This window comes from Hoplias malabaricus, chromosome 8 (genome assembly GCF_029633855.1).
Source record: "Hoplias malabaricus isolate fHopMal1 chromosome 8, fHopMal1.hap1, whole genome shotgun sequence".
NCBI classification, from domain to species: domain Eukaryota; kingdom Metazoa; phylum Chordata; class Actinopteri; order Characiformes; family Erythrinidae; genus Hoplias; species Hoplias malabaricus.
The window spans coordinates 7,520,315-7,592,403 of record NC_089807.1 but is presented as its reverse complement, the minus strand read 5'-3'; the positions used below and the strand labels follow the sequence as shown (position 1 = coordinate 7,592,403).

The 72,089-nt window shown below is 42.9% G+C and overlaps 3 protein-coding genes across 4 annotated transcripts; all 3 read right to left on the bottom strand.

Moving 5' to 3' along the window:
* Positions 1-18,562: 18,562 nt before the first annotated feature.
* khdrbs1a (KH domain containing, RNA binding, signal transduction associated 1a) lies at positions 18,563-29,379 on the bottom strand. Of its 2 annotated transcripts, XM_066679479.1 has the most exons (11): positions 29,074-29,379; positions 24,997-25,118; positions 24,690-24,806; positions 24,407-24,553; positions 23,725-23,867; positions 23,231-23,486; positions 23,041-23,114; positions 22,005-22,063; positions 21,412-21,582; positions 19,261-19,325; positions 18,563-18,697 (listed from the first exon to the last, which is right to left on the bottom strand). In XM_066679479.1, exons 1-9 carry the CDS (start codon positions 29,213-29,215, stop codon positions 21,473-21,475), a joined length of 1,170 nt encoding a protein of 389 aa, XP_066535576.1. In that variant the 5' UTR covers positions 29,216-29,379; the 3' UTR covers positions 18,563-18,697; positions 19,261-19,325; positions 21,412-21,472. The 2 variants fall into 2 exon arrangements, with proteins under 2 accessions (XP_066535576.1, XP_066535575.1); XM_066679478.1 differs by having other exon boundaries at positions 19,261-21,582.
* Positions 29,380-32,778: 3,399 nt separating this feature from the next.
* LOC136705796 (uncharacterized) lies at positions 32,779-36,501 on the bottom strand. Its single transcript, XM_066679565.1, has 5 exons — positions 36,423-36,501; positions 35,130-35,199; positions 33,808-34,801; positions 33,199-33,263; positions 32,779-32,843 (listed from the first exon to the last, which is right to left on the bottom strand). The coding sequence occupies exons 2-4, from the start codon at positions 35,177-35,179 to the stop codon at positions 33,240-33,242; spliced, it is 1,068 nt and encodes a 355-aa protein (XP_066535662.1). The 5' UTR covers positions 35,180-35,199; positions 36,423-36,501; the 3' UTR covers positions 32,779-32,843; positions 33,199-33,239.
* Positions 36,502-38,562: 2,061 nt separating this feature from the next.
* chp1 (calcineurin-like EF-hand protein 1) lies at positions 38,563-59,992 on the bottom strand. Its single transcript, XM_066680035.1, has 7 exons — positions 59,634-59,992; positions 54,877-54,949; positions 48,672-48,752; positions 46,822-46,949; positions 43,279-43,340; positions 42,111-42,233; positions 38,563-40,520 (listed from the first exon to the last, which is right to left on the bottom strand). The coding sequence occupies exons 1-7, from the start codon at positions 59,698-59,700 to the stop codon at positions 40,467-40,469; spliced, it is 588 nt and encodes a 195-aa protein (XP_066536132.1). The 5' UTR covers positions 59,701-59,992; the 3' UTR covers positions 38,563-40,466.
* Between the last annotated feature and the right edge of the window lie 12,097 nt (positions 59,993-72,089).

The following is a 72,089-nucleotide window of genomic DNA, read 5'->3' as shown; positions in this document are numbered from 1 at the left end:
CAAATATCATCATGTTACATGAGTTATTTATGATTCCATTCATGTCTTCATTGTAGTTATCAGATAAATGGTGGTAAACACTCACTGGCACTTACTCATGAAATAATTTATTAATTAATCATGTATCATTATTGTATTAACTTGCCACAAGGTTTTATTCACTGTTTGAATTCCTGCAGAAACTCAGGTGTAACTGGATTTGTTTAGTTTTGTAGCGCTGTTGCTAATGCAGTTAGCCGTCTCCAGAGTTTGGAGACCTTTCCACCCTAAGTGATCTGAAAAAACAAAGTTAAGTCAGTGTTACCCAACTATGGAGCAGGAAAAGAGCAATATCCCCATCTCAGTTCCTGCTTTTCAACATTCCTGTTGTCTAAAACAACTCCAGATGCCATGAAAAGAGCGCAAGAGAGAGAGAGCAAGAGAGAGAGAGAGAGAGAGAGAGAGAGAGAGAGAGAGAGAGAGAGCCAAGACAGTTTTTTCATTCGTTTACTGACACTGGTTCTTTGTAAACTGACTGTATAGCAGCAAATGGTGCAAATGATAAATAGGGGCTGTGCCACAATCCTAACATGTCTCAAGACAACCACCATCATACCCATGCCAAAGAAGCCCTCAGTATCCTGCCTTAATGACTACCAACCCATTGCACTCACACCCATCATCATGAAGTGTTTCGAGAGGCTTGTCATAAGGCACATCAAGATCCAGCTGCCTCCTTCGTTAGATCCCCTGCACTTTGCGTACCGTCCCAACCGCTCAATAGACGACGCCATATCAATCACCCTTCACCTGGTGCTCACCCACCTGGACAATAAGGACACATATGTTGGAATGCTGTTCATAACCTTTGGTTCAGCATTCAACACAATCATTCCTCACCACTTGATTGTAAAGCTGAACCTACTCTCTGCAAATGGATCCTGGACTTCCTGACTGGGGGACCTCAGTCAGTCCATATCGGACGCAACATATCCAGCATCACTACGCTGAGCACTGGGCCCACCAGGGCTGTGTGCTCAGTCCATTGATTTACAGCTGTACAACAATTTGCTGATGACACGACTATGATGGGTCTCATCAGCAAGAACGATGAGTCAGCATACAGAGAGCACGTTCAATGGTTAACGGACTGGTGTAGAACCAACAACCTGTCTCGGAACGTAGACAAGGTTGTCGACTTCAGACAATCACTCTCCACTACACATTGATGGCTCCACTGTGAAGATCATCAGGAGCACCTGGTCCCTCAACACCAACATCTTATCCAAGAAAGCCCAGCAGTACCTCTGCTTTCTGCATAGGCTGAGGAAGGCACATCTCCCACCTCCCATCCTCACCATATTCTACAGAGGAACCTTCCTCTGAGCAGATGCATCACTGCCTGGTTTGGAAATTGCACCATGTCAGATTGCAAGCCCCTGCAGTGGGTAGTGAGGACAGCGGAGAAAATCAACTGTGTATCTCTCCCCACCATCATGAACATTTACAATACACGCTGCATCCGCAAAGCGTCCGCAGAGGTCATTCTGTCCAGACAAGGAAACAAAAACGATCTTTGAGTTGTTCTGTCTCTGAATGTAACAGGTTTCAGCATATGACTATTGCTCAAGCAATTACTACGATATCTCTGATTATATCATTAAAACCCAAATCACCACCTCCAGCTGCAAACACTGTCCACTATCCAACTGTACAAATGAGAGGTTCATAAACTTGTCTGATATTACAACATGCTCCTCAGCAGTTAAGTTTTCTACCTGCACCACTAATTGCCCTCTTGCCTGCTCTTTATACACTACAATATATTTCACACTAACCACTTTCTTTACCTCCTATACATTCCCCAAACTCAGCCAAGGTTTAACCAAACATCCCTCACTTCTATGTTGATAACTGGGACCAATAGCGTACCATCTGTAAGAATAGTCAGGTTAGGTGTCACTACAATATCTAGACGGGATATAACTTCAGTTTGATGCAGATGGTTTCAACATCCACAGATAGTCTCTTCCTTTCACTTAATTTACAAAAAGAGGCTTAGTGTCTAAAAGCTCCATATGGTTTTTGCCTGTCATATGTTTTTTCTTGGAATGTGTAGTTATAAGACTTTCCTGGAGCTGAGAGATCAGGAGGTGGGAGGTCCAGGTCAGAGGTCCCTCACTCTTTATCTTCACTTAGTTTCAAAGAGATGAGATGATTTTCAGATGTTTTACCTTAGGGTCACAAAGACAACCCTTATATAAAGAGGATGGTTAGGATGGACATGAAGAAGACAACTGACTTAGAAACCTCTCTCAAGCAGTTCATGGTGCTTGAATTTGGTGCTGTTGTTTCTTTGTAATAAACCTTTTTATACCCAAGTAAGACAGTGTGAGCAGAGGCTTTCTTCAACATCTTCACATCATCGCTATTTAGTAAACACCAGAGGTAGCATCACCTAACTGGACCAAACCTGCAAACCCCACTGCTCCCACATACTCTGCACGTATTTGGTTAGTCTGCCTCCACCTCGCCTCACACTGCACCTGTTCTAACTGAGCAGGCGAAATCTGCAGCTGACTTAGCAGCTGGTAACAATGTTGAGTAATATTCATCCCTTTTGACCTTGGTACTGTGTTTCCTCCCCCTAAAGAGTGAATCTGACAAACTCTTCTTCTCACCTTCGAAGCTCTACATGGTCGGGCACCTTCATATCTGTCTGGGCTAATTTCTTTTTTTTTTTTTGTCCTTCCCACTGTCTCCGCTTCTCAACCTCTGATCTCCTTACTGTCCTCTCAATTAAACGTTCTACCCTGGGTGGCAGATCTTTCAGGGCTGCTGCCCATAAATAAACGCTCTTCCTCCTCTTTTCATGAGTGTTCAACTTTATTTTCCTTCAAATCACTACTAAAAAACATTTTTTTCCCCACATTTTACTCCTAGTAACCCATTTCTTTGGGATTCTTTGGGAACCTTTCTTTTCTTTCTTTATTTCTTTATGTAAAGTGTCCTTGGGTTTGGGAAAGGCGCTATATAAATTGAAATTCTTATTATTATCATTTGTCACCAACACATCCATCCTCTTTAATAAAAGGCCCATAATAGTAACATCAATCTCCAAATAACCTGTGTAGGGATGGTCTAGGTGTGTTTTCAAACCTGCACTATTTAATCTGGTTAAACTGAACTCTGGTTCGTTTTCACCCTAGGTGCGCTTTGCTTGGGCAGGTGTGAACGCAGTAATTGAACTCGGATGCGGAACAAAACACCCGCACCAAGACCCTTGAGAGTTCCAAACTTGTCCGGTTCCAAACAAACTCTGGTGTGGTTGGTTTCTGGTGAGAATATGATCCAACCCAATAATAAGGTCTATGCCGCAAGTCGGTGCTAAATGGCATTCGTAGCCAGGTTGTGCTTTGCATATTGGATGCAGCAAGCAGATAAACAGAGAACTGGTTATAGTTTAGCCGCTAATCAGAGTAATGGACAAGAGTTCTCTCTACATCCACCAATGCTGGCCCCCATTTAGATTTTGCTACTACTGCAATGTCTTCTACAAACTGAGAACCTTAATTAGGGCAAAAAAAAAAATTAGCTCCTGACCAACTCTTTTCTCAAAGCACAAAAATAGTATCTGTGTGATTTAGGTCACAAACCGATACCACAAACTGACTTAGCAGGGATCTTTTTCAGATACTTCCCCAGGACTGCAGTGAATCACATTCACCAAATAAAGTCATTAAAACAAGAAAAATCCTGCAAATATTTCCCTCCCACTTAAACATTCTTCTGCTGCCACTCCAACTGATAACTCACACCACAAATCGCCCGTTTGACATCCGCTCAGCCGGTGGTGTTTGGTTCTCCATCCTCTGTAGAAAGCTTTGCCACGTTTGGTTTCCTCCTCCTCTTATACTTTAATAATGTGATTGTGTGTCGCCCTGTTAAGGACTGGAGCCCCCTCCAGGGTGTGGTCCTGCCTTGCGCCCAGTGATTAGGCTCCAGACCCACCGTGAGAAGGTAATCAAATTGTAAGGTGCACAAACACATTTAATAGATAGTTTTCATCACAGATTGCTCTCAGAGTAGTAGCTGCATTTTCTATGATCTGGTTTGTTATAAATAATTAAGGCAGGTATAATTGCTTATGTAGGTAAATTGATACAACGTATAGAGCTCTTTTTTAGTTTTTATGTAATATCTAGTACTAATCAGATACTTTTTTTAGAAAAACTAGCCGATACACATAGACAGTACTTGTGTAGCCCCTTGGTATTAACAGCAGCACACAGGCTACCGGCAGCACAACAGCAGCTTCTCCCACTCAAGTTCAAACAGTGTGCAGTAGTTAACTGACCGTCTGCAACATTAGTTTATCAGATAAACAAAGTCATATCAAACTCGTACCTCAAACCAGTAACATGAAGAGAGCTCTGTGATTCAGTGCAGCATCTGGCTACTTACGGGAACCACCACAACACATACTGCCAAACTGTAACTGGCACTGTGTGTGTGTGTGTGCATAAGTATAATATTGGTTTCAGGAAGAGTAGGCTGAAAGGAAAGAGGGAGAGAGAGAAGAAGAGATAGAGAGAACATGTTTAAATGTATAATCTCCATGGTTTTAACATTTTTCCCCATTAAAAAAAAACAAAAAACAACTATAGTAACTTATTACTAGCTTAAAGGAACACTAGGTAATTTCTGGGTTTTTTTCTCCCATGCCTCCCCTAGTGTAATTAATTTTGACAGCACTGGGTTTCCTACCCTTCTCCGCAAATTTACATAGTGCAGTTTCTGCAGTGCTGAGTCCACAGTAGTGACAACAGAGGCTCTGTTTATAATTACAGGTCAGTGAAACATCATTGTGATTTTGATAGAGTAATTTTTTGAAAAAATATTATATAGTGTTCCTTCAACAATATAAAAGCCTCTGCTCTGTAGAATTCAAGAAAGGCTTAAAAAAACAAGAGAAAACATAAGTCTGCACTCTCACAACTTCAAAGATTTAAGATATAACAAAAATATATTTGGCAGAGCAGACTCATAACAGATCAGATGAGATCTCAACGGTCCGAACACCGTAAATAATGGACTGTTTCCTTCTCTTTTCTGGCTGGCATAGTTTACTGACATTTCCTGTAATGACAACAATCTCTTATGTTTTTTTTTTAACATTAAACAGTATTGTTTATTTCCCACTTCTGATCCAACCTATCAAGATCTTATTTACTTTCCCCTTCAGACTGAATCAAATAATGAACGGATGTGTCATCAGCAGATGGAAAAATTAGATTAGAATCACGCTTGACCCTGACGTGAAAAGAAAATGAAAACAAAAGAACCCAAAAACACAACCTTGAGCAGAGCCTGTGTGTTGCACTGGATGTTTTAAATATTAAACAAATCCAAATACGGAGAGATTCTCTAACTTCAAGTTGTTTTGAGTTGGTTTAGTAACCAAAGCCCAGCCCACGACTGTGTTAAACACTGAGAGGTACTTCATTTTGAAATAAGTCCCCTCGTATTCCATCCATCCATTATCTGTAACCCTTATCCAGTTCAGGGTCACGGTGGGTCCAGAGCCTACCTGGAATCATTGGGCGCAAGGCGGGAACACACCCTGGAGGGGAGAGTCCCCTCGTATTATTAGGAAGATATCTCCCTCTCATTTCTTTATCCTGTTTTACCAGTTTTCTGCAGCTTAATCTCCGTCCAGTGTTCTGAGAAGTTGGGCTACCTTGTCGAAGTGTGCTGTCATAGTACACACAGTGAGTCCAGTAAATTAAAATGATACTTTATACTATTTAACAGCAATGTGAATCACTTTCTTACAGCACATTTAAGACTCTCAGATAGCAGGTGTTTCAAGCCAAACTAAAGTGTGGAGCTTAATTGTCTCCACTGTTTTTGAAGGTTTCCAGGTCGTGCACGGTTGTTAGATGTTTTTTTCCCGTCAACTTTCCGTTGATGAACACCTCTGGGGCAAGGATCAAGTTGGATTTAAAGGTCATTTTGCCTGGAAAGCTTAAAAGCAAAGTTTGGACTGGGTAATGTATGGGTGACTTCATATCTTGATTTGCTTGATTGTATGGTCCAACAGAGGTCTTTTGGAGCATAACTGTCTATATAAAACACACAAATCTTAGCTCATCAGTGTATCAGAAAATGTAACAGAAGTACAAGCAGGAGATATGCACAGCCCAAACCCCTGTAATTATGGTGATAAGAAATGGTTTCAGAGCTTTTTACATTTAATTTGCTGTGCACAGTTTTGGGAACCTCAAGCAAATAATAACAGCAAACTGAGATTGTGTAATGAACCAGGGAAAAAACAGATTTACAAAGTAAAACTCACAAAAACATTAAAATATCACATTTGGACAAAGTAGCACAACTCGTCAGAATGCCAGCACCCACAGGAAACTAAGGGACAGTTATAAATGTTGTTTTCTAAAAGGTTGCTGGGTAATGTCAAACACAGCCTGGCTGAATATAGGTTTTGTCATGCTGCTTGAGAGACTGCGCAGACTACTCCTCTCCATGGTTGTGGTTTTACACACAGTAGATAGAACAAAAATTCTACCAGCTCCTCCTATATTACTGCAATACTTTATAATGCTCTGTGCAGTACTCGACTCCCCCAACAAGAGTCTGTAGACCCGTCCCTAAATATCTGGAGCTTGTATCTCTTTTTTGTTGGGAATAGTGTCTTATCCAAACATCCATCCATCCATTTTCCACCGCTTATCCGGGTCCGGGTCATGGGGGAAGCAGTCCAAGAAAACAAACCCAGACCTCCCTCTTCCCAGCCACTAATTCCAGCTCCTCCTGGGTATACCGAGGCGTTCCCAGGCCAGTCGAGACATGTAGTCCCTCCAGCGTGTTCTTGGTCTGCCCCGGGGCCTCCTACCCGTTGGACATGCCCAGAACACCTCACCAGGAGTCCAGGAGGCATCTGGACCAGACGCCCGAACCCCCTCAACTGGTTCCTCTCGACGTGGAGGAGCAGCGGCTCCACTCTGAGTCTCTCCCGGATGTCCGAGCTCCTAACCCTGTCTCTAAGGGAGAGTCCAGACGCCCTGCAGAGAAAACTCATTTCAGCCGCTTGTACCCGCGATATCGTTCTTTCGGTCACTACCCAAAGCTCGTGACCATAGGTGAGGGTTGGGACGTAGATTGAACGGTAAATCGAGAGCTTTGCTTTTCTGCTCAGCTCTCTCTTCACCACAACAGACCGGTACAGAGCCCGCATTACTGCTGACACTGCACCGATCCGCCTGTCAATCTCACGCTCCATCTTTCCCTCACTCGTGAACAAGACCCCGAGATATTTAAACTCCTCCACTTGAGGCAGGATCTCACTTCCAACCTGGAGAGAGCACTCCACCCTTTTCCGACTGAGTACCATGGACACGGACTTGGAGGTGCTGATCCTCATCGTGTCTTATTGTTTGCCATTTTTATGCAAATTCAGTTTTATTTGTCATGACTCTATGCCGATGTAGGTTAACAGTGTGTGTTGGATAGAGATACAGAGTTTTGTAAATGCTGTTCCCAGAAGAGCTTTAGTATTTCCTTAGGATGCTCATCTCGGTTTTCTTTTTACTGTACCCAGTATGAAATTATCTTCCATGTACAGTGGCATATGTCAGTTTTGATGCTGAAATAGGCATAGTCATAGGCAGTGGTTCAGATCTGATCTAATTAAGAAGAAGTAGTCCTCGCTGAGAGTAGTTTGCCAGCCTCTCTGACTGGATTTTCATTTTCTCTCAAACAGCTGACGTTTCAGTCCACGTCTTTAGATATAAACAAGATTAACTAAAAATGTGTTGACGCCAGTTGAGAACCGTTCTCTAAATACACTCATAAGCTGTAGGTACAGACACTGTTTACACTGTAATTGCTTTAAATGTTTCAAACCCAGTTGGCCACCAACGTAGATAAAAATAGTGAAGATGTGTCTATTGACCCTGGTGGCCAGCTGGGAAAGGGACAGATATGGTAGAGCTGACAGATAATTATAGCCAGTGCTGTCTCTCACCATTAACAAGTCAATGATAAACACCTGACAGGCAGAAATTAGCCAAAATTATACTTGGGTTTATTTATTACTTATCTAGGTTTCCTAGTGGCCTCTGGGAACAGAGCAGCTGACATCAGGGAAAATACCTTGTGGCAGCTTGGAGAGCGATGGTGGGTATAGACAATTGTGGGGCTGCCATGGACTAGCAACTCATAGCAGCAGCAGCAGCCATGGTATGATCAACCATGTGGATGCAACCAGTAAATGCTGCAGTGAGACATATATATTCAATAATGCTTGAGTCTGCGAGAGCAGGGGTGTAAGATGACTCAGAGGAGAATTACATGGCTACAGACAATGGAATGGCTTTGACAATGAGAAGGGAGCTAAACATAGAGGCAGTGAGGTGGTAATAAGCATAGAGTCTGGGGTGCTAGGAAATGGAAAGAGATTGCAGGTTTGTGTGTGCGGATGGGAAAAGGTGACACCAGTAAGAGGACTGAGGATTCATCAAGGAAAGAGAAAGTGCTTGAATGAGGGAGTGTTTGATACTGCGTTGCTCAAATCAGTCAGTGAAATCCAGCAACAGGTTACTCACCACAGTTCACAGGATATCAACACCTCTGTTACTATTAAGGAGAACACCAGCACAAATGTACAGGAAGGTGAACCTAATGTTAACCGGAAGGATGGTGGAGAGAGGAGAGGGTGAAACAAGGAGTGAAAGAGGAAGGAATTGGACAGAAAATGAAGGTAAAATGGCCATCAGCAGTAGATAAGGTAGGGTGGAAGTGTATAAATGATGATTAGAAAGGTATATTGGCTGGTTTGAAGGGATCAGCAGAGAGGAATTTGAATAGTTTAGGTATAGTCATTCACTTGCTGCTTATTTGAAAGCAAACACATTTATTGATAGTACACAAGTACAAAAGGCAGGGGTTTCTGGTTTTGCAGGATGTTTGGAACATAGCAGCATGAGCTGGCATCAGATTCAGACAGCAAAGAAAGAGGTTTCCCCTAGATTTAGCTAATGCATTTGGCTAAGTGCCACATAAACTTATGTGGAAAGCTTTAGAATTTTTCCAGGTGCCAGATAAAGCTACTATAGCATACTATATTATAAACACCGGAAACTGAGCCACCTCCCCACTCTGGAGGCTTCTGGTGGATGGCTGGATTTGCTCTTTCCATCCACCCCCCCCCCCACTCAGACGACACCAGACACACGAGATATCCCGGACAACGAGGATGTCTTCACCCTTACACATTTTACTTTTATTCCCCTGCAGTAACCATTCTATCTTTAATGCGTCTGGATGCATTTCTCTCATGTATTTGGCACAAGTGGAAGCATTGTGAGGAAACAGTATGATAATGGGAACGTGCCGACACCCATAATACACATAACATGATGAATTTGTGGCTGTAGTAACAGCATATTTAGCCTTTTGATGCCAAAGATTTATACCTGATCGTATGGCGTCGCTGGGATAGCCTGAACCTTGAAATGACCCAGTCAATGCTGGTGCCCACAACATCAACCAAAAGATAAACATTAACAGTTGGAAAACATTTATTCTTGCTTCACGGCATCGCTGTCGTCCCTCTGTTAGGTCGGTGCCTTTTTGCATTGCATCACTTGGATCCAGCGAGTGCGTCCCTCGACCTTCACCTCAGTTTCAGTAGTCAGCAGGACTTGGAGGGGCCCCAACCACTGCTGTTCACCACCCAGTCTCCTGTTTCAATGACTGTAAGTTCCCCTCCAGCGGTTTAGGCAAGGCTCCTGCTGCCTGTCAGTGAACAGAACCCAAGATTGTTAGTAATTTCTGGTCTTCCAAGAGTCGCACATCGCCCACGTGGCCTGGTGGATCCAAACCCCATCTCGGTGACCGGCCAAACAAAATTTCATATTATAGCATACTTTGAGGACGCAGTGTTTAAGTAGCATGGCATGGTATGGGAGAGAGGTACTGGATTTACCACTCACACATTTATATTAATAATACAATTATAACAATATATCAAAAATTTCAATATTTAATTCAAGTTTTATAATCAAATTTAAATGTGGAAAGGTGAGTTGTGAGATGATTTTGTCAGGGTGGAAAGATGCAGTGGTAAAAGCAGCAGTGCTAGTCACAAAAGCAGGAAGGAAGTGGAAGCCAAAAGTGGCCTTGCAGGTAGCCAGGAGCTCATTAGCGGGGATGTGATTAGCCAAGTACAATGCAGAAGAGCAGGCCTTGGGTCAGGTGATTCGTGGAAAACTTTTACTAAGACCACTACCGTCACAATCTCCAGCATCAACATTACCCTTTTTAAATAATCTAAACCAGTGTTTCTCAAAGGGTGGGGTAGGTATTGCAGGTGGGGTGCAAATAATCAGAAGAAATTAGCATTTTATGCCTGTCTTTCTTTATGTCTTTCTCTTTTTTTCCTATAAATCTTACTCAGTAAAAAGCACCCACTCACAATGGATTCATTAATAACCAACTTTTGTGCCGCCGAGATTAACGTGTTTTGACAGTGAGTCGGACACAGGGTGGTCTTCTTTCAGCCTTCGTTAAGGCTCCTGTTCAAATATAAAGCTGCTCCAATCATCAGCTTCACCGTCAGAGTCTGGTTTATAAAGTTAGTGTTGAGCAGCTCTGGGCTGAGGTCAGTGACGACAGCACAACAGAGAACAATGACAGATAATTACAGTTATGAAAGAGGCTTGTATTTAACTGGGAAACAGAGGAGGATCTGAGAGTCAGTGAATGTTAATATCAGCTGTGTTCAGGGCGTGAGGAAGAGCTCTAAACATGCAGCAAGTTAACATTAGTCTCTGGCTGCACACTGCTGCTCTGAATAATATGAAAATAAATAAATATATAAAACCATAACCACCCTCAGCAGTGTAGTATGTAAAGGTCCATTGTTGTGTTGTTTGGGACACAGCCTCACTCTCTAACGTTAATGTTAATCAAATGCTGTTCTACCCCAACCCTGCTCATGTCTGGTGACTGGGCTGGCCAGTCCTGGAGCACCTTGATCTTCTTCGCCTTGAAGAACTTTGATGTAGAGATGGATGTATGAGATGGAGCACCATCCTGCTGCAAAATTTGACCCCTTTTATGATTGGGAATGTAAGAGGTAGCTAATACTTCTTTATTTTAGGTTATTGATATTCCCTTCCACCTTGCAAATGTTTCGCACACCCCCTACTGAATGTAACCCCAGACCATGATCTTTCCACCACCAAACTTAACTGTTTTCTGGGTGAGTCTTGGATCCATACGGGCTTCCAGTAGGTCTCCTGCAGTATTTGAGGTGGCTGTGGTGTAATTTAACTGAAGATTCATCTGAGAAATCCACTTTCTGCCACTTTTCCAGCGTCCATCCGTTTAGCAAGCTGTGGGCCTTGACAAACGCCACACGTTTTTTTAAATTGCCTTTTGTTTAGTGCTGGCTTCTGGGCACTCATTCAACCATGAAGGCCATTTCGAGACAGAATCCTACAAACTGTTCTAGTTGACACAGGGACTTGAGGTGAGCAGGCATGGTGGATCTCTGCAGGTTCTGCCAGACCTGGGCTTGTCAAAAACATCTCCAGTCTCTTCAAATCTTTTTTTAATTCTTTGTACTTGACGCTGAGACACATTAAAGGTACCAGCCATAGATCTGGCCTTCATCCATCCATCCATCCATTATCTGTAACCGCTTATCCAATTTAGGGTCGCGGGGGTCCAGAGCCTACCTGGAATCATCGAGCGCAAGGCGGGAATACACCCTGGAGGGGACGCCAGTCCTTCACAGGGCATCTGGCATCCAGCCTCTTGATAATCAAGGCTTTGGTCACCGGGTGGATTTTTGGCATGTTGTCAGAAGTCAAGTTGCAGTTCAAGTGAAGGTTTTGGGTGCTGGGGTTCTTTTTATACACACCCACTAATTAACCGATCAATTAGTGAGCACAGGTGAGGCTGTAAACTAGTATTGGGTGCATTATATGACAAGGCATTTCTAAAACCAATGGATGAATTTAAAATCAGGTTATAAGCTTTTGTTTCAACAACATGGATAAGCGACAGAACTTCTGTAAGGGACCGTAAGCCTCCATCTCTTCCCTCCTCTAATCCTCCTTCAGCAGGTGCTGGAGCCTCTTTTTCTCAGCTTCCATCTTCTCCTTCTCCTCTGTCACCTGGGCCCAGGCTTCCTCCAACTGTTCCTTTTGAAACTGCTGTTGAGCCTCCAGTTGTTACAATTATTTTATTGTACCCTGTTTTGGCCTCGTACTTATGTTTTTCTAACAGTGCAACTTTAACACATGTATGTCTCATGCCTCATGGACTATGGGCTATTGATTGAGGTTTGAGCAGCATATACGTGTATGATGTGCATTTATCTAGTTATATTAAGCTGTTAGTATACAGTAGCAATCTAAACTGTTAATTTACATAGTGCTTAATAAGACCTAAGTGTTCATCCCACAGTAGAACTTTGTGACCTCCAATTACAAGGGGTAGCCTATTTTACACACTGGCTTTCTGATATATTCGGGAGGTGTTGGGCTAATGTCATAGTTTAAGATTAAAACACGCTTTCCTTTGATGAACAGATATTTGCAGTGTAGTAACAATGATTCTTTAGACGTCCCAGAACCAGAGCTCAGCAGAAGTCAGTACCTCGTACTGTGTACTTTAATACAGGTGTAGAACTGTGGCTCATTCTGACTCTTCTTGCAGATGTTGCAGTTGACTTTGTTCAAAATCTCTCTCACAATTGAAGCTTAGACTTTTTTCGTCATTCCCGCTGGCATTGTTTTATTGTTGTTTTTACCAATGGGCCCTGCGTAGGGGGCTCCAATTTTGTGTCCAATGTCACTGTCAGTATCACTACAGCACTGACACTGGTCCACACTCTCAGGAGATGGGCACTTTCGGTTTATGTCATGGAATAGCCTGACAGACAGGCTGAGGGACAGCAGCAGGGTTTCCTTTTTCCTGTTTTCTCTGAAGAGACTGGATACTGACCCAGTCAGAGATCAGACAGTTGGTTGGCATGTTAGGCCTTGTCAGTGCAATCCTTCAGCGACAGAGAGGCTGGGGTGACCCTTGTGGTGGCATGAGGGTAGCCCAGTAGTGAAGCAGTGTCTGCAGAAGGCTGGTACGAGCCTCCAGTTGCTCTCACCATTTCTGCAGCTTTTTAAAGCATGTCCGACGAGCAGCTCCCTTCTTGTCCTTGGCTTTCTTCAGCTCAGCCCTGAGCCCCTCAATTTCAGTGCACTGCTCTTCCTCCACCTTCTTCATTGCCTCTGGCTCCTTCTCCAGTTGGTGCACCTTCTTCTCCATCTCTTCCCTCTCTGCCCTTGTGGCTTGAATGATGCTCTTAGCTTTCTTGAGTCACTGAGCCCAGGTCTCTGTTTTCTGGCCCATGCTATTTCCGCCTCAGCCCACTGTTCTCTCTCCCTCTCCAGCTCCTTTGAGCTCAGCTCATCTCTTTTCCAGACACACACACAGGAATTATTTTATTGTACCCTGTTTTGGCCTCAAAACCAAGGCCTCGTGCTTCTGTTTTTCTAAAGCAACCAGCGCAGCAGCACTGGTCTGTCACAGGGTGGTGCTGTAGTGAACTGGTCAGTTATTTTGGTCCTGTTTCCACTGCTGGAGAAAACAACATTTCTCACTCTGAGCTGCTTTAGCTCCCCTCCCAAGGGTGGGATGGCACAGCCTTTAACTTCTGTTTTATTCTTAAAGGTGCACTCACTGACGTTTTAAAGTAAAGCTATAGTGGAGTGAAGATGACATGAGCAGAGAGAGGGGGAAGAGAGAAATGCTGTTTTGCTCTTCTCAAAGCCTTGTTTTGGAGAAGGCCAGCTGCAGAACCAGATATCCATAGGGAGGAATAGGATGTGATCCAGCTCTTTCTTCATTGTGTTTTCTTTGGATTACATCAAAACTGGCTCCTCTGAGTACAACCTAACCCTTACCCTAAACTCCCAGGAAGAAAGACTTGGATGTGTCAGAGCTGGATGTGATCGAACAGTGGATCTCTGTAGCTGCAGTGAGGAGTATTTGGGCCTTCATTTGGAGGTGGCGGTGGTTCACCCTTGGGACAACAGTGTCCTCAGGAAATGTGGGGAGTGCTTTCTCTGAGCAAGATGACAGATTAACCTATCAAATATTCAGGACAATTCACATGTTCCTCCACTGAGAAATAAAATACGTTCTTCCATAAAAAAACAAACAAACAACAAAAAAAAAACCTAACACATAATGAGACAAAACAAGAAGCTGGACTGATTTTCTCGATAAGGAGAACATTAAGTTTTGACTCTGGACTCTTGATAATTCTTGATAAAGAGGGGGAGCCCGAGTTCACTGCTGTTCGGGTCGCCACAACAGACGCTCGCATTTTTTTCCCAGGAGCCTGGTTTGCATTGCCTTTGCACTGTGCTCCCGTGAGAACTTATGCATCCCATTGCTGCAGACTACAATCTACATCCACATCATGAGTTCGTGGAGCAGAGGGCGAGGGGAAAGGGAATGGCGTCACAGTTCATGTTTAGTTCTCAGACACTAGTACCACTCTGCTGGCGACTTCTCAGAGTGCAACTTTAACACATGTATGTCTCATGCCTCATGGACTATGGGCTATTGATTGAGGTTTGAGCAGCATATACGTGTATGATGTGCATTTATCTAGTTATATTAAGCTGTTACTATACAGTAGCAATCTAAACTGTTAATTTACATAGTGCTTAATAAGACCTAAGTGTTCATCCCACAGTAGAACTTTATGACCTCCAATTACAAGGGGTAGCCTATTTTACACACTGGCTTTCTGATATATTCGGGAGGTGTTGGGCTAATGTCATAGTTTAAGATTAAAACACGCTTTCCCTTGATGAACAGACATTTGCAGTGTAGTTACAATATGACTCTTTAGACGTCCCAGAATCAGAGCTAAGCAGAAGTCAGTACCTCGTACTGTGTACTTTAATACAGATGTAGAACTGTGGCTCATTCTGACTCTTCTTGCAGATGTTGCAGTTGACTTTGTTCAAAATCTCTCTCACATTCCAAGCTTAGACTTTTTTTGCCATTCCCGCTGGCATTGTTTTATTGTTGTTTTTACCAATGGGCCCTGCGTAGGGGGCTCCAATTTTGTGTCCAATGTCACTGTCAGTATCACTACAGCACTGACACTGGTCCACACTCTCAGGAGATGGGCACTTTCGGTTTATGTCATGGAATAGCCTGACAGACAGGCTGAGGGACAGCAGCAGGGTTTCCTTTTTCCTGTTTTCTCTGAAGAGTGGATACTGACCCAGTCAGAGATCAGACAGTTGGTTGGCATGTTAGGCCTTGTCAGTGCAATCCTTCAGCGACAGAGAGGCTGGGGTGACCCTTGTGGTGGCATGAGGGTAGCCCAGTAGTGAAGCAGTGTCTGCAGAAGGCTGGTACGGAAGGAGCCTCCCTGTGCCATATGAGCTCCGATGCCATTCTTCAGAGACTGAGTCAGCCGTTCTACTCCACCATTTTGCAGCTGGCATCCCCTTGTCCTTCAGGTAAGCCAACAGTTCATGAGAGGCCACCTGTGGGTCGTTATCATTGGTTAGTGTTTCTGGGAGACCCCATTGAGCAAACGAGTTCAGAACATTGATTATGTTATAGACCAGGCCGTGACCCCGCCTACCGCCATTGCCTCGTGTAATGGAGGTTGTATATCACAATGAGGAATTGCTGGTGGTGGGGCACATTGTGTAGCTCACCACAAATGTCAATTTGCAAATGCTTCCAGGGGCGAGACGGCCAGTTCAGCGGTTGCAAAGGTGAGGGAGAGGCGGGTGTCCTCCTTGTTGATGCCGGGCCACCACACGACATTGGGACACCGTTGTTTGAGCCTGATTATGCCCAAGTGACCCTCATGGGCCATAGCAAGATCACGCGCAGGGACGACACTCGGGACCGCAGTGCAGAGTCCCCTCACAACACAGGTGTCATTCCAAGAGGACAGCTCATGTCTTAACCTGAAATAAGGGGACAATTCAGCAGGCACAGATTGAGGCCAACCCTGTCTGATGTATGTGGAAAGTTCAGAGAGAACAGGATCGGCTGCTGAGGCATCTTGAAGCTCTTGCAGTGATGCAATCTCACTAAGTGGCATGTGGAAGAGCTGAAGGAGGTCCTGTTCTGATTGTTCGGGTTTCCATACAGTGGGCGAGCTGGGGATTGTCGATAGAAGGTCCGCCACCACATTGTCTCCGCCTGGTGTCAATAGCAGGCAGTAATTATACTCTTACAGGCGGTCAACCCAGCGGTGAATGTGGAGAAGGGCACTTTGTCGTGTGGCGAAATGGTCATGGAGTGCCCCCACCGTGAAAGAAGTGATAGTGACCTCCAGAGTACCAAACACACGCTATCCATCATGCCCCACACTGTGCAGTGTAACTACACGCTTCTTGTGATCCGACACACCGTCCGAACCAGCCGCTAGTATGTAAGCAAACGAGAAATACCAGCTACTCCATGGCACCAGCATGTCGCCCAGCACTGGCAGGAAAGGCGAGGGTGGACGTAGGAAACATCCAGTCATCACTGTCGCCAACCATCGTGTAGACAAACAGCTGAGCTCACTTCATTTATTGACTTTAACCACACTCCAGTGTGTCTACGCCAACCCACAGTGACATGAGTGTGAGACATCACAGGCTTTGCTTTTTAATCTCTGAACAACAGCAGCATAAACAAATAAATTCATTATGCTCTGGTCACTTTTATGTGCCATGACTTCTGTACCAATTTATATTTAATTTTCCATCCTGTCAAAGTGAACTTTCACCCAGTCATTCATGCACCCCGGTGGACAATTTCACCCAGTCACTCTCACACACCCCAGTGGACGATTTCACCCAGTCAACTCTCTCACACCCCGGTAGATGTATCACCCAGTCATTCATGCATCACGGCGGATGATATCACCCAGGCACTCAATTCACCTACTTACAACTTATTGGAATTCAGGAGGAAAGAGAATGGAAACCCAGAGGAAACCAACGCAGACACAGGGAGAACTCACCCACACTCCTCACAACGACCCTTGGTGAGGTTGCAGCATTTAGGAGGATGGGAATGTATCAGTGCCGTCTACCACAGGATAACATGGGTTTCTGATCTTGAAAACGTTGAGTTTATGATCACCCCGTTTCTAAATGGGTCATGCAGTTCAGTGATCAGTTTCTCTACACCCTACTTAAACTATATGCATGCATTTTTTAATCGTGGTTTATTTTCACTTAAATATTGGGTTCATAGAATATTTGCAACCAAACACATTCCAGATATTCAAAGAACCCCTTGAGGAATTACGTGTTAAGCATGTATTGTTCTACCACTATTAATACACACACAGACATACACAAATAAAACATTAGGGCTTGACGATAATTCAACATCAATATATCGCAATATAAACTGTTTCAATAACTGATTTTAAAACATTTAATAACACATTATTCACAGCATCAATCCTTGACTGATGGTCATTACATGGCACTGCCATTAGCTCATTGCACTCAATTTTAAAGCTAGTTTAAAAACAATGTTGACAAAGCCAAAATAGTGGCGTTAGTGTTTGATGGTCACTGAATTCAATCAAATCAATTTGAGCTTAATGCTGTAACGTCAGTTCATGAAAACAGTGGAACTGTAGTCCACAGTGATACGGCTCCTTTGGGAGGAGAATCATCCAACATCAGTGCTTGACCTCATTTCATTTATGGCTGAATGCCATAATCATGTCCAAAGCAGGGGAAATGCTGCATGAGCAGGTCTACCCAAAAATGTCTGACCAATAAGAGTGTGTGCATTTTCTTTGTGTTCTCCTTGAATATCAAGCTCTTTGACTACTTTGTAACAAAGACAACCTCAGATTTGACATTTCCACATCCGCCTTTTACTGTACCCCAAATATAGTCTGGATGGATCTGCTATCAAAACTTTCCCAAATTAGTGCTGCAAGTTGTCAGCAATGTTTTTCCTTCTAAGAAACCAACAGATCTATCCTGGTCATATATGGGTGGACATGGCCTGAAACTGGCTTGGGACTGAAAGGTCAATGTTCCATTCCCAGGCCTGGCAATTTAAAAAAAAAAAATAATAATAATAAAAATATTATATATATATGGGGGTTGGGTAAGTGTGAAAAAAAAATGGAAAGAGAAACAAAATATTCTTGGCTGAAATGGCCTCGAGTATGTACGTTTAAATTAGCCATCCCAAGTTTGAGCAGTTACCAAAATCTGTGTTATATCAGAATAAAATTCACAACAACAATGGGGTTGTCATGGCATAGTTCACTTAAACTGTAAGCGGGCCTAATAAAGAGCCCTGGGGTACACCATATTTCACTCCATGTTCAGAAAAATATTTATGCTAACAAATTACCTGGCAAATTCCTCAACATATTTGGGGTGTCACTTTTACAAAAGAACCACAGCTATCATGATTATATTTGCTGGAAAGTGCCTGCCACAGAAAACACAAGAGCAAGTTTTAGAAAACAGAAAATGTTTATTTAAAAACAGTTGAGTTATTAAATTGTATTTAAAAAGCCCTTAAAAATATTTTTCTCTCTCCATTCAGAACCAGAGAAATTTTGGTCTGTGCTGAGTAGCAAAGGAATATACAGCTCTCCAGAAATGGCACCAATAGCCTGTTGATTGGAGAGAAAAAAAAGAAGAGAAAAGAACAGGAAAATAAATTAAAAGTTAATTCTTGTATAATGCTAATGCATGTTTTGTCCCATCATTCACTACTGGCAGTTATTGACTATATCAGTTCAAGAAAACAAACATCCTCTTACTGCTCCACTGAGAACAACACATTCTTCAGGAAAAAAGTCTTTAATAAATGCAAGACAGGAGAATCAAAGCTGGACTGACTTCAGGTTGCTAAAAGACTAAACAGGATGCTGAACTCAGTGAACCCTGCGCTGCTTGGAGAATAAGTCTCCTCTCATGACTGACTCATGAGAACGTTAGCCATTAGGGATATTAGAAATTTGTTGCGAACTTTATAAGCTTTGTTGGAATGAGTCAGTGTGAGGCGTTGAGGCTGAAGGGAAGAGCGTTGCTGAATAATCGAGTCTAAATATTTGTTTGCCCTCAAATGCTATTGTGCCCTCTGGTGGAAAAAATCTTGGATATTGCAACTTTAAATCATGCTTTTTGAAGCAATCATGAAAACTAAACATTCAGCGTTTTGTATTAAACATACCTTTTGCTGCAGTGTCGTCATGTCATGGTACTCAACTCCTGAGGAAGACCATCAGGTATCAGCATCTGGTTGATAGTTGGAAAAACAAAAGGGGTCAGTAATGTATGGACAACAAAAATATTTATTGATATTTAACTTACGCAGCTCTTGCTGTTTTATACTAAGTTTTATTAGATCTAATTTTAAATTTTTAATTCATGAAACTATTTTATGGATTACTATAGACCATTTAGACTCAAAACTATTTTTAAAAAGTAAGTTTTAGAGCAAGAGCTGCACAAACAAATTTTTAAAAAATAAATAAAAACTATTGTGGCTTTGAAAACCACATTTCGAGGCATATATTCAATATTTAACTATCTTTATGGATTTTGAACTTGTAAAGACCTGTTTTTTATTTGTGTCATCTTTTTTTGTTTAAGAAAATAAAACAAAAAACAAAACAATTCTGGTGAGAAAGAGATTTAGGGCAGATGTTACCTTTTGTTGCGCTTCCTAGACTTTACGCCTCCTTCCCCAATTTTGTTCTTTATTATGTCAGCCCACGAAAGCCAAGTAAGCCTGCAAGTTTTCAATCTTCACAGTACGTGTTTCAGTCACACTACACATACACGTATCCGCGTGTCGAGCACGAGGTAAAGATTTTCTGTTATCTTACATTTTGATGTGTAAGGAGATACATTTTTCTTGAGACTTGTTGGTGCCTTTTGATTATACGTTACCTTCCTTTATTGGGTTAGCTATTTTAGAGGCCACTTTGCAGATCTCACCTCATGATCCTTTTCAATAGAAGAAAAATAGAGTGAGTAATAAGTTGTTTTCTAAAAACATCAGACGGTCCAGGTGCAGCTTAGCAGTGCACCACCCTCTGTCAAGACAGTAAAACTATTTGCTGTATTGTGTATAAATCATTGAATTCAAATTTAAACAAATAAATTGGCATGGGGGAAAGCCACTTTCAAATTAAAGGACGTTACGCAAAATGGGGTAATTGTGCTTTTATTTTTGGTGTGTTTTTTTTTTTTTTTTTTTTAAATCAACTACACAAACTGGAGCATACCCTTTGAATACGAAGCCATTTTCCAAGTAAATTACTAGACGCTAATTTCATTCAATGTATATTAGCAACGGTTTATACACAATATTTTTGCATCATAATGACGTGTTGCATGGAACACACTCAGATTTGTATAAGTGTACATGTGGTATTAAGTCTGCATGCAAAGTTTTTGAAGAAAAAACAAATAAAGGACAGTTTGGCAGATCGCAACTCAGTTACTGAATGTGATTTATGATTGACATACCGCTACAACAAAAGCAGAGTACCAGGTTTTCATAGCTGGAAAAGAAAACTGCGCTTTATTGACATACGACAGAAAAACAGATTTAGTTTCCTATTTAGGCAACGAACACAAGGATGTTTATTTTGAGAAACGCAAAGCTATGAACAGCAGGAGATTTTGAATTTAATAAGTGAACAACGTAAGTACAGGTAACTTATACATCATTTTAGGCTGGTCATTTGGGAAAGACAGTCAGAACCCTTGTGAAAATGTTAAATATTTCCTTTGCTTGATACTTTAACAAACTGAATAAAAAAATATATATATAAAAAAAAAACATGTTGCAAGAATTTTGTTTCTGTTAATCATTTTCAGACTGTTAGTGTTGGGTTGTACAACTGTATTTTTAGATGGACACTTTCCCCCATTCATTCTTGAGCCTTTAAGAAAAGGCCATTTAACTTTTTTTTTTTTTAACCTGATCCTCAAAAGCGCTTTTATGTAAAGTATACAACTGCCATGCATTTGATTTTGGAGGACAAATCTGACATCTCATACCTGGAGAAAATTAGTGAGACATTAGCTAAGAAACAAAAATGTTTAATACTATCCAGAAATGTTTAGCTGCTCAAATCATAAAAATATCAACAATGCGAAAGACAAGGCCAATACTGAAGAAGGAGAAAAAAAATAAAAAATGTTCAGAATGCCTAAGTAAGCATAGTCCTAAGTGTAACTACAAAAGGTTGTGTCCCAACAAGGGCTCTTTAAGCATTAAAAAGCAGTCAGAGGCAATAAGAAAAACAAAAAAACAAACAAAAACAAAACAAACCAAAAAGACATGAGGGAAAAAATATCTAAAAATTACTTTGAGTTGTTAAAAGGAGTTACAAAGGGAGGTGGTTGCCCAGCCAAGAGATTCAGATGCCTCAGATTCGTCCGTATGGATGTGCCCGATAAGCTCCTTTGGCCGGCCTGGCAGGAGCGGACTTTCCCCCACCGTTTCCTCCCCAAGCAGCGCCCTCCCAGTCATCCTCAGCTAGAGGGGAGGAAAATAATAAAAAAAAAATAATAATAATAAAAATAATTGAGTTAACAGAACCCCATCCATGAAGCCAAATCAAACATGACTAGCTGAAACCTGAGTCCACTGTCGTGGATGTGACGAGTACTGGTCTAGGATCTGTATTATAATTTCACAAATTGAGAGCAAAAGACAAAAGCCATAAGTGTTGTGAATACAGAACCTAAGAATTATTAATGTTGGGAAAAATTCAGTGCAAACTACTGCTTAACCTACACTAAGTGTTTTATATATGTCACTTTATTTAAATAGAGGTGATTAAATGTGAAATTGGCCATCAAACGAAGAGTAAAGTCTAAGGAGAGTGGGCCTTTGTTACCATTTCACGCGCTATTCTGTTTTCCCTGTGTAAGAGTGTACGGTGGTATTTGTCTTACTGTAAGACTCGTAGGTCGGCGCAGCTTCACCATGGCCGTAGTCGTAATACTCAGTGTCACTGTAGGAGGAAAACATTACCCTCAATAATTAGTCTGGTGCTGCTAATGGTCTTTGTTTATAACAGTTCAGGACAGTTTAATTACTGCAGCCAATTCTAAATCTAAAAAAAGGGAAAGGCATCATTACATTAAATAGTCTATGTTCAGGTAATAAATGAAACTGCAGATCGTAACAAGGGCCATTACTGAACAAAACTACGTAAAAGAAAAGGAAAAGGCTGGACACAATGATGAATGAAGCGCTCATCTGATTTAATGCACTTAGTGTTGATTGACGCATTAAACGCAACGTGTCCAATTCATACATCTTTCAACGGTGGGTGACGGAAAAGAGGAAATCCTGAGGACTGAGAATTAATGACTAAGTAGGTGAGGAGAGAGTGTACGGCTCCCTCTGCTGACAAACTTAAAATAAGGTCAAACAGGAAGTATAAAAATGTGTGAACAGGGCTTTAATGAGGCTGGTGTGTGATTCTGATACAGCAGCTGTAAACTCTGCCACTGCAGTGGATTAGAGGCTGACGCTCCACCCATGGTTTAGGGCAGATTCTTTTGGGTGGCGTTAATCATAAAAGAAAACCACAGGGTACAATCTTTAAACGGAATGGAGAGAATGCACAATAATAAAAACAACACTACCCAGCTTTGGACAGGAGTGCCATTTGCATAGATTAATGTTAATACATTTAAATTGGTCATTCTTATAGCTGTTATTAATGTTGATCCTTCAATTACTTCCTGCAAATCAATCCTTTGTTCATGCTGCTGAACTATTTAATATGTTCTAATACTGGATGAGATCATCGTGGCCACCCATTAAATTCAGCTTATAAATGTATATATTTTTAATACACGTACTGAACGAATAATCAAAGTCTATTAATTTAAATTTGAAAAATGTCAAGGAACGAAAACCATCCCTTTAACAAGCAGGAAAGTGCAGACACATTGTCCGAGGTTAGACAGGGTTACTTACGCCTGTGGAGCTGATTGGCTGTAATAGTTTTCGTAGCCTTCGTAAGCGGGTTCAGCATAGGGCTCCTCGTAAGGCTAAACGGAAATTAAAAGAGCATCATTTAACAAGAGAAATTACCGTGCGATGCAACACAAACCATAGCATTTTAATTCTCATTTGCGACACTAAGGAGGTTTCTACAGAAACTCACATATTCCTCGTATGTTTCTGCTGGCTGCTGGTGATGTGGCTGGTGCTGCTGATGCTGGTGAGAGAGCGCAGGGGCAGGGGTCATCCTCGGAGGAGCAGAGGGAGGCCTGGAACGTGCTGATGCTCCTCCGCGATTAGGGGCGGCAGCAGGTCCTCCGCGGCCCACTTGGGCTCCTCTTCCTGAGCCTCTTTGGCCTAGACCTCCACGTGTGGCTCCACCACGAACTGCTCCTCCACGTGGGGGCATTCCACGTCGCCTGTGTTCACAACAGAAACACACATTAACGCACCAACAAAACCCTATAACGCTTTCTGGAAAATACTTATCGAGCAGCATTTACTGGACGTAAACCAAGGGGAGATTGTCCAAAAATCTAAGTTTAGGAGTGACCAATGCATCGTGTATAACAACTTCCAAACACTTTGATTGTGTTCATACCACTGTTCTGAAGGAAATTCAATTTAAACTGAGAACAAAAAGAAAAGAACTCTCACATGGCGCCACCCAAAGGAGGTGGTGGACCTCCGCGGCCTCCCCTGACCATGCCTCCTCTTCCACGACCAGGAACATCCTGTGATCCGTTCAGATATCCGGGATCCATGAATGGGTCTGGGTGCATCTCATCCATATTTTCCACCTGGAAAAATCATAAAGGTGACTCCTACAACTGCAGCAACAAACCCCACACTTCCAAATTTATCAAACAAACACATGCACAAAAAAATTATGGGGGATGCGTTTAAATAACCCTCGCAACAATCTGATTGGTCAAGTATCACTGAAATTAGCATGATTTTGTGTTAGATTCTTATTTTTTATAAGCATCCTATTAAAATTGTTCACGTCATCTAAATATTTAGCCGTTTTTTGTTGTTGTTTGTTTTTAATAGTAACCTGACTGCAGGACGGTCATGACATTTTAGCATGTCCCTAAACACTAGCGTTTCCAAACTTCTTGAAACCTCTACGAGTTAAAGCATCACATGTAGAGAAGAAAAAAAAAGCAACCCTTGTGGAAAAGTGATCTGCAATGGATTTAAGTAGCACTCTTCAGAGTAACTGAGGACAGTATCAAAGTCCCTCTCCAATGCTTATAACAGATAAAGCACAGATTTAACGGTAAATCAGCGTCTTTGGAACAAATCACTGAATCATTTTATTTCAGGTCAAACGTACAGGCATAAGGAACTTCTTTACTTCATCCATAGCATGAGCCATACGCAGGTAGCACTCAGGGATTGGAGCAAACACTTCAATGTACACATGCAGCTCCATGGCGAGATGAGCATATTTGGGCTCCCCTCCCTTCCTCAGCTCCTCCTCCTAAAACGACAAAGACATTTTCTGTTGAGTTCCCTGAAATTAATATTGCTGTTTTTTTATAAAAAACACAGATCTGCTTGTAATTAAATAAAATAATAATAAACCCCAAGTACCCCAAAATCCATAAGATTATTACCTTGTTCTTGTCCCTCATGGAGCCCTTTCCCAGAACAGAGATTTTGGCTCCTGTTTCCTCCTGCAGCCGTTTGATCGTACTGCCCTGGGGTCCAAGGATCTTCCCCACAAAATTAAACTGAGGGGATAAAACGAATACAGGCTTAAACCATGTTGTTTTTAAATTACGCACGTAGCCGAGTTCATACAAAGGTCGAATTCCTCCAGGAAATACTGAGTTTGTGATATGCATATTTTGTTTGTTTAATTTGCCACTAATCAACTTAAAAGCCCAAAACGTAAATACCACAGTTAGATTTTCCACTCACCCGAGGGTACTGTTTCACAGGAATAAGCACACGCTCCTTCACCCGGACATTCTTGGTGGTGAACAGATCCAGGTACGTCTCTTCGTCTTTTTTAGGCTCTCCTTTCTGAATCCTATCAATTTCTGAAACACAATGGTAACAGTTTTGTGATGGTGTGCAATTTAAGGGCATAAACAAACCACCACTGGCAGCAACCAGAGTCAGGGTTTTTCCTGCTTTTCCACTGCAAGGTAGAACTTGCTACCTAGAACCGGGTTCATTAGGGCCAGCTCTCGCGGTTCAGAGTGAGCCCAAACTAAAACATGGTGTAAACCTTGCAGAGCGCTGATTGTCCAGAGAGAGTCGTCACTCTACGCCACGCAACGCAGACAACCAGCACCAACTCTCCATCTGTAAAATCTCCAGCTGCAGCAGAGATCACGTTTGTTTTTATCCGACTCACGACGGCAGCTCGTAAAATGACGCCGTGGTCTTTTGAAGAGGTTCAAACGCTCCTTGGATCGGTGGCCGACGAAAGAATCCAGCGAGAGCTGGACACTGCAACAAGGAAGGAACAAACTCTACTGATCTGTCTGAACTGATGACGGAGCTGTGTTCAGTCCCAAAAAAAAAAAACAAAAAAAAAAAACACAAAATAAATAAAAGTGGTGTATTCCATGCATATGCAAGTAGCACTAAAGGGTTTGAGACTGATGGGGATTGCCCCCCCAAAAAATAATAATTCAGATCAGAAATACAGCCAGTTGTTCACCTCAGTCTAGTATTACCAGACTAAGGAGAGCCTTGTCTCTTTTGACACTGAACACTGCCAAGAACTGCCTACTAATGCAGGATATGTAAATGTGACTGACAGGCAAAAGGACCAATCAAATATCCGCTATTTTGGCATGACATGTAGGAGGCTTCACGTCAGATCAGTGCCAGAGCTGGTTCCAAACGAAAGACACAAGCACATATACAGGGCTGTAGAGCCAATCAGAAGGCAACTGTCAGAATACTGACAGTGAGTCCATCTTAGCACACTTTAGGTATCAGACTCCCATCTGCTTGTGGGCCGAGCATCTGTGGCTGAGACAACATTGGCACTGTCTAACAGACATGGTTAAAGTTCAATGCTGGATCAGTAGCAATGCAGATTGGATTTGCTTGAAGGGAAGAGAAAAGGGGGGAGGAAAAAAGGTCACAGCTGGAAGACTAAATAGAGGCCCTCTAAATAAAACACCACAATTCAACAATGTCCCCACAAAGCTACTGTCTGCGGTAAAGGTTCCACTGAAACAGTTTGTTTTAGTGAATTGACAAAACAGTCACTAGATTCTATTGTTGTTTAAAAAAAATGTTAATCACAGACTTAATTAGCAAAACAAAACAGCAATGCATCAAACCAGGTCAATCTAACGTTGACTTGTAATGCATGTACATTTGAAAGAACCACTGCACAATTCGGTTCCATTTCCTGTAACAGAGCAAGAAGAGTCTGAGGTACAATTTACTGATGCTTTGCTTTTGACCTGCAGCCAATATCAGGACCCCATTTCATAAATAACCAGGGCCCAAAGATGATCGTTCTGGAAACACCCTTCATCTATCTTTGTCTTATTTGCATTGTGCAAAAACACACCGTCAATTCCTACTTGTTCAGGCAACAGGAAGCGAATGTGGAGCATGCAAAAGTGAAACTGCAGCAAGCTCAAGAATTTAATCATGGGCTACTGTATAATGACATGTCATTTTGAGATGACAGCTGTAATAACAAAGCGCCCTCTCTCCATTTCATTTTCTGTTTTGAGACTCCCCTCACTGTCTGTTTTTCACAGATAAGTCCTTATCCAGAAGATTGAGGGGGGACATCTCAAAACATCTGGGAAAAGGTTACTGGTTTTTAATTTTAAAGCACGACAGCCACATTTACAAAGTGATTAGCGCATGTTACAAGGCCTCCACATTTACATCAATGCAGTTACACGCCCTACACTCTCAGGAAAGGGAAGAGTACAGTAGAGGTATAAACTGTTAATGTACCTTTAAAAAGAAGAGTGGTTTAGAGTCACGCTCCCTAATGGTTCATTTCATTCTGCTCTCCAGAAGGAGCGGAGAATATTTGTAAAATAAAACATGATACAAGTCCTGGAGATGAAATGAGGCGTATTGAATCAACAAGTTATAGTCTATAAATTTAATAGAATACGGTACAAGTAAATGTTTGCGAGTAAGAGGTACAGAATGTGTACCACCAGTTCCTGACAGTGTACAGTGAATGAGGCCTTTTTGCTCCTGGGTTCCCCCTACTGTTGGAGTATAATTCACTTTTACATCACTGTCCTGAAATGTCTGAAATAAGAGGGGGGGGGGGGGTCCTACTCCCTCCAGAAATTACACAGCACAGTTTCTGCAGTTCTGAGCATGGACTGGCAATGACTGACATTCTAACCTATACGTCAGTGAAGTTTCACAATGATTTTAAAACTCTATTTTTGTGGTTTAAAAGCTAATGCTCCTTTAAAGCCACTTTTAAATATAAAATAGAAGACATCAGGATGAAGACATTCACAAAGTGTGTGTGCAGCCCACTCTCGTTTGCCGTCAGTGTGCTCCATCCTCACCTCTGTTTACATGACGCCGTGTAGGTACAGCCAAATTTGTGCTGTTGGGAATATTGTTAACGCTACATTTTACATGTTTCCATATGTAATAACACTATAAAGGAAGCGGTATAGGTATAACATTCACATTTCACAACCAAGCCCATATCCTGGCACAAAAGCAGTAAGGTTATATAAACCTGCAGGTATGAGATACATACATGAGGTATATACATGTACAGGCACTTCAAATGAAGTTATTTATCCAGTACCTGCAAAATCAACCATCTGCTTGTGGACAAGTGTTTAATTCATAGCCAAAATAATTGCTGAAACAAGAAAAATGCACTCGATGGGGAAACAGAACGATTGCACAGCGGCTCCCAGGGGTCTGTAGAATTTTCCAGGTGGTTGTTAGAGGTTGGCTACAGAGTCACTAGTCTGAGACTTTTACATCTAAGGGGATGGGCCAGTTACTACAGTATTTCAGCCAGTTTCTAATGTGTTCCAGGAGGTTGCTATGGTATTCCAGGGCCTTGCTAAACGTGTACTAGCATGTGGCTACCACTTCTTTCTAAGAGGTTGCTATGGCGTTTGTACATGGGCGCTGATGGTATGCCTTTGGTATTGCACCCAGGTGGTTGCTATCTTGCTGCTATATTGTCGCTAATGTATCCCAGGTAGTTGCTAGAGTGCTGCCATGTTCTTCTACGAGGTTGCTATGGCGCTGCTTGGGTGTTCCTAGGGCATGCCGGGAGATTGTTAGCTCTCGAGGCTGAAGCTGCCTCTTCGCGCCAGAAAGTAGCCGCTGCACGGTTTAAGGTGGAAACGGCGATTTCAATGTCGCTGAAGTCGTATGATCTGATCATAACAGCTCTATAAAACACTCAATATACGGAGCCAAATTCTGTTTCGTTGAAGGCTTAAAAATCCACACGTATAAAAAACGTGGCCCTGGTTTTCATCCATTGCGTAGGATATAAAAATGCTGTCACATAAAACACGAATAATAATAAAAAAAAAAACATTTAAACGACGTGTTTCTAGTTTCATATCTGCTACCTACTGTAAGAAAATATCCTTCAAATCCTAATGCTTCATTTAGATGCAAGTCTGCTTTTGTCGGAACTTTCCGCTCCACCTTAAATGGCTCTGCAGCTAACGGACCACTTAAGGTGGAACAACAACAAAAAAAAGAAATGCCAAACACGAAAACAATATGAATTTCAACAAATGTTAATGATTATATGAGTTAAGAAATGTGGTTCGGTATTTTCTTCTCGTCCAAAACTTTATTTTCACCTTTAAAAGCGACACAACGAATGGAGCATTTAAGGTGGACCGGAAATTTTGAAAGAGAAGGCCTCACATCCACGTTGTAGTCGCCAAAGAATAGAAAAGCCGTGATTTTTAGCGAACACAGACTTAAAAGCCCGAGAATATTTTAACGCAGAAAACACAGGGATATTTCTGACAAATAAACCGTGTTGTTTACCCGCTGTGAGGAGTTTCATGGCGTGAGTAAAGGACGAGTCCAGGCTGTCCTTCTCCGCCAGGAGCTCAGGCAGGTATTTGCTCTCGCTCTCCATTTTAACGACGGTGTTGGTCGGTTTCTTTCCTTTGTTGTTTCCGTCCATGTATAAAAACCCAAATGAGAGAAATGTAGTAGCTGTGTCGCGTTAAACGTGAAGAATCGCTCCTGGACCGCGCCGATGTTAACCGAGAACAAACGGCTTTTATGGCGCTCCGGGAACAAAGAAACTCAACCAGGAATGACGTCGCACACACCGAGGTCCGATCCGACTCACCAACGAATCATTATCTTGAACTGACTCTTTTCAGTGAATCGATTCTCACTCAATACACTAACTAGCCATAACATTATGACTGCCCATGAGTGAGTTGTGAAAGAAGCAGTCAGTGAACAGAATTATTTATTAAATAAATAATAAAAGCCCCTGACTGCGATAAACACAGCTTTAGTTTATTGTACGAGTCCCAGCAGTGACGCGATGGAGCCTCGTGGGGGCGCCGGAGATCATCTCCCTCCGGAACCGTGATCATTTGTTGTATTCTGGGAAACTACGCCCTCTTCTGAAGAAACTGGTTCATGCACCGATTCAGGGTTTAAACACTAATCACGATCCTGATGTGGAAGAGAAGTGTTTATTCCTGACTTCTACACCGTAGTATGACTTCAGCCACACACTGCATTCCTCAGTTACACCGTGGATGTGCAGCGAATTATTCCAACATTATTCTCAGAATTATTCCGCCATTTTTCTCAGAATTCTGACATTATTCTCTGAATATTTTTTATTATTTTTTTTCAATGCCCTGGCCCAAAAACCCCATCATAGTAAAGCCATTTGGCCAGTGGCAGTTGATTTTACATGTGCTCCACAAGAAAAAACAAACGACTTATTGCCTTTTAACATGTCTCTTTAAACAAAATAAGAAAAACATCAGTGGCATTCCCGCTCATTACCTCTAGGAGGCAGGATTACACCACTCTACCTCCAGCTTTAAGTTCCAGCCAATGACTCACACAGATGGAGGGTTCCAGTATGTTAGTAGCAACTGAGACTGACCACAAGATGACGCTGTTTACTCAGGCAGCAGGTTACATCAAAGATAGACTTCCCACATATACTCAGTGTGGTGCATGACACTGAACTTTGGGTTTTCATTAGTTGTCAGTTATAATCATCCAGTTAAAAGAAATAAACACTTGAGTTATATCAGTCTGTGTGTAATGAATGAGTGTCATATACAAGCTTCACTTTTTGAATGGAATTACTGAAGTCAAGCTTTTAATGATATTCTAATTTTTTGACGAGCACCTGTACGCCTCCTTTCCTGGACGTACCGAACCCCGGTTCCGTGCAGGAGAGATGATGGCGATAGTGCGCTTGGCTGACTATCTGCAGTTGAGCCACTACTCTCCAGCAGAACCTCTGAGAAGACCCCCTCTACATCTGCTCCGGCGACTCCTCACAGAGGAGCACATCCTGGGGTTTCTCGAGGAGCTACTGGATCTGGTGCTGGAGGATCCCGTGTACAGAGGCGCGACTGTGGACCCACAAGAAGGCAGAGAGCCATCCTGGCTGAAGCCATCATCAGGAGCGCCTTCAACATGCCACCGACCACTCGGCTGGCGGACCAAGAAAAGTTTAGTTTTATAACACGTTAATTATGTAACATACGCCTTATTTGAATCAGTAATTCTTATTCGTATTAATCCTAAAATCATTTATGTGAAATGTTAATTCACGTTTAACCTCATCTAACATTGAATAACGGAACAATAGTGAAAAAGTTGACCTCTTTATACAGAAACAGGCCTGTCCTGGAATCAAAGTTAGTTAACGTTAGCTGAAAATGTCTAATATTTACACATCGTTTTTTTATTAACTTAAATGATGTAAATAAAAGGCTGGATGTGAATTTCTTGGAGCAAGTGTCTGTACGTCTTAAATGTAGTACAAATCACTATAAAAAATAAAAAGTAAAACAATCAACCAAACCAGTAATAAAAATGTCCTTTGTTTATTGTTTGAACATTTACCAATCAGCCCAAATATGAAAGACCTCCACGTGTAAAACGTGTGGCCAAGCGCTACATCAATCAAATTTATTTGTGTAGCACTTTTACCAACTGATGATGTCACAAAGAAGCTTCACAGAATTCCAGTTTTGAAATGAATTGTAAAAATCCCCAGGTGAGCGATGCCAGGGGCGACAGTGGCAAGGAAAAACTCCCTCAGCTGAGGAAGAAACCTTGGGAGGAACCAAGGCTCACAAGGGGGACCCATCCTCCTCTGGTCAATCTACTGGTAACAGTTAGGAGTCTGTGAAAACTTCAGTGTGGGGGAGGAGGAGCTCGACCGTCATCCATCAGTGTCCAGCCGGACAGGTGGGCGGTCGTTTTCTCTGAAAAAGGTAAAAGAGATGGTTACATTCACCCAAACGAATTAAAACCAATTCCAAGTCTAATGTGTGACTGCAGTCGTGTGTGAGCCGTTTTATTCCGATTCTGCTCCATTTCTCTGAAATTCTCTGCAGCCGGTCTCTCTGGTCCTGGTCACTGTCCATCTCCTGACCTGATGGATTAAAAACAAACTTCAAACTTCAAAAAGCCACGTGTCTCCAAAATGCAAAGCTCTCATTTTAATTCTAAGACAAGTTCATGTACAAACACTTCATTCACATTCATTCTTTAGTGTTCCTTCAAGTCTGTTCTCTAATAATGTCTCACACAACGTAAAGAGCCTCCACTACGTTCAAATGTTGGAAAGTTCAACACATAAAACACAGATAATGGATGTCCGGACAATGACGGTATTAATATTCCTATAAATATGTCCGTCACTCGAAACAGAACACTTCAAATCATCCACACCAGTAAAATACCTGAAAACGTAACTCATTCATTATCTGTAACCCTTATCCAGTTCAGGGTCGCGGTGGGTCCAGAGCCTACCTGGAATCATTGGACGCAAGGCGGGAATACACCCTGGAGGGGGCGCCAGTCCTTCACAGGGCAACACACACACACACCTACGGACACTTTTGAGTCGCCAATCCACCTACCAACATGTGTTTTTGGACTGTGGGAGAAAACCGGAGCACCCGGAGGAAACCCACGCAGACACAGGGAGAACACACCACACTCCTCACAGACAGTCACCCGGAGGAAACCCACGCAGACACAGGGAGAACACACCACACTCCTCACAGACAGTCACCCGGAGGAAACCCACGCAGACACAGGGAGAACACACCACACTCCTCACAGACAGTCACCCGGAGGAAACCCACGCAGACACAGAGAGAACACACCACACTCCTCACAGACAGTCACCCGGAGCGGGAATCGAACCCACAACCTCCAGGCCCCTGGAGCTGTGTGACTGCGACACTACCTGTTGTGCCACCGTGCCGCCTGAAAACGTAACTGTTTACATTAAAATAAATAAATAAAAACCCCTCACCTTCCAGTCTCCTCACTCTCAGCAGCGCGAGGCTCAGTTCTGCTGTTTTTTCTGTAGAGAGATGGAAACCATTTAAAATAATGAACGCCATTAAGACCTCAGCTCTACCTCAGTGTCACATCGCTGTTGAGAAAGTAGCGTCAGTTAAAGAGAAGTGACGGAACGGGAGACTTTTAAGAGCTTTATCTGTAAAAACCTGTCCTTACCAGTCTTGGCTGTTTCAGCCGCCTGTCTCCCGTGTTTTTTCTCACGTCCTGCACCTCCTCAAACACTGTGGAAGAAATACAATAACAACTATTTATTATATGTTTATGAGCTGTAAAAAGGAGAACAGAGCCTCCGTCATTGCTACTCTCGACGCAGCACTACAGTGAATGCACTATGTAACTGGAGGAGTGTAGGAAAGCAGACACCTCCCTCCCATTCATCAGTTATTTCAGGACAGTGTTGTAAAAATGTATTACACTAGGGGGAGCCCCAGGAGCAAAAGACACAGATCTAACCTAGTGTTTGTTTCATTTTTAATTATTACAAAAATCTCTTTACAAATTCTACACCTAATACCTGAGTTTATATTAAAGCCAGCAGGACTTTTAAGAGCCGTATTTGTAAAAACCTGTCCTTACCAGTCTTGGCTGTTTCAGCCGCCTCTCTCCTGTGTTTTCTCTCACGTCCTGCGCCTCCTCAGCCACTGTGGAAGAAATACAATAACTGTTCATTAGGTGTAAAAATGTGCATTTGTATGTAATGTGTAATTGTAATTACATTCTCCTGCTGTTTTGGCATTTTATGGTGACTGTTGTGGAGAATTAAGAACTTTATTCATCAACAAAGAGTAATTATCAATACACTACATTCACAATCTAACATTGAAGTCACCCTCTTCAAATCATCTACACCATAACTGACACTCCGGGACACGATTAACGCACATCGTTTTGAAGTGTTCTCTCTTTTTATTTTCATTGAAAAAGAAATTCTTGCCTCCCATTTTTAAACTACTTAAAGGAGCACTAATTTTAACCTTAAAAATTACAGCTTCTGTATCACTGTGATGCTCCACTGAGCTGTAATAGGGAGAATAAAGCCTCTGCCTTAACTCTAACTACACAACAGTCAAATTATCTTTGGCTTTCACTTTTTAAAACCACCTTAAAGTTGGTTCACACACACTTCCGTTCTTGTCTTAATCCTAAAATCACCTGCACTGTGAGTAAATACAAAATCTCACATACCCTTAGTTGGATCTTTGGGAGCCTGAAGGGACAGCGGAGCCTCCTTCTTGCTGTGGGCTCTACAACTGCCCCTCGATCCCAGGAGGTTGGTATCTCCCGCAGTGGCGTGGAACCCTCAGGACATCCCCGAAACAGTAGGGCATTCGGTGGGACGTTGAAGGCGCTCCTCACTATGGCTTCAGCCAGGATTCTGTAAAAGTCCTGGCTTTGGCTCGCTGCCATCGTTTGCAGATTTCGAAGAGAGCCAGCCATGTGCATAAGATGACTGTAGACCTCTTGTGGGTCCACAGTCGCGCCTCTGTACACGGGATCCTCCAGCACCAGGTCCAGTAGCTCCTCGAGAAACCCCACAATGTGCTCCTCTGTGAGGAGTCGCAGGAGCAGCTGTACATGGGGTTTCCTCAGCGCTTCTGCCGGAGAGTAGTGGCTCAGCTGCAGATAGTCAGCCAAGCGCACTATCGCCATCATCTCTCCTGCACGGAACCGGGGTTCGGACCGAGAGGACGGCGACTCAGGGGCAGGGGCGACTCTGTTAGAGAAGAGGCGAGAAGCTCTTCCGAAGAGCCTCCTCAACCCCTCTCTGGTGGAGGTACACACTCCACGGAGACGTGGACAGCAGCTGGAGCTGTCCACCTCATTTCGTGCTGTTGAGCACTCAGAGATGGTCTCCTCAGAGTTCCCAAAATGAAAACACACCTGCTTCCTCTGCCCCTGTTCCTCCACTGTGTCCAACTCTTCCACTGTCTCCACACTGGAATCTGGAGCACATGGATCGATATCAGGGGCAGAGCTCTGGCCATTTCCAGCAAGGAGTGTGACGACCTCACTGGTGATGGTCTGGGCAAGCTGTTCATAAAATGCCCTGACAGGTCCTGATTCTGCTTCGTGTCTCTGAATGAGGCTGTTGAGCACGTTCAGGACTCTTGGCTGAATACGCTGCTGCAGCCGGTCTCTCTGGTGCTGGTTTACACTGTCCATCTCCTGACCTGATGGACTAAAAACATAGAATAAAACTTATTTAACTATGAATTACATTTATAGCACTCTTCCTCTCACCTCCAATAACACAGCATTAAATCATTTAATCCTCGTGTCCTCTCTAATAATGTCTCACACAACGTAAAGAGCCTCCACTACGTTCAAATGTTGGAAAGTTCAACACATAAAACACAGATAATGGATGTCCTTGGACAATGACGGTGTTAATATTCCTATAACTATGTCCGTCACTCGAAACAGAACACTTAAAATCATCCACACCAGTAAAATACCTGAAAACGTAACTGTTTACAATAAAATAAATAAATAAAAAAATCCCTCACCTTCCAGTCTCCTCACTCTCAGTAGCACGAGGTTCAGTGTTGTTCGACATCTGAAAATGTAATGGTTTTTCTGTAGAGAGATGGAAACAGTCACAATTTAAAACAATTAAACGCCATTAAGACCTCAGCTCTACCTCAGTGTCACATCGCTGTTAAGAAACTATTGGAAAAAAAGTGCATTTATTAAAAACCTTGCTGTATCTAAACTGTTTCAGCGCAATGACCTGCTTCACAGTGCCTCTGCAAAACAAACCCCTGTATAGGGAGACCAGACCTGAGATGCAGGAAAAGGGGTCGGTTTGGTATGCTCTCGCCCCTCGCTGTATGCTTAGCTGAACCTATGTGTGCTTTTAGCTCCTTTACACCTTTATTAGCTACACAAAACATGGCCATTTCTCTTTTAATTCATCCGAGAACTTACATTTACGTTTCGGCAGAGCTGCTCGAGATGAGGGTAGGTACATGAGCTTTGCCTGACGTAAACAAGGACTGCAGACTGACCAGTTAAATGTTTACAGAGAAGGTTATCGACCAATAACGGTAGCGCTACAGTCAGAACGTCCAATCATAAGATTTTAGGCTACTTCGCCACGCCCCCTTCTCACTCAAGCGAACCAAACGGAGTAGGGGAGGGCGGGACTAGTTTGTGAACGAAAATTCTCGAAGTTCTATGTAAGCGCTAGAAAAACAAAATAACGGACGTTTGTGAAATTCCGCCCGGACATTTATTCAAGTCTAAAAAAGAGGACATGACCGGTTAAAGGAGGACGTCTGGTCACCCTGCCCCTGTAGAAACGAACTGAGACTCCATTGGCTGCAGTACAAAATGGTGGATAGCTGACTGGCTGCTGATTGGCTTAACCGTGACGACCAATGAGAAACACACGCTGTTCAGGGACCGTTAAGTATCTGCCCTTACCTCCGGCTGAGGGAGAGCAGCGTTTCTCAAACAAATCAGCCGTGTAACCTAACCTCAAAACTACGGAACAAAACCCGGTCCCGTATCGGTTCAATAAGGAACACATCTTTTAGTGTCCAAACACCGGATGATTCCGTATTTTACAGGACGGTTGGCAATAGTCTCAAACCATTGACTGTTAGCGTCTTTGATAAAACTACATTTACATTTTTACTCAACACATCTGTGACGACAAATTTTATAAATACACTTTTATATGACATTTTAAACAATGAAACCCCAGCTCCAAACACACCGCAGTGCTTCATTTCAGAAAGTAGCATCAGTTAAAGAGAAGTGACAGAATGGGAGATGGAGAGAGACTAGAAACTGACCTTCACTCGAACAGGTTCTCCTCGGAAATACTAGCGAATACGCGTTACGAATATATATATACACTCGGTGGGCGTGGCACTGTCGTCACAATTAAATTTCTGGAATGTTCGTATATATATATATATATAGGAACATTCCAGAAATTTTACGTTTAAGAACATTCCAAAAATGTCTTTGTGACGACAATGCCACGCCCACCGAACCTTCGAAGTAATAGCGAATAAATTTCTGGAATGTTCTTATGTACGTATATATATATATAATTAATGTGAAAAAAAAAGTATTTTTTTACATGGTCAAGATTACAATTTAAAAATGTAATAAATTCACGTAATGTTTAATTCTATATATATGAATATAAAATTAAACATTAAGTGAATTTATTACATTTTTAAATTATACAAACCAGATTCCAAAAAAGTTGGGACACTAAACAAATTGTGAATAAAAACTGAATGCAATGATGTGTCAAAATCTAATATTTTATTCAGAATTGAACATAAATCACAGATCAAAAGTTTAAACTGAAAGAATGTATCATTTTAAGGGAAAATATGTTGTTTCAAAATTTCATGGCGTCAACAAATCCCCCAAAAAGTTGGGACAAGGCCATTTTTTAACACTCTTGAACCCTGCGTTAAAGACAAAAAGAACTGGACTGCTGCTGAGTGGTTAAAAGTAAAGTTCTCTGATGAAAGTAAAATTTGCATTTTCTTTTGGAAAGACAGAGGAGGAGAGGCACAGAATCCACGTTGCTTGAGGTCAGTGTAATGTTTCCACAGTCAGTGATGGTTTGGAACCTGCTAGTGATGGACCACTGTGTTTTCTGAGGTCCAAGGTCAACGCAGCCATCTACAGGAAGTTTAAAAGCACTTCATGCTTCCTGCTGATGACCAGCTTTATGGAGATCCAGGCTTCATTTTCCAACAGGATTTGCACCTGCACACAGTGCCAAAGCTACCAGTACCTGGTTTAAGGACCATGGTCTCCCTGTTCTTAATTGACCAGCAAACTCTCCTGACCTTAACCCCATAGAAAATGTATGGAGTATTGTGAAGAGGAAGATGCAATACGTCAGAACCAACAATTCAGAAGAGCTGAAGGCCACTATCAGAGCAACCTGGGCTCTCATATCACACCTGAGCAGTGCCACAGACTGATCGACGCCGCATTGCTGCAGTAATTCAGGCAAAAGGAGCCCAGACTAAGTATTGAGTGCTGTACATGTCCACCTGTCCACCAGGAGGCTCCAGATATATATATAAACTTAGAAATATGTTCAATGTCATTTTGAAAAAACGTGCAGTGAGTTTAGTTTATTTTTAAAGATGGAAAATAACGAGATATTAACCCCTTTCTATTGCTGCAAACAAATAAAATATAGCTGAAGTATATTTATATACAGTGTATATCTAGACCAGGGGTTCTCGGGCTAACTCAAGGCCTGCCTACCTTTAATAGAAAGCATGAAGATCCACAGGAAAACAAATATGAATTAAACTGTTTGTACATTAACAACAACAACAACAACAACAAAAAAGACTAACCTGCTTTGTACACTACTGCTGTGGGACTTTGTTGATGTTATTTACCATTTTATTTAACTATTTAAGTGAAATCTTCTTTGATTTCTACGACATAGTGCCATCCTGCCCACTACAGACCACTCGTTCCTCTTGTGGTTTTGGGTTAAAGACCACAAAAGGGTGTAACACTGTAAATTACAGACCACTAATTACTGGGTAAGTACAGAGTAAGTACCTGTTAATGAAGCCGTAAGAGAAAATAAGTCCTGAGTAAAGGGTATGATACTAAAAATATGTGGTTATCACTGAGTATCTTACAATTCATTTCATCATTAGTCAGCTATGTACATGCACTGCCCCAATACAAATAAGGGCTAAAGGGTGTAAAATATCTCTGAGACTGTGTGTTTTTAGGGGCTTTGTAAACGTATGACACCGATATTAGGCACAGACTGGGGAGCAGTAAATGGTGATGAAACACCTGAATTTTATATAAAGTATATTTTCATGACGATGGTGAACCACACGAGTTTAGAAACATTTCTGAACGCCATTTTCAATCAAACTCCTGATTGTGGCTGAAATGACCACATGACAAACAACTGTACATGGCACTTGAGTTTTTATTTGATCAAAATCACACACGTTTTCCATATTTCATAGTGTATTACATAGTTTATGATTGACAAATCATCATGTAAGAAAAGTGTAGCAAAAATGATTTGATTCCCAGGACCAGTCCAGTGCTGCTGATTTTTCCTTTATTTTAGAGACACTCCGACATGCAACAACCAATCAGAGACGGCTACAGGCGCACCGTCCGCTACGTTACACAGATCAGTGTGAGAGGAGAGAGTGAGCGAACCCTGCTGAGGTTTGTCTGAAGGCCCCTGGGTAATACACAGTAACAGAAATACAGACAGTCAGTGTGTGTTATGACCGAGGCAATGTCTCCAGCTTGGGATGTAATCTGGGTGCTGAACTGGACTGGATCTCTTAAAACCATCTTAGAACAAAGAAGATTCTTAAGCGGTAGAGTGAGTACCACACTGAACAACCTCTCTCTCTCTCTCTCTCTCTCTCTCTCTCTCCCTGTTAAGACGATTTTAACACTAAGGTGTTTTTGGGAAGATCTGGGTCTTGATTTGTCAGTGTAGTTACTTTTGCTCATGGGCTCCCCCTTGCAGTAACAGAGTGTAATACATAGTTACAGCACTGTCCTGAAATAAAGAGGACGGTGGGAGTAAGTGTGGCGTTTCCTAGCCTCCTTCAAATATTACACAGCGCAGTTTTCGCAGTGCTGAGCCTGGAGCAGTAACGACAGAGGCTCCGTTTTCTTTATCACAGGTCAGTGAATCATCACAATGATCGTGAAGCTGTAATCTTAAGTTAAAAATATTACCTAGTGTCCCTTTAATCAGCTGAGGTCACCTCAAAGAGCCAAAGTCAGAAGGACAAATAGGCTTGGTTGCTAACGGCAATGCTATTTAGTTCACGGCGTCTAATTATAGCCTACGAGGCTTGACTATAACCTGAGGAAAACAAAAATGGAAAACAGATTACAACAGAGACCATCTCTTTGGCTGTAAATGACTCCTAGTTCAAGTTCAGCCACGGGTAAATGTACCACAGCACTTGGATGCAAACCGATGGTGCCAACGTAAGAACGGCAAGCACCGGAATGCTCTAGAACTAATGATAGAAACTCCTTTATCGACCTTTGTGTCTGTACCTTAAGTTACCCTCCTTCACTGGTCAGATTTTTCCGTCTATCCACCAGTAGCGGGAAGAAGTACACGGTTAAAGGTCGTTGAGCTGTGGAGGGAGCGACACGAGTTCCCACATCAATATTATGAGAAGGAAACAAGGTAAGAGGAAACGCCTGAGGGCACTGGAACGACACTATTATTGGATTAACAGTGCCTAGCAGCTCTGTGTCTTACAAACATGTTTATTTGCAGTCATTGTTCTTTCATTGTTCTTGGGAAAGCTGGAACAGACATAAAATTATTTACTTATTTGACGATTATGGAAAAGACACAGGAGACCAGTTTATCTTTAAAGGGGAAGGTCTGGCCTTGACGGAGGTCATTTCCGCACACTGAAAAACCCATAACAACAACCCATAATAAAGAGTTCATCATCGCCATCGGAGCCCGTACTATCTGCACGGTATCGCACGCAACGAAAGAGCCGTTTGAACCGGGTGCGGTACGGAATAAATAAGAGTTAAGGGTTGTAGGGAACAGCCATGGCGACCGGGTGAAAACAACTGAAGGCACATGAATATTCCCCTTGATCAAACAACAGTTTTACATGTGATTGGAAAGAAGGAATGAAAATAAACGACCAAAGAGACGCCATCTTCAAACACAGTGTAGGAGAGGAGTGAAGAAGGCCGAGCAGCCCAAAATCTGAGGGACAAGGGGGAGGGTCTTGCTTATTGTGGCATGAATGTCCTCCGATCAGTTCAGTCCAGATGTGGGCTGTGAGGGTTGTGGGCTGTTGAGGGCTGCTTTAGTGCAAGAAGCGGATACTCATTTTCTGTTCAACGTCAACCTTCTCCAAGACCTTAAAAACAAACACACAAAACCCAGACAGTCAATTACCTCTCAGGACAATACAGAATCAACGTAACTGATTAGGGCGGCACGGTGGCCCAGCAGGTAGGTGTCGCAGTCACACAGCTCCAGGGGCCTGGAGGTTGTGGGTTCGATTCCCGCTCCGGGTGACTGTCTGTGAGGAGTGTGGTGTGTTCTCCCTGTGTCTGCGTGGGTTTCCTCCGGGTGACTGTCTGTGAGGAGTGTGGTGTGTTCTCTCTGTGTCTGTGTGGGTTTCCTCCAGGTGACTGTCTGTGAGGAGTGTGGTGTGTTCTCCCTGTGTCTGCATGGGTTTCCTCCGGGTGACTGTCTGTGAGGAGTGTGGTGTGTTCGCCCTGTGTCTGTGTGGGTTTCTTCCGGGTGACTGTCTGTGAGGAGTGTGGTGTGTTCTCTCTGTGTCTGTGTGGGTTTCCTCCGGGTGACTGTCTGTGAGGAGTGTGGTGTGTTCGCCCTGTGTCTGTGTGGGTTTCTTCCGGGTGACTGTCTGTGAGGAGTGTGGTGTGTTCTCTCTGTGTCTGTGTGGGTTTCTTCCAGGTGACTGTCTGTGAGGAGTGTGGTGTGTTCGCCCTGTGTCTGCGTGGGTTTCCTCCGGGTGACTGTCTGTGAGGAGTGTGGTGTGTTCTCCCTGTGTCTGCGTGGGTTTCCTCCGGGTGCTCCGGTTTCCTCCCACAGTCCAAAAACACACGTTGGTAGGTGGATTGGTGACTCAAAAGTGTCCGTAGGTTTAAGTGTGTGAGTAAATGTGTGTTGACCTGTGAAGGACTGGCGCCCCCTCCAGGGTGTGTTCCCGCCTTGCGCCCAATGATTCCAGGTAGGCTCTGGACCCCCCGCGACCCTGAGTTGGATAAGGGTTACAGATAATGAATGAATGAATGAATGTAACTGATTATTCCGTCACTCTTGTTCCGAGTCCAGAGTTCACCTGGAATCACTGGGTGCAAGGCAGGAACACCCTGCATCATCACAGGATATCACACACTCACCCATTCACTATTTCACAAACAGACACAGAGTTTATAAAGCGTAAAATGTCATCTTTATAGAAAAGCATAAAAATGAGGCTGATGCTCTGAAGCAGCTGCACAAGAGCCTGAGCTCTATGTCAGTTGTGATCTGCAGGGCTGTAAACCCCCATAGCGCTGGACTGTGTAGCAGTGAAACTGATCTCTGGAGCAATGGAGTAATAACTAACACGTCCAGGATCAGTTGGAGTGGTGTTTGTGAGCCAGAACTAATCATCCAACCTCACTACCTGAAGTCCCTGATGTCCCTGATGCTCTTATCTGCTTTCAGTACCTTCAGAACTTACAGAAATGCTACAAAATCTAGTGTATAGTCTCCTGCAGAAGAGTAGAAGCTATTACTGTGGCAAAGGGAAGAGTAACTCTCTGTTAATCCAAACTTATAGCCATATAAGAATTCAAATATGTGGAACGAATCCCAGCGCAGTTCTCACTCAAGGGCACTTAACTCTCCTCTGTTGTTTGTAAATCGTATCTACTTTGAGCTTCAGTTCTAAGGGTGTGCTCACACACTGCTGATGCTGTGTGTAGTAAACCACCTTGATGAACTCGCTGAAGGAGATGCACATGTCTCCGTTGGTGTCGGCCTCTTGGATGGTCCGGTCAGCAATGCTGCCCAGCTGCTCGTCCGAAATATTCACTCCAACCATCATGCGCAGGACCTTTAAAACACATGCACACAATGGCGTATATTTACACAGGTAAACCAGAGCAGGGAAATCAGAGAAACAAGGAGAACTGCAGAGAACGAGAAGTGAAAAACAAGAGAACAGTGTTAAACCTGTGAAAACCATAGTGGAAAATATATATATATAAAAAAACAGCTAAAACTGAAAAACAAAACTGAGCTCAAACTGTAAAAGTGAGAGCAGAGAAGGAATAGAACTGAGCAAAATTCGTGAATAAAAAGGGGAGAAGGATAAAGAGAACTAAACTAAAACAGAAAATGTGATCGGAGAACAAAGACAACCAAGATAAATCTGTGAAAACAAGAGCTGAGCTAAAATGGTGAAAAATCAAAGCTCCTGTTGGTCTTGCTTCTTGTTGTTTGTAGTTTGCGTGTCAGCTGTGTGTGGCTCATTATCATTTAAAGGAACAGGCGCTGAAAGCCCTTCTGAACAGGGCTGTTTACACAGGGAGAGAACGCTACTGTGGTGTTTGATCCTTGTGGTATTTTGACCAAAGTATGTCACAGGCATTCCATTAAGACCCAGAGTGTGTTCATTTGTAGAAAAGGGGATGTAACCTTCAGATTTAATGCAATATTTTATTCCAAATTTTCAAACAGTGATAAAACTGAGTGCTAATGTGGGTTCAGAAACAACACGCGCACAACCAGTTTTCATTTGTGTAATAAAAGGACAGATAGAGGTAAGGTTAGAAACATTTTCTTGACATGGAAACGTGTTTATGTTTATAACAGTGTTTGTATGACTCTTATTTTGCTTCTGGTGTGAATCAGGCTTTAACTGGAAAAGGGTGAGTGTCTGCGTAGTCCGACTTAGTCCTTTCACTCATCTTCTCCCTGCACTTTTCTGAATAGCTGGTTTCAGGTGACAGGGAGAGGCGTCGTGGAGGGGATTATCTGATTTAACAAAGCTGTCTTTATTTCCCTTTTACAGAAAGATGATTCCAGAACAGTCAGAGTACAGTATGATTTCTGGTACACACACGCGCACACACACGCACACTACAAGCTCTGCTCACCTGGAGAAGTTCATCTCTGGAGATTTTATCATCTCTGTCGAGGTCATACAGGCGGAAAGCAACTGGAAAAAAAATGAAGAGGGAACAAGGAAAGACTATGAATGAAAGATAATGAACGATTAATGGAATGAGTACTTGCCAATTCAGGTTTATTTCACATCTGCCGTCTTATCAACAAAAGAGTGGCTTAGATGTTAAGATCCTGGAAGCAATGGTAAATAACAAGTGTGTGGACAGTTTACTGTTTTCTTGTTATTCGTATATTGAAGCTCATTAAATGTTGTGCTAGTGTTACTACGTCACGCCCTAAAACCACACAGCTCTGAAAAAGGCTGCAGCTGATGCTCAAATGACTGAGTACTCCCTTCATACTGCTTTAACATGCCATGTATCTATGGCTTGTAAATGGCTCTAAACATTCAGCTTACGGCTTAATTTATTTGCAATATAATGCACTGCTTGTTTGCAGAAGTCATCTTTGAGCCACACAGTGCCCTGCACATGGAGTCATGCGAGATTAAGCCCTGGGGAAAATTGAGGTTTTTGCCCTATAATGGTATACGTGGTTAATGTAGGTCTGTAATCAATAGTGTGTGATTCTAGGGCACGACACACACAACAAAATTGAGTTTGAAGTTTGATTTACAACAATGCACGGATATTAGATCAATGTCTCATTAACAAGGAAACAAAAAACCCTTAGACAATGAGCGAAACATCCCTCCTCAGCCCCGTTTAAGGGTTTATTAACACTGGTATAGTTCTAGGAAAGTAAGGCTGTATACACAATATCCTGATTAAAGCTACCATAAAGACAGAATTTGTTGCTGTAAAAGAAACTGTATAAACACACAGGCTGAGGGCTGCCACATTTTAAAGCCTCTGAGAACCTAAAGAACCTATCTCAGGGCCCACAATGAAAATGTACAATTTCTTATAAATATCTTCCCAAAGTGTAATAAATGTCTGCTGTATTTCACCAGCATTACTCTCCTATTGATACAGAATGAGCAGTCCTAAAATGGGTAAATCACACGGCCAACATGGCTCCACCTTCTATTCTGACAGAGCAAAACTACACCTCACTCGTGCCTTGACCTGAGTAAAACCAGCTCTTATTTTGAGCCTCGTACTGAGGTTTTGCTGCCCACGCTGGCTGCAGAGCTCACAGTCATTCCACAGGAAACCCACGCTGACACAGGGAGAACACACCACGCTCCTCACAGACAGTCACCCGGAGGAAACCCACGCAGACACAGGGAGAACACACCACTCTCCTCACAGACAGTCACGCGGAGGAAACCCACACAGACACAGGGAGAACACACCACTCTCCTCACAGACAGTCACGCGGAGGAAACCCACACAGACACAGGGAGAACACACCACATTCCTCACAGACAGTCACCCGGAGGAAACCCACGCAGACACAGGGAGAACACACCACACTCCTCACAGACAGTCACCCGGAGGAAACCCACACAGACACAGGGAGAACACACCACTCTCCTCACAGACAGTCACACGGAGGAAACCCACACAGACACAGGGAGAACACACCACATTCCTCACAGACAGTCACCCGGAGGAAACCCACGCAGACACAGAGAGAACACACCACACTCCTTACAGACAGTCACCCGGAGGAAACCCACGCAGACACAGGGAGAACACACCACACTCCTCACAGACAGTCACCCAGAGGAAACCCACGCAGACACAGGGAGAACACACCACACTCCTCACAGACAGTCACCCGGAGGAAACCCACACAGACACAGGGAGAACACACCACTCTCCTCACAGACAGTCACGCGGAGGAAACCCACGCAGACACAGAGAGAACACACCACACTCCTTACAGACAGTCACCCGGAGGAAACCCACGCAGACACAGAGAGAACACACCACACTCCTCACAGACAGTCACCCGGAGGAAACCCACGCTGACACAGGGAGAACACACCACTCTCCTCACAGACAGTCACCCGGAGGAAACCTACGCAGACACAGGGAGAACACACCACACTCCTCACAGACAGTCACCCAGAGCGGGTGGTCCCTGGAGGTCCCTGAAGCTGTGTGACTGTGACAATACCTGCTGCACCACCGTGTCGCCCCACAATTTAGAATTATACAAAACAACTGATTATATCAAATTGTGTTCCATAGGGCTATATGCATGTTTTTCCTGTCGTACATACATTTATATATTCACCACTTTTATTTTTAGACTCTGGGATTGTCCTTCATATTGTGTAGACATTTCATGATTAATGGCCCAACAGAAAAGCTATAACCGTGTTACAGTTGCCTACATTAGAGCCTCCTATTATGAAATGACCACTTTGGATATACATGGTTTTGTCTGGACACTGACAATGTGCAGGATTCATTTTCTTGAAATTCAGGCCAAGCCGTTGTGAAAGATCAAAGGGAGTTTATCCTAGTGAGGATTAGACATGGAGACACTTGTACGTACTAAGCTGATGGGTGGACACGTAAGGGTGGTTTGCGCATATATCAAGCTTAGTAATGGGCTTAATAAGATCTACAAAAACTATTGAATGTCTTAACTCTACTGAGAGTCACCATTAACAGAATTAAGCCCAGGATTCATCTTTAAACCTTCTGCACATCATTTCTGATCATCATAAATAGCTCCAAGTCTACAGCATTCAATAAAAGAGTATTAGAACTGATTATACCCCACCTTTACTGCATCCGCTAAGGTTACCCAATCAGTACAAAATAAACCACTGACAATACTCTGATGAATGTGCTCACTTTGTCATAATCATAATCATAAATACAGAACTAGACTGAACAATGAAAACCACTGTTACTCCCATTAACCTTGTGTCACTGAGCGTGTTTAGGAAAAGACCACGCCTGAATTCCTGGCTAATTTATGCCTCCCATGTCGCTATCATTCTGTGAGTTTTCACATACACACCCTACAAAGGAAACTTGGGGGTAACGTTGGTCATGACGGTTATTACTTAGCTGCACGGAGGTACTCTACATTCACAGCAGTGGAGAACATCACTCGAGACGTCCCATAAAGCAGTGTCCAGCATTCATTCATTCATTCATTTTTTCTTTGACTTGTTTGTACATATGCTAAGACTCATCGTACACAACAGGAAAGGACGAAACAGACGGGACAGGGTTCCTTTTCAAGTGTTTTGGGGGCCACACTGCTGAGAATATGAACGAAATATCACCTACAACTAACATTTCAGGGAGTCGAAGCTAGGGACCTCAGACAGTGAGTCTCTGTGAGTGTCTGAGGCCTTGTTGGAGTCATGTGTTCGGTTTGTAAGTCACTGTTATACAGTAGAGACAACGCCGCTAAAACTCGTCGGCTCTCACAGGTGATGAGTGGTCGCCTGTCTCTGTGTCGTCTTCTACTGTAAACAGGGGGTTATCCTGTAGTTCATATAGCTCGTAGTTATGGATCCAGCAAGAAAGAAATTCTTATAATGCATACATTGCTGAAAAGAAATCCTAGTATGTCTGTGATGATTGAAGCAGACTCACAGAGCAGTTTATTGGTCCTGCTGTTCAGGGGCTCTCCAGCATTTGCGTCTTTGTTCTTTTCGTTGTCCTCCACTGGGCGGAAATGAGCCAACGTTCGCATAAAACCTCTGAAGTTCACCTGATCCTCACTGCAATTGAAAGAAGATAAGAGTAAGCAAAGAAAAACTGAGAGGGAAACATATGTAGAACTCGACAGAGGGAGAGACACTCTACTCAGAGGTTTTCTGAACTAAATGAAGTGTATTTCAGAACAGGGTGTAAAAAAGTGTGTTTTGCCTATTATACAAACAAGCTAAAATAATAATTCATTCATTTTCTGTATCCCCGATCCAGTTCAGGGTCGCGGTGGGTCCGGAGCCTACCCGGAATCACTGGGCACAGGGCAAGAACACACCCTGGAGGGGGAGCCAGTCCTTCACAGAGCAACACACACTCACACATTCACTCACTCACACCTACGGACACTTTTGAGTCTCCAGTCCACCTACCAATGTGTGTTTTTAGAGCGTGGGAGGAAACCCATGGAGACACAGGGAGAACACACCACACTCCTCACAGACAGTCACCCGGAGGAAACCCACGCAGACACAGGGAGAACACACCACACTCCTCACAGACAGTCACCCGGAGGAAACCAACGCAGACACAGGGAGAACACACCACACTCCTCACAGACAGTCACCCGGAGGAAACCCACGCAGACACAGGGAGAACACACCACACTCCTCACAGACAGTCACCCGGCGGAAACCCACGCAGACACAGGGAGAACACACCACACTCCTCACAGACAGTCACCCGGAGCGGGACTCAAACCCACAACCTCCAGGTCCCTGGAGCTGTGTGACTGGGACAATACCTGCTGCGCCACTGTGTCGCCCCAAAGAAAAAACATATCTACAAAATAGTAACTTTACAGGAGATGGAAAAACCTTCTTAACTTTCAATGAAAGTGAATGTAAAAAGATTAAATTCCAAGTGATTTTGAAGCATTTCTATTGGTTCATTCATCGTGAAAATTTCACACAGTGTGAGGAACAGCTGCTCTGTTCAAATGATGTAGTAAACTAGAAATTGACAAAAATGTGAGATACGTGTTTTTTCTTTGGACCACAACGATTTGATATCAGGGGTCCTAGAAAACAGAATTGCTTTTCCATAAATAGCAGGAACATTGTCTCTTCATTTTACAAAACTCACAAAACATGTTTAAAAGCTATGTTTAAATATCTAGAAAAATATGTATTTTTTTATCTTCCTGTCTCACGGGGCCACTTTTGGAAAACACATGGCTCTGTGCCTTTGTTTGACACACCCACAGAAAAATAAGCTTTTACATCTTGAAGGAAACAACTCACTCTGACCAAAGCAAACCAGAACATCCAAGAAAGGCCCCAAAAACCCTTCTGAAACCATTAGTATCAACAGCTACAATTATTCCGCCTACGCGCTGTTCCTTCTGGGAGTGTAATGACACGGTCTCAGCGGGCTGTGTCACAGAGCGGCTTCGTTTGACACGACCACATTCAGCCACAATCGCAAACTAATAACCGTGCAGAGTGGAGAGTAAAATACGGAGTAATAAATACAGACTATGTGGCCTTCTTATTTCAGACCAATCTCCTTCACCGAACTCTTCAGACCTTGGCCATACATATACACTCCTTCAGTACAAGAGTCTGAAAGGAAAAGAAAGAGCACATTCTGACTTACCTTTGACTGTCACAGTCACACAGGCCCCGGATTCAATCAAAAACACACGGGTGTCTCATAAAGGTTTCAAAAGGACACAGTTACGCCTACCGTGGCCTGTTAATGTCTTGTGCAGGAAGACTGTGCTAATTACTCACCCCTCAGGAAAGAAGGCATTGATTATCCGATCACCCAGAGGGTTGATGGCCAGCTCTGGAATTCTCTGGAAGTCTTCTCGGCTGAGCAGAGAGAGGAGAGAAGAGAGATGAATCTTAAGTCAAAATAAATACCACACACACACACACACACACACAAATAAGGAGGACAAAAAAAAGTCATGTTGAATGAAAATTAAAATAAAATAAAATACAGTCAAAGTAACTCTCTGTCCTTGGCCAGGACTTCAGGAGCTGAACTGAAGGCCTAAGACATTAACACCACTAACAACATTAGATTTTGATTCACAACAGAAGGGACCTTTCCACCTTCTGGAGGTCACAGATGCCACACACTGCGGACTGAGGATACGAGTGGTTTCACCCTTTGCCCAGACACTTTACGGTAAAAATCTAACTGAAAAACACAAGATAAAACTTCATAGAGTGGTTTGAATATGATGTAAAATATGGAATGCATTTCACAAGCTTAAAATAAAAGCTCACTTAACACCGCAACTCCCATAAAGGCGTTAATAGACAAGCATGACCCCAGATCGCTTTTAAACAGGTCCTTTACTCAAGGTCGAGCTCTGACTGGAGTTTCCCATGTTCCGGACGCAGTGATAAGCCCAAACTCAGTGAAGCACAAAAAGCCTCACCCCTCGAGACAGATTACACTTCAACAGCTCGAAATAACACAGTTAGTAAATAACTAGTTTTCATTGTGGAGCTGGCTTTCTTTTCACTCGGCTGCTGTGCTCCTCCTGGAACAAACGTCTACTGCTACATCACATTACAAATGAGAGATCAGCTTCTTTATTTAGAGATTTGAGAATTCATTTTGTCCAGACACTGGGACACCATCCTTAGTTATGAATAGTAAACACTGCCAACGGATATAAAACTGGATTAACACAGGTTAGAGCTTGCGTATTTCAAAAGAGACACGTTTTCCCACTTTTCACCGTCTGTGACCTGCTTTGGGCAAAATATCACAAGGATCAACCACAGCAGCGTTCTCCCTCAATCTTGTTTTCTCCGTTTTTACTCAGTGCTCTTATTTTTCGGCGCTCACTGTGTCTGCGTTTAACGTCATCATTGTGCTCTCACATGAATGCAGCTTCTGCGCTGTGATTGGACAGACTTAGACGAGGGGGCGGGGCAACTGTAAAGTCTCTGCACTTGACGTCAGAAGCGAAGCAGAATCAGAACGTCTCGTTTTATTCCATGTTTTCAGATTATGCAGCACACAGAAAACTGACGGCTCATGTTTCACAGTGTGTGAATTGGTGGGTTCCAGATCCCAACAAGTGATTTCCCCCATATTTTGTCCTCCTTAAGACACTAAGCCATGAAACAGTAGGAGGATTTTTCATAAAATCGGTCACGTGTGTTATTTCGTACTGGTCAGCGGTGTTTTGAGTAAGAATGAGTGAGAATGTGCTCACTCTCTGTTTATTCGTATACACAAATTAATCCATTGTTATGAAACTCATGCAGGATCAAGTCACCCCAGACACTGAGGCGGAGAAAGTATCATACTCCACCCCACACAAGGACACAGTGCTCTAGACCCTGTTTACCATTGAAATAGTGAAATCAACCACTCAGATCTGTTTAAAGAAAGAAGGAAAACCTGAACTGTCTGAACTGCATGATTATATTTTCACCCCAAACATAGTTATCAGCTTCGACAACCTGCCTGCCGTCACACAGCTTCATCAGCAGGACCTGGGTGTGCTATAATCATCAACACAGAGCATGGAGGAACCAGAACTGTTGATGGTAAATACAAAAGTATACTGTGATAGATAGAGAGAGAGACTATACACATTATGAGTAACGCGCTCTGAAGATCAGTCGAAAGTGAGCAGCGAAATTCGGTGGAATGAAGACACATTTATTGTTTTAATCGAGGTCTAGCTGCTTATGGATTTCAGGGTCGCGGTGGATCAGGAGCCTTCCCGGAATCAACGCTGTTCACCAAAACAACTCCAGTTCCTGAGTCTTGGAACCTTAGTTCTTTCCAGTGAACCGGCCCAGGTTTCTACAAGTTTAGAGGGGAACTAGGAATACGTCATCAGCGGGGGGCGTTGCTGTGGCTGAATACAGCTCCAACGCTGCACATAGTCAGAGTTATGACAGAGCCATTGTTTATTATTTGTTTAATGTGAAGTCAAATTAGAGGTGAGATATAGCACTGTGTAAATGTTGGCGAGTTCAGAGCCATCCTTGTGAACAGCGGAGAAACGTAACCAAGAGGTCCACTGGACGCGGTGTTAGAGACTCTGAGCTCTTTCTTGAGTTACTGAACCTGAACTCTTCTTTGGTTTCCAGCTGGGCACGAACTGTTCTGGTTCCTGAACCAGTTTATGCCGGTGGAAACGTGACCAACAGTTCCAAATGTAGTTCATGACCTGGAACCATTCTGGTTCCTTGTTGGTGGAACAGTGCTATGGGAGCTGGAAGGAAAACACCCCAGTGGGGCACCAGTCCATCACAGTGAGGCTCAGACAATAATAATAATAATAATAATAATAATAAAAATAAAAAATCCCACCAAACCCACAGGCATGTCTGAATTTATTAAGTGAGCGTGAGTCCAAACACTGACAGACTGCAGTGTGCTGTGATCTAGGGATTGATTGGGGTTTACTTGTCAACTTCACTGCAACACAGAGGAACCTGAGAGCACTGCACTGTAAAATTCACCTCCTGAAAGGTTCAAACTTTATCAGGCTTTGGACCAGGCTAGCTGACCCAGCAGCTAGGGGGACGGTTCTGATAAACTCATTTGTATTGCTCAGTACTGGAGTGGCCATGTTCAAAAACTAAGAGCATCTCTCACGTTTATAAAACATAAAAAACATATTGTTTTCAAGATGACCTGGATACACGTGCAGTTTTTCCCTAAATGAACACATTTTAATGCAAATGTTCACCTGAATTAGCAATGATTCCACAAATTCAGATTAAACCCAGCCTTAGGATAAAACTGAGTTTATAAAACCAGCTCTTTATAATAAAAATAATAATAAAATAATAATAACAGTGCTTTAAACACTGGTTTTACACTATGTCATGATAATGGTGTGCTACATTAAGCAGGTCCTATTTCTTTACAGACTCCTAATGTAACACCTGAGTGGGTCACTCAAACCTTCAGAAGCAATGGGTCAATACTAGGCCCTACATTGTTTTCTTTATATATTAGTTCTATTCCCCTGGCCACTGGTTATGCTTTCCTTCCTTTATATGCTGATGGCACCATCTCAATGCTACTGGTTCATCCCCTGAATCTGTGTTGACAATGCTCCAGGATAGTTTTCTCCAAGTACAAAATGCCTTTGTCAACCTTAAACTGTCTTTAAACATCTCCAAGACCAAGATTATGTGGTTTGGTCAGAAAAGTGCCCTACCTTTAAATTTTCCACCAATGAGGGGGCCGTCCTGGAACAGGTTACAACTTATAAATACCTCGGTATATGGTTGGACAGCTCTTCATCTTTCTCCACCCATACTGATACGTTACAATCAAAGGTTAAAGCCAAGCTTGGCTTTTTATACAGAAATCGTTCTTCTAAACTCTCCCTTTGTTTGATCTACACTGTGATCTACAGACGGCATGCAGAGGTGCACTTCAGGATTTGGATGTTCTTTATCATTCTGCCCCCCGATTTGTTACGAATACCACTTTTAGAACACATCACTGCTCTCTGTACTCTCTGGTTAACTGTCCCTCTTTACACACTCGTTGTAATAGACCCTGGTTTACATTCATTTATAAAACTCTTTTAGGACAGACACCCTCACACCTATAATCCCTATTACAGCCAGAATCTGTTAAGTTCAACACCAGGTCTAGTCTTGTGTTTACATCAAGCTAAAAGTCTTTAAAACACACACTTCCTCTTTATTTCAGTCTGAGCTGCTCATAACTGGAACACGCTTCAAAAAAATCCTCAAACTGGAATCTTTTATCTCAATTTCTAATTTTAAGAATCGCATTAAGGAGATTTGTATTAATACTTGCACCTGCTTTAACACTAATTCAAAGTTTGTTTCATCATTTTATATTCTCTATATATATGTGTGTGTGTGTGTGTATTCAAGTACCTCCTGCTGCTTGCTAGGCTGCCACTGTAAATAAGAACTTGTTGTTAATGACTTGGTTAAATTAAAGGTTAAATAAATGAACCAGGTGGACCTCAACAAACCGCGATAAATCTCTGAAGGCGGCAAAACTAATGAATCAGACACAAAGGTAAATTCTGCTTTATTGTCAGTGAAGACAAGTCACTAATGACTTCAAAAGCAAAGCTCAAAATGTATGATGTCTACTGTTCATCACGTTAGTGTTATTCTCTCATAATGTTCTTCAATTCACGCTGTACGCAAAGTGAACCAAAGGCCACGTGGACATAAAGCAAAGTCCCGGAGTGACTGCCTTTGTCTCCGTCCCTGAGATTTGATAAAGGCCAGGCATTAAAGCTGTCTATAAAAACACTGAACTCAGATTACACAAACATATGAAAATAACAAAGATAAAACGATGAGCGAGAATGTACAGAGGTCAGTTCTTGTACATAGCAAGGCACTGTGTTGATTGTGAAACACAGGCTAACCCTGCCCTGGAAAAACACTGTGGCGAGACACAAAGAGCACTAGGACAAGTTTGCACTGTGAGGTGTGACTGCAAACACATGCCTTAGGTTCTACACACATTTTAAACACATCACTGTGTTGTATTTTGTCCCCTGTAGATTACATTCAGTGAATACACAGAACCTGTTAACCCAAAACATGCATGTGACTGTATATCACAATATACAGTAACAACAGCAACAACATAAAGACGTGTACCTTCCAGGACTAGTTCGCAGACACATGAGGCCAGCCCACCACGTCTTTACGCACTGCTGCTTTTGAAATGTCCCCTGAAAATTGTAGTGCCTCAGAGGTGAAAGCAAACTGCCCATATCTGTCACATCAGCTGACAGACAGCCGAGTTAGCTGGCACCCTGGGCCGTGATGTGGGAGACAGGGTTCTCCTTCCCGACTAGAGTCCAATTCTGCTTTCTAGGACTCTTGGTCACCTGAGGTATCACCTGGATTTGAACCTGAGATCTCCAAGTGACAGGGACAAGGTTTAGACCAATTGAGCCACTCGAAAGCTCCTAATCAGGTTTTCTACTCACACATGAACCTGCTTTTCCTTTAACCGATCATCTAAGATTCATCACAACGTCTGCTGCTTTAGTACTCCTTTTTGGTCCATTTTGGTTTATCGTTTTATGTTTTTAATGTTTTTTATTAAATCTTTCTTTGGTATTTGTCCACTTCCTTAAAAGTGACATTCACAATCAAATCAAAACACTTTTTCTATAAAATTCAGAAGATGATTCCTAACCATTTGCTGCCCTCCAGTCTGCACAGGAAACTGGTGTAATGTGGGTTTGTAAACAATGACTTTTAAAGGCGTTGAGCTTCTGAATGTTAACAAACCAGAGAAAACTGCAGTTCCCCACAACTGTAGACGTTGCCTGGCCATCATCATAAATAACAATATGTTCTTAATGACTTGGCTGGGTAAAATAATGCTCAACACTATAGCACTAACAATGGTAATAGCTTAATTAATAAATTATTATTAAGTCCACGCTGGGGGCCAGCTTCTAAGTTTGTAAAGGTGTCCACACAGTGGCAAAATTCATATAATAGCACAGTGTCACACCATTATTCAATTTTGCAAAGGTACATTACAATATACACGCCACATTATTGGAGTGAGTCTGTTCCTGATCTAGTGAAAGGAAGACACTTTTACAGACAAGTGTTCGCTTAAGCAGCAGACGTTATGCCAGACATCATTGTTTCAACAATAATTATCCATGGACCATGTGTGAAACAGCAGCGTATACGGACAGACTACAGAGGACACTGACTTTAACCTTCTCAGTGGCTGCTGAAATGAAATGAATGTGCAATTCTTAAACACATTAACTTACTGCCAGCCACCAGAAGATTAGGCCCAGATACGCTCTGAGCAGGATAGTCATGAACAGCCTGGTAAATATATTATAAGTTCCTGAAAATAAGTGAACAAATGAGATTTCTCAACTTCCTTCCAGGTTGAACCACACTCATTCACCTCCCCCATATCAGACATGCCAAGGTAAACACAGAGCTTTAGACGGGTGAATACCTGAGGGCACCATTTTCTCCTTTGTCCAGGCTGTGGAATCGGCTGTAGAGGCGGGTGATCTGACTGTGAGAGACTGTAGGAAGATGGAGAGAGATTGTTGTGTTATGCTGTGTCTTGTAGCAGAGCATTTCACTGACAGAAATCATGATTTTATATCATTATTGTGTTAGTAATCATTGTTTGTTTCAGTATATTGATCATGGCACTGTCAGAGAGAAAGGATCTTCCTCTAATCTTTCTAGATACACAGATTGTTCCATGAATTAAAAAAACGTTATTTCTTTAGTATTATGTATTTTGAACTCTCTGACCCACACAGCAAACAATAACAGAAGCAAAAGACGCTGATCCACAAAAATACACGTATTAAATCACATCGGTACGTCATCAGCGGTATCCTTGAACAATGGCAGTCTTGTGACTAATCCTACAGTATTAAACTACAGAGCCATCCTCCACTGTAACTTAAACCTCTCCAGTCTGGCCACTGTCCTCCATGTGACGGTAAGAGGAAAGACAGCTGAGGAACACACGACATTGGTCAGCTAGGAGTGCTGCAACACAACCACAATCATACGAGGGATGCGTGAAGATCCCAATGTTACATAAACTGTCCAGGTTCAGCCATGTGAAGACTTAGAGGAAAATAAACAGAACAAGGAACTAGTCAGAAATCTTAGATCGGCGTCAGAGTGCTCAGAGCTGGGGGTTATAACTGAAACATGAAGGAAACGTTATGCATGGAGTTGTGTCCTGGGGCTCTCTCATAAAGCAGGACTTCCCTTGTGAAAAACAAAGTTTCTGTAAAGTGTCCTGATGTACAATATTTCAGTTATTTTGGAAGCACTAATTTGTACAAAATCACTATTATTATTTAATTATAACATATTAATTACCTCTTAATATACAGTGACTATACTAGTCCTATGTTATTTTCACCACCCTTCTAATAGCATTTAAATATATTTGTCAGTATGCTTAGAAGACATAGGTTTCTAATTTAAAAGTATTTTTTGTAATACTGTAATATATTCATATTAGGGGTGGGCGAAATGGCCCAAAGATAATATCACAATAATGACGATAGTATCGCAAACAATAAGATATTGCACAGCTCTAATTCATATTTTGTGTTAATGCTTCACTTATATTAGTGATTTTGTTCATTAGATGATTATAGATGGTGTTCTCCCCGTGTCGGCATGGGTCTCCTCCGGGTGACTGTCTGTGAGGAGTGTGGTGTGTTCTCTCTGTGTCTGTGTGGGTTTCCTCCGGGTGACTGTCTGTGAGATGTGTGGTGTGTTCTCCCTGTGTCTGCGTGGGTTTCCTCCGGGTGACTGTCTGTGAGGAGTGTGGTGTGTTCTCCCTGTGTCTGCGTGGGTTTCCTCCGGGTGACTGTCTGTGAGGAGTGTGGTGTGTTCTCTCTGTGTCTGCGTGGGTTTCCTCCAGGTGACTGTCTGTGAGGAGTGTGGTGTGTTCTCTCTGTGTCTGTGTGGGTTTCCTCCGGGTGACTGTCTGTGAGATGTGTGGTGTGTTCTCCCTGTGTCTGCGTGGGTTTCCTCCGGGTGACTGTCTGTGAGGAGTGTGGTGTGTTCTCCCTGTGTCTGCGTGGGTTTCCTCCGGGTGACTGTCTGTGAGGAGTGTGGTGTGTTCTCCCTGTGTCTGCGTGGGTTTCCTCCGGGTGACTGTCTGTGAGGAGTGTGGTGTGTTCTCCCCGTGTCGGCATGGGTCTCCTCCGGGTGACTGTCTGTGAGGAGTGTGGTGTGTTCTCTCTGTGTCTGTGTGGGTTTCCTCCGGGTGACTGTCTGTGAGGAGAGTGGTGTGTTCTCCCTGTGTCTGCGTGGGTTTCCTCCGGGTGACTGTCTCTGAGGAGTGTGGTGTGTTCTCTCTGTGTCTGCGTGGGTTTCCTCCGGGTGACTGTCTGTGAGGAGTGTGGTGTGTTCTCCCTGTGTCTGCGTGGGTTTCCTCCGGGTGACTGTCTCTGAGGAGTGTGGTGTATTCTCTCTGTGTCTGCGTGGGTTTCCTCCGGGTGCTCCAGTTTCCTCCCACGCTCCAAGAACACATGCTGGTAGGTGGATTGGAGACTCAAAAGTGTCCGTAGGTGTGTGTGTGTGTGTTGCCCTGTGAAGGACTGGTGCCCCCTCCAGGGTGTGTTCCCACCTTGTGCCCAGTGATTCCAGGTAGGCACCCTGAACTGGATAAGCGCTTACAGACAATTAATGAATGGCTATAGATGGTTTTATCTAGCACCTAGGGCTTGACAATAATTCAATATAAATATATATCGCAATATAAAAGGTTTCAAACAATGGTATGATTTTTAAACACATTTTCAATATTTCAGTATACATTATTTACAGCATCTGTCACTGACGATGTCATTACAGGGCACGGTCACCAGTTCAGCACTCAATTTAAAAATTAGTTTAAAAATATTAACATTGACAAAGCCAGGAGGATATTGTTTGATGGTGACATCATGTTTTTTTTGTTTGTTGTTAGAGGTTTTTCCGTGGATTTTTTATTGTTCATATCGATATCGGATTTATATCGTATCGACCAAAATGAAGAAATATATCATGATATAAAGTTTGCCCGTATCGTCCAGTCCCAACAGCACCTCTTAGAAAAGGGTTCTATACAGCACCAAAAATGGTTCTTCTACGGTAACAAGCTTGACATCTTAACAATAGTGGAACCATTTTTGGTGCTGTATAGAACCCTTCTATAAAAGGTGCTCTATAGAAAATTCTTCATCAATCTGAAGAACCCCTTCATAATGAAAGAACCCTTTATTCATGCAAAAGTTCCTTGGTGTGCTCAGGGTTCTATACAGAACCGTTTCCTTTAATTAGGAACCCTTGAAAAAACATAATTAAAGTAAAGATCAATTAAAATAAAGAGTGTACTAAATTAAATATTATATTTTAAGTGCAACTTTAACAGTGATTTAATACTAATTAGTGCTTCCATTTTTTCCCCACAAGTGTTATGTGTTAGTCAGATAACTCAAACCCAGAGCTGAGGACTGTCTACTGCAGCACACTCCCGGTCCCAGCAGCCGGGGAACAGTTGGGGGTTAGGTGCCTTGCTCAAGGGCATCTCAGCCGTGGGCAGTGATGGAGGACACAGCTCTGTTCTTTCAGTCCCGCCACATCAGTTTTTGTTGTGGTGATCAAACTGACAACCTTCCATTTCCAAGACTGCATCTTTAATATTCAGGCCATGGCTGCCACCATTTGACTCGAGGCTTAAGTAAACTGAGAAATCCTGCTGTGTGAATTACAGATGATGAGATCTTAGTTTTGTGAGAAACAACAGTGCTTTGACATAAACATCCTTCAGTAATCCAGAAGGATAAGGTTAACATCTGACACCATTAACTACATTACAAACTGAACTTCACTGTAATGTAATCAATCATATATAACCTGCTCTACATCATTCACTGTACTATATTATATGATATTTACAGTTAGATGTAATTTTGACAACCAGTGCCTTAAAGATAATGTTGCTATTTGTTAAGGTCACTCTCCTTTGGCCAACTGTAACTTGCTCTATTAATATTCCAGCATATTTAACATAACACAGATATTTAAGACGTAAACAAATAATCCAAGGTGGTTTGATGTGAAGCGCTCTAGACACAACAGTAGTAGAGATGGTAACCAGATGTCCCTAGTGTTTAAACGCCTTAAAACTACATCCCATTAAAGTCAATTATTACATTAAATCACAGATACACAGCCAGATGCATGGGACACTGAGTAGTATTTTTTATCTATTATTTTTTTTTTTTGCTCAATGCTTGGCTGCTTCTCCTAGGGGTCACTACATCTGATCACCCACCAACCTGGGCCATGATCTGCCCTTCCTGATGCAGTCCTCCCCTATCACACCTAAACACAAACATGTCCCAGTGGCTGTGTGGCAGAGACGGGGAGAACACACTGGACTCCACACAGACCGTGACTTGTGCGCATCAAACCATTGCCCAGGAGCTGTGTGGGAGCAGCAATACTGGTCAAAATACATTGCTTTATAGCAGTCTTGGCTACATATATTTTCAAATACACAACAACAACAACACAGTATATTTATATAGTGCTTTTAAAAAAACTCAAACGCTTGCAGTGTAAAGCAAATTTGTATTATTCTAAATGTACAACTATTTCATCATTAACAACATCATAAAAAGGTCATGTGTAGGTTCACTGTTTTGAAGTTTAACCTATAGCTCGTGAGGAGGGCTTCAGTCACTGGTTCAATCCCTCAACATCCACGGCTGAACTGCCATGAACAAGGCACTTGACCTCCAACAGTTCCCCGGGGTTATTATGGCTGGCTTCTGGCTGCTCTGAGAGTAACACTGCCCAGACAGGGCAGACACTTAATGTCCCTGAGGAGATTAATAAAGTATACATTTCCCCATCTCAATTTAATTTAGCAACCGCTTCAGGAGTTTAGATGACAGCATATATGACTTTAGAGCAGTAGGGTTTGTTGTTTTGAGGCTATTTGACTCTTTTCCAATTCATGGCTATTAATAAAAACAGACTCGGGGTGTTAAACCATGTATAATCAACGATAAATCAAGATTAGTTTAGCTTCATGGTGGTATTTGTCGTTCCACCTTAATTGGGGCAGCATTATCTCTGAACGCTGCGAGCGCTAGATAGTAACTGCCGCCCCGTTTAAGGTGGAAGGGAAAATTACAAAAAAGTCAATTTCAGCCTTAAGAAATTACAACTTACATCCAGTCTCCTTCTTAATTTCTTCGATGTCCTCCTCTCGTAATAACGACGACGCTCTGGAGCCCATTTTTCTGTGTGGTTTTTGCCTTATTTCACTATTTCTCTGTAACTTATCCGCACTTGTCAGTGTTGCCTAATCTCGCTAGCGGCGGCAGCTATCTAACGGTCTCAACCCACCAGTGCAAACTGACCAATCTAGTGCAGTTTTAACTGCCTTAACCGAGTCACACTGGCCACCTGAAGATATGTAAAGCCTTCTGATTCTGCGCCTGTCCTTCAGAAGCTGAATAAGCGGACTCTTACAGCTCAGAGAAGTCGGTGAAGAACGGAGACACACTGTTCCCTCGACCCCAGGAAGGCTCAAGGTGACGTCAGCAGATGACCAATGCATCGGGCGTGTCAGAAAACGCCCCCCGCTTACGTCACGGTTTCAAATTAAAGGGACAGAGCAATAGCAGAAGACCAAGGTTTACAGTATTTTGATTTTAATTAAAAAAAAATCACTTTTTGTAAAATTATGAGGATGTTTCCTCACCTATTTTCTGCTCTCCAGTCAGTTTAAATAATAATAATAATAATAATAATAATAATAATAATAATAATAATAGTAATAATAATAGTAATAATAATAGTAATAATAATAATGATGTTTTGATGAAGCCCCAGTGTCTGTAAATGTGTGAAAAAAAAAAAAACCTCTCGGTCTGGTATGCTAGGCTTTCTCTCTCACTACTCATCACAGAGAAATGGCATCTGGAGTTTCTTAGACAACAGAGAGACTTCAACTTTGAAAAGCATTAACCGAGATGAGGATATTGCTCTATTCCTGCTCCATATGTGGGTTATACTGACTGATTTTTGCTGTTTTGGAAAACCCAGAGTGCTACGAAACTAAACAATTCATGTTACAAATGAGTGTACGTGGTAATTCAAACAGTGAATAAAACCATACAGACAAGTTCAACTTCAGCCACGTACAAACAATAGTCATTGTTTCCCTCAAACACACCGTTCCACCATTAAAGACCCTGAGCTTCTGAATGTAAACAATCCAGAGAGAACAGCATTTCCCCTTTAATGTTTATTCATTCATTTCTTCATTTTCTGTAACAGTTTTCTCTTGTTCAGGGTCCGGAGCCTACAGAGATTCACTGGGCCCCCAGCAGGAACACACACCCTGGACGGTGTTCCAGTCCATCACAAGACATCACATGCTCACACATATAGACACTTCTGAATGATCAGTCCATCTGCCACCATGTGGTTTTGGACTGTGCGAGGAAACGGAAGCACCTGGAGGAAACCCATGCAGACACAGAAAGAACACACCATGATCCTTATAGATCTGAGGAATGAACCCATGACCCTGAGACACTGGAGTTGCTCAGCAGAGACACTAACTGCAGTACCACTGTACCGCCCCAAATATGAATTTATAACACGAATAAAACAGAAAACATTTACAACAATATGATAAAAGCACAAAGACAAGGCAAGGCAACTTTATTTATGAAGCACAGTAAAAGCAATAATTAAGAATGAGAATAATAAAAAAAATTATATTAAAAATATAAAAAGTAATGGAATAATGAAATAAAAGGAAAGACATGATTAAAAATAACTTAAAATTAAAAAAAGACCAGATCCTATCATGAGAAAGGGCGAATCCATTTCTTATTTTGATCCCAACCCCATATTTTGAGTATATTTTGAATATCATTTTGAGACACTGTAACTACATTAAACTAAGATAGAGTTTAAAGGAGAAAACACTGACATTTGTGGGTTTCTTTGTTTGTTGCACAGTGTCCTGCCTGTAATCAATAACCCTTCTGATAAATAACCCTTTTGTTGCCCTAATACCAACCAGAACTGGGACACCCTACCCCTGGGCAAAATGGGGGTAGGGCTAAGAAGTAGGGCCTAAGGGGGAAATAGTATTAACCAGAAATCAGCTAATCACAAATAATTACATTAGAAATACACAGTAATAGACACACGTCCAGCCGTGACAGCAAGCATTCGTCTGTGACTATAGCAGCAAAGTCAGTCTTGCAGACTTGTTAAAGCTTGCAACAGTGGCCATTTTAACAGCTGTTAATTTTACAGTGATAACAGCAGCCAAAGATAAGACAGCTACACAACTCAGAGTTACAGCACCACACTACCAGGAAATATGGGCCCTCTGCAGGTCACTGCATGCGTTTTTAGTCATTTATATTCCTCCAGTGCCATCAAAGGTCTTTCTAAACATTAGTGACTTTAAAGGAAACACAAAAACGGACAAGGACAAGACTCACCGTTCTCGACAATAAGACTTAGACGTCACATGTACAGTCAGAGTCTGTCTGAGGCTGTAAATGAAATAGATTGCTGTCTTTAGTTAAAGTTAAAGGGGACATATTAAGACAAACCTGTTTGTCCAGAGCATGCGGACGTTAACGTGCGGATCTGGACGAGCTACCAATTCAAACACTGTGAAATAAAACAACCCAGTCAGTCTCCTGTGGGCTGCTGAACTCGGAAAACATGGGATAAAACCAGCTGCTCAGATTCTGCTCCGAATGAGAAAACAACTGTGAGTGCACGCCCTGGTTTAATGTGATGGGCTGTTAGTGCAGTGATTGACTTTGGCCAGTGTTTTCTGAGAAAACAGCCTGCATTAATGCCCCATCATTGCAGCAGGGTAAATATTACTCGGGCCGGGAAGATCACCTGGGGGAACATCTGGAGCACGTTCACCATCACCACCGAATACACACTGAACTAGAGCTCAGGTGATGGCCATTCGTCATCTGATCACACACACACACACACACACACACACTGGAGTATAGATTATTAGAGGGAAAAAGCTCTTAACACTGAGCTAATGACATGTCTCCTGAATGAAGAGCTTCCTCAGTTTTAGCAAAAATTAGAAATTTACAATTGTCCTCTACTTCAGAAAACATTTTTAAAACATTTAAAAATTTAAATAAATGTTGGAATTTTACAATGCTTGAGTTATATATTATATATTTTCATTTTGGAATGTTGGAATATTGGAAAAGTACTGGGTAATTTCAGTAGTGGTGTGATGGATTATTTCAGTACTGAAATGCAATATAATTTCAATATTAGAACGCTGGAATATTTAAATAACAAAATGTTGGAATATTACAACACGGGAATGTTGGACTATGGAATGTTCATTCATTTTCTGTAACCGCTTTTCCAATTCCAGCCTACCTGGAATCATTGGGCGCAAGGCAGGAATACACCCTGGAGGGGGCGCCAGTCCTTCACAAGGGCAACACACACACTTTTGAGTCGTCAATCCACCTGCAACGTGTGTTTTTGGACTGTGGGAGGAAACCGGAGCAAACCCAAGCACCCGGAGGAAACCCACCCAGACACAGAGAGAACACACCACACTCCTCACAGACAGTCACCCGGAGGAAACCCACGCAGACACAGGAAGAACACACCTCACTCCTCACAGACAGTCACCCGGAAGAAAACCCACGCAGACACAGAGAGAACACACCACACTCCTCACAGACAGTCACCAAGAGCGGGAATTGAACCCACAACCTCCAGGCCCCTGGAGCTGCGTGACTGCGACACTAACCTGCTGCACCACTGTGCCACCCCTATGGAATGTTGGGAATGTTCAATACTGGAATGTTGGAATACTTCAGTGTGAGTTACAGGTATATTCTCATAATTGAATGTTGGATTATTTTAATACTAGACTATTTCAGTATTGGAATGCTGAACTTTGTCAGTAGTTTAAAGTTGTAAATGTTCAGTAGTACTGTGAATACTGGAATGTAAAGATATTTAAAGACATTTTAAACATTGACCTTGGAGAGGAGGGAAGTTGTTTCTTTGCTGGAGGAAGTCTGTTTTTCTAATGTTGGTATGTTTGGATAATGTTGAAATAGTATGATTTCTGGCTGTTGAGATGCTGCAATTTGAAAGTGTCAGCACCATCTGTCAGTACTAACGCATTCCTACAGATACACAGTACGCGCAGGATTTGTAGGAACCCTTCATAACTAATACATTTATCTTCTTTAAGGAGTTGATTGTGCCTCCAGCTCTTTGTGTGCATCATTTGGGCCTGCAGCAAATAATAAAGCTGCATGTAATTGCCAATGGAAAAGTCTTAAATGAAGTTGCTGTATTTGCTGTTATCTGTTTGTGTGTAAATCTAAACCATCTACTTATTCATCTACACAACAATTGCTGACTGCACAGTTATTATTATTATTATTAACCTTGTTATTTTCTGTTTTAACTGCTATTGTTAATGTAACAGCTGGTTCTGAAATACTTTCGTTTGATTAAACGTAGCGTCTAAGATTGTGGGAAAACGCAGTTCTAATCTCCGCATCTTTTAATGTGAAACAGCGAAGTGTAACTAATCTGTACGTTTTTATTCACTGTTTGAATCACCACTAGGGACGGGTGGTATCCACGTTTCATATCGTAATACCGTCTCAAAATATTATCTCAGTATACGGTGTTACCGTGGGGAGGGGGTGCTCTGTCAGACTGCGCTCAGCCGTATATCTGTGAGCAGAAAGTCGAGTGAATTTAGCTAAACACAGCCCAACAGTGCACACAGACACAGGTGCTGACGATAAAAACCTGTTTCTGAGAGAAAATTTCAGCATCTGGTGCTGGAGGAACAGAAAAGTTAGAAAATAAGAGAAATAAGACAGTTCTACACCGTTTAGAAGCACAGCTGGCGCTAACAGGCTAACGGGCTCTTGTGCTTTAGCACACCACAGCAGATTATTCAGCGAACTGAGGCTCAAAACACACACATTTAGAGGATAAAGCCATATACCTGTGAACACAACGTCGAGTGGAGGATTTTCTGAGAATTAGTGCAACATACATTTGATAAAACAGCTCATCGTTATATAAAACAAAGACTAATTGTCAGTGATTACTACTAATTATTAGTGATTACCATTAAACACTAGTGATTCAGTGAGCACTCACACACGTTAAAGAAACATACATTTAAAACCTCCCTTCACAACAGTTTAATTCCTTTCTCTTTTAACACAAACTCAGCTCTAAACTTATAACTGCGGGGAGCTACTGGGCTTGTGCTTTTTTCTCCACCCGCTTTCAGACCGTCACCTCAGAAGTCATTCAGCTCCCACAGCGCCCCCTCCCTGTGGATCTCTTAAACGCACATGACCGACTTTTAAAGACACAGAACCGAAATTTGACACACCACACACACGCCATAAATACCGCCCTCGTTTTAAAGTACCGTGGTGTATGGTATCGTTAAACCGCCCGACCCTAATCACCTCAGAAACTCATTTGTATCTCAAGTTGTTCAGTTGGTAAATGCAGTTACCGTCTCCTGAGTCTGGAGATATTTTCAACTTCAGTGATCTGAATAAGCAAAAATATTTCAGTATCACCCACCTATGGAGCAACAGCCTTATCTCGGTTTGGAGTTCTCTCTGTTGTTAAAAAAAAAAAAAACTCCAGATGCCTCACATACACACACACACACACACACACACACAGAGAGAGAGAGAGACTGACAGACAGACAGACAGAGATAGAGAGAGACACAGTGCGAGAGAGAGAGAGAAATAGAGTGAGAGACAGACAGACAGAGAGAGAGAGAGACAGAGAGAGAGAGAGAGAGCGACAGAGAGAGAGAGAGAGAGACACAGTGCGAGAGAGAGAGAGAAATAGAGTGAGAGACAGACAGACAGAGAGAGAGAGAGACAGAGAGAGAGAGAGAGAGCGACAGAGAGAGAGAGAGAGACAGACAGAGAGAGATAGAGAGAGACACAGTGCGAGAGAGAGAGAGACAGAGAGAGAGAGAGAGATAGAGAAAGAGACACAGTGCGAGAGAGAGAGAGAGAGAGAGAGAGAGAGAGAGAGAGAGAGAGAGAGAGAGGGATGGGGGTCGTGAATTTACAGACACTGTAAACACACTAGTCCAGTTTCCAGTGCAAACCGAGTGGAGAGACGCAAATGGTGAGGAAACATCTGAATTTTATATAAAAAAAGTGCTTTTTGATTACAATTGTGACCTACATCTTTAACTGCATGATCTCAGTTGGTCCCGGCGTCTGGGGTTGTGTGTGTTCTCCTGTTAGGCCTAAGACCGGCTGAAACCTTGACTGGGGTGAAGAGGAACATGAATGGGTTAAAATTTTAGACTTAAATTTACACACTTCTACCAGATGTTCACTACATCCTACACTGACCATAACGAAACCAAACTGATGAACAATTAAACTGATGCTCAAATCTGTGAGCTCACTGTTATTAGGTGTAAAAGAGACAGCTGGTAATACCTCATCCCTCCACCAGAGGGAGGCAGAGCTCGCAAATCCTATTGAGGAAAATCAAAAACACCTGGACCAACTCCACTTCAGCAGCTCACTCCAGGCTCTCAGTGCTCAGTCTCGGGAGATGTGTAGTGGCTGAGACTGAGTCGGTAATGTGGGAAAAACCCTTGGGTTTATCTTCTCTCTCCCGTAAGTTTCTCTTTGCGTCAGATCAAACTCCTTCGAGCCTGTCTCACGAGGTCTCTCTGACGTATTTATCCAGTAAAACAAACAGACAGATGCCCTCACTCTTTCCTCCTCCTGAGCTCTCGAGCCTGCTGCTGGAGTGGTTCAGATCCTCAGTGTTTTGACCAGCTTTGCAGCTCCTGTCTGAAGCTCACTATGGTTCTGATTCGCTCTGATCTGTGTCCCTGGGGTGGTCCTGTTACAATGGCACTAACTGGGAAGAAAGGGGGAGAAATCAGACATCGCTGTAGCGAGCCGAGTCTCCACGTGTGAAGGAACCAGTCAGTTCCCTCTCAGTTCATGTCTTTTTATAACATTAACCCCAGGCCAGAAAAGTCATCAGCATTTCCCCTTACAACAGAGACTCCTCTAAAGTGATGGTGAGCCGAAAAGCCTTTGAAATAACAGCAAACGCCTTTCTGAAGTGACACCAGGCTGCATCTTTACCTTAAAACTTCAGTTTAAAATCAGTGCAGTGGGAGTAAGAGGCGCACACAGGAGGGAAACCTGACAAACGACATAGGCACAATAACAAGCATTAATTTCACTGCATTCAGCTCCTCGTGAGTCATTAGCTCAGCATCGTTAGCCTGATATCACTGTTGTCAAATCAGAGCGTGGAACTTTGGAGACGATGCCTTGAATGTCATGCAAATTATGCAAAATGTTTCATGACAAATGGAGCACTGGAGAAGGCCCAGTATTCAAAATTCCTGCAGAACGGAATGATTTGAGATGTAAACATTATTCAAAGTGCTTCATATTTGTAGATTCTGCGTCTTGGATTGCGTTTTCTGTGCAGTGCTTGGTGTTTTATATTTAATAACGATTATATTATTGTCTTCCTGTCTGCTGTGGACAATAATAATAGTACACTAAGGTTCCTTTATTAAATGATCAAATACTTCCTATTAATTCCTAATTAAGTTCCCAAAATATCCATTGGAAAGTCTGGATTTCTGAATATTTCCCAAGTTCCCATTGAAAGATACCGATGATTTACTGGAATATCGGAAATTTTCCACCCCTTTGGGGACATCGTGATTCAGAGTGAAGGATAAAGAAGTAGAGAGAACTTTACAGACCTCAAATGTTCTGTGACATCATGGGCTCTTGTGGTTCAAACTCCCAGCAGTGAGACACAGATTGAATACGTCTCTGGACTCGAGGGCCCTCAGATCTAATTTAAGCACCTTGTGAGAGCTCTCAGAACTTTTAAGAACTACAGAGAGGGTCAAAAGTGGCAGGACACTCTTTTTATTTCAGAAACAAAAGAGAAAATGACATCTGAATACCCCCAGAGTAACGGGGGAGGAGCCTATCTTTAAGACTGCGTCAGGAACATGGCCGCCATCTTGAAGCTACAGTACTGGATTAAGGGCAAGTGGGAATGTGGTCCAATGGGAAGGTGGTCATGTAGCACACCAAAGAAGACCAGGATTGGCTCAGAAATCAATTGCCGCAGTCAGATTTGCAACTTCTCTTGTGGTTCAAAAGTTATCCACCCAGAAACGTGTGCTGTAGCATTGTCAGGTAGAGCTGAGTGTTGAAGGTCTGGTTGATTCTGTAACAAGCAAGTTTCAAACTTTTCTTGAACGTTTCTATCATTTAGAGCCTGTGATACACACGTTAAGAGGTGGTGGACTTCTGTTGTGCTCTCTCCAGTGCAGGGAGAGGAGCTGTGTGTGAGAGAAATACAGCTATCTTTCCCATCGGTCTGAGTCCAGACAATCAGCCCCCTGTATGGTGCCCACGTCGAGGAACCCATGGATGGTGTTATAGCTTGCCGTGTTAAAATCAAACCCTGGAACATGGATCCAAGGCCTGCAGTTGAGGACCTGTAAGTCACAGGAGTCTACTTTGCTTTTTCTATGGACCCTCTGCTGATGATGTGTGTGTTTTTCAGTTGTAATGTGATTATATATTATTGTGTATAAAAGATGCTACATGTAGGAAGTTGTCCTTCCTTATCACCACCTGTAAACAACTCTGAAAGGTTCTTTTGGCATTTAAGATTTCTTCCCTACTCCCCCCAGACACACACAGACACACACACACACACACACACACACACACACACACCTTTATAACCTGCATTACACTGCGAGATCACTTCACTTCACTTCACCCAAGTTCCTACTGAAAGTACTGACTTTCCAGCGAAGGCTGGGCCTTGGAAATGAACTGAAATATCTAAAAGGGGAGAGGGGGGGATTCCAATCTCTGGAAACGACTGGTGCCAAGAGCGTTCAGGGTTGAATGGCTCCATGGCGCACAGTACAAAGCTTACTGTTCTCCTCCAGCATGGCTGTGTTTAGCAGCTCAATCTGATGCTCACACACACCTGGCCTCCTGGGATGCGGAAAAGCCTGCATTTGGCTCGGGCGCCAGGGTGCATGCTGTTGCTCTTGGAAAGTGTGGGAGCAGGTATAATTTCTTCATGACTATGGTACTGTAAATCTGTGGGTCTCCAGGAGCCGCCCGGCTACTCTATCTGCACTAGATCTTGGGCACAGCTTCACCCCGAAGAACGACATTCAAGACAAATATTGGCATGTCAATATTGGCAGCAGGAAAAAATATCCAGCCTCTGGAAAGTCTGCGGCTGTCGATTTATTCTGTTTCCCAACTTCCAGATGTGAGGAGCAAGTGCTTAGCTGTCAACAGGTTCAGAGCGATGACTGGTCAAGTGTGGAAATGCAGCACAACATACAGTCAGTAGCTTTCTCTCTTCTGTGTCTCAGTAGCTGACATTCAGCGCTGATCTGGTCCCTGACACGTGATGTTGATGTCACTTTTCTTTTACAAACGTATGACATTTTAATGTGTTTTTTGTATAGTTTTATTTTGTGTACAAAAGCAAAAGACGGGGGGGGGGTGGGTGGTAAGTAAAATCTGTTCACTCCGGAGGAAACCCACGCAGACACACAGAGAACACACCACACTCCTCACAGACAATCACCCGGAGGAAACCCACGCAGACACAGAGAGAACACACCACACTCCTCACAGACAGTCACTCGGAGGAAACCCACGCAGACACAGAGAGAACACACCACACTCCTCACAGACATTCACCCGGAGGGAACCCACGCAGACACAGGGAGAACACACCACACTCCTCACAGACAGTCACCCGGAGGAAACCCACACAGACACAGAGAGAACACACCACACTCCTCACAGACAGTCACCCGGAGGAAACCCACGCAGACACAGAGAGAACACACCACACTCCTCACAGACAGTCACCCGGAGGAAACCCACGCAGACACAGGGAGAACACACCACACTCCTCACAGACAGTCACCCGGAGGAAACCCACGCAGACACAGGGAGAACACACCACACTCCTCACAGACAGTCACCCGGAGGAAACCCACGCAGACACAGGGAGAACACATCACACTCCTCACAGACAGTCACCTGGAGCGGGAATCGAGCCCACAACCTCTACGCCCCTGGAGCTGTGTGACTGCGACACCTTCCTGCTGCACCACCGTACCGCCCTTAAGGCAAACAGCAGTAAGAAAAACAATACAATCAAAAATATTAAGAGAAATAAAAATAGTAAGAAGAAAGAACTTCTAACACAAACAACATTCACAAGGCTAAACACGACTGATTTTATTTATCTTTTGAGTGTTTTTTAACGTAATGTACATAGGTTTGTTCTCAGTGTACAGTGGATCTAAGTTCAGTTCCAGAAGCTGGTTGTAGGTAGTGATGGCTGAAGCCTGGACGCTGGCTCAGTCAGTCCATAATACAGTTGAGTACACCAGCCGCTTGGTTTTCTACGTCCTCTAGTGTCTTTCCTTTCCTCAGCGACAGCTCCACGTCCTTTCAGACCCACTGCTTTGATGATCTACCAGAACCCTTATTGTTGTTTGAAGTCTCCTTTTCTCTTTATCGCTGTAGCTCCAGTTTTAAACACAGTTCCATCCTGGGCTCTTTTTTATGCACATTTCTGAGGCCACTTATCTTTAGGAGCCTTCATTGGAGCTATATGCAGCGTTCAGCTACAGAGACTGGCCCTGACTTGGCAAAAACAAACCTGACTCTGCTAAACCCAACTCCAAACCACAGCTGTGGTCAGAAGAGAAGAATCTAACTTCTGCTTAGTGGCCTTGTCCCACATAAGATACAATTTATGACCTAGTTTTCCATTCAAACATCATTGCTGCTGGAAACTAAACCTGGAATCTCCAATCCTGAGATTTTTTTTGCTGGTCCCCCTAGCTTTAAAGTATTTACAGTTACAGTCTAAATTTCATAATGAAGATAAGTGACTTAAACCTCGTACATATTTAGTTTGAAACATCAAAAGCTCTTTCAAAAACACAGCGGCACGGTGGAGCAGCAGGTAGTGTCTCAGTCACAGCTCCAGGGTCCTGGAGGTTATGGGTTTGCTCCGGGTGACTGTCTGTGAGGAGTGTGGTGTGTTCTCCCTGTGTCTGCGTGGGTTTCCTCCGGGTGACTGTCTGTGTGGAGTGTGGTGTGTTCTCTCTGTGTCTGCGTGGGTTTCCTCCGGGTGACTGTCTGTGAGGAGTGTGGTGTGTTCTCTCTGTGTCTGCGTGGGTTTCCTCCGGGTGACTGTCTGTGAGGAGTGTGGTGTGTTCTCTCTGTGTCTGCGTGGGTTTCCTCCGGGTGACTGTCTGTGAGGAGTGTGGTGTGTTCTCCCTGTGTCTGCGTGGGTTTCCTCCGGGTGAATGTCTGTGAGGAGTGTGGTGTGTTCTCCCTGTGTCTGCGTGGGTTTCCTCCGGGTGAATGTCTGCGAAGAGTGTGGTGTGTTCTCCCTGTGTCTGCGTGGGTTTCCTCCGGGTGACTGTCTGTGAGGAGTGTGGTGTGTTCTCCTTGTGTCTGTGTGGGTTTCCTCCGGGTGACTGTCTGTGAGGAGTGTGGTGTGTTTTCCCTGTGTCTGCGTGGGTTTCCTCCGGGTGAATGTCTGCGAAGAGTGTGGTGTGTTCTCCCTGTGTCTGCGTGGGTTTCCTCCGGGTGACTGTCTGTGAGGAGTGTGGTGTGTTCTCCTTGTGTCTGTGTGGGTTTCCTCCGGGTGACTGTCTGTGAGGAGTGTGGTGTGTTTTCCCTGTGTCTGCGTGGGTTTCCTCCGGGTGACTGTCTGTGAGGAGTGTGGTGTGTTCTCTCTGTGTCTTTTTACAGATGGAGAGTTGGTGCTGGTCGTCTGCGTTGCGTGGCGTAGAGTGACGACTCTCTCTGGACAATCAGCGCTCTGCAAGGTTTACACCCCACGGTTTAGTCCCTACTCGACTCGCTCTGAACCACGAGAGAACAGCCGCTAAACAAGAACCCGCTTCCAGAACCAGGATAAAAATGTACCTGATGGAGGAGGCCAAAATAGCAGAGCAGAGCTTAGAGTCATGTACTGAGTCATGTAATTACCAGGTAGTGGAAAAGTGCCAGATCACACGTTGGCTGTGTCCAAAACACAAGGTAATACCTTGCTGCTGCTGTGTAATGAGTCATGCTTACGTTCACTAGTACGTTTAATTACGTCTTGGTTTAGAGCAAGTTATTTGTGTTTTATCTACTTTACTTTACTAAAGATAAAACTGAGGGCTGCGGACTGTGCTGAGACACGGGATTATGGGAAATGTAAGGCTACACGTTCTTTTGATGTGTAGAAACAGAAATTCTGTTCTTGTTAATCATCAGAACTCCTCTCGTTTATGTTCTAATGTGTTTTGTGTTAATTTGCACCTGCTGACAGTAGATGTGTAAAATCTATTCCATTACTTTTTGAATTGTCTTCAAAGTCTATTGTATAAAAGTCACTCAGCTGTACTCACTCTCACACAGGTATCACACGGGTATCAACATTACACATTAGTTTAAAGATGTATTAATTGGTAAATATTTGATATGAAATCCCTCGCTGTGTATTTTTGTT

Bases quoted from the DNA above. Each gene is read 5' to 3' on its own strand.
- LOC136705796 (XM_066679565.1), bottom strand. From the start codon at position 35,179: ATGTCGAACAACACTGAACCTCGTGCTACTGAGAGTGAGGAGACTGGA. The intron at 34,802-35,129 runs GTGAGGGATTTT...CTATGTTTTTAG, and splicing joins GAGAGTGAGGAGACTGGAAG to TCCATCAGGTCAGGAGATGG. The intron at 33,264-33,807 runs GTATGTGAGATT...TTTCTTCCACAG, and splicing joins TCCCAAAGATCCAACTAAGG to TGGCTGAGGAGGCGCAGGAC.
- khdrbs1a (XM_066679478.1), bottom strand. From the start codon at position 29,215: ATGGACGGAAACAACAAAGGAAAGAAACCGACCAACACCGTCGTTAAA. The intron at 24,807-24,996 runs GTGAGTGGAAAA...TTATCCCCTCAG, and splicing joins CTGTGAAACAGTACCCTCGG to TTTAATTTTGTGGGGAAGAT. The intron at 23,115-23,230 runs GTGAGTTTCTGT...ATTTCCGTTTAG, and splicing joins CAGAAACATACGAGGAATAT to CCTTACGAGGAGCCCTATGC.
- chp1 (XM_066680035.1), bottom strand. From the start codon at position 59,700: ATGGGCTCCAGAGCGTCGTCGTTATTACGAGAGGAGGACATCGAAGAA. The intron at 48,753-54,876 runs GTATTCACCCGT...CTCTCTGCTCAG, and splicing joins GGAGAAAATGGTGCCCTCAG to CCGAGAAGACTTCCAGAGAA. The intron at 42,234-43,278 runs GTGAGCAGAGCT...TGTGTTTTAAAG, and splicing joins CCAGAGATGAACTTCTCCAG to GTCCTGCGCATGATGGTTGG.